Source organism: Vicia villosa, linkage group LG2, assembly GCF_029867415.1.
Source record: "Vicia villosa cultivar HV-30 ecotype Madison, WI linkage group LG2, Vvil1.0, whole genome shotgun sequence".
In the NCBI taxonomy this organism is placed as follows: domain Eukaryota; kingdom Viridiplantae; phylum Streptophyta; class Magnoliopsida; order Fabales; family Fabaceae; genus Vicia; species Vicia villosa.
In genome coordinates this window covers 200008507-200080595 of record NC_081181.1, presented here as the reverse complement: position 1 = coordinate 200080595, position 72089 = coordinate 200008507, and the positions used below count along the sequence as shown (strand labels likewise).

The following is a 72089-nucleotide window of genomic DNA, read 5'->3' as shown; positions in this document are numbered from 1 at the left end:
GTACGTTTTATTTTAATACATTATCGTATTTATTTATTTATATATGTTTCGTATTTAATTTTAATACATTATCTTGTTTCTGTTTCAGAGCTGGATCATCTCCTACTTCTCCCGCATCCACGGCTACCACCTCGATCCTGCGTACGTGGACGCCTTGCCCAGGGCCGCCAGATACGATCTCCAGAGGGGGAACGATGCGGTGGGACCATACCGTGGATACCTGGACCGCACTCTGCACGACGACGTCACCTGGAGGCCGTTCGTCGACTACGCTCAGATTGTCCCCTTTGACGGCATTGCACTTTATTCTGGCTGGTTGGCTTGCGGGACCGGCATCATGGTTCGATATCTCCCTGAGCGGTGCATGCGTCAGTTCGGATTCGTGCAGCGGATACCCAGGTCACCCTTTGAGGCTGCTCCCGACACTGTGACCCGAGTGCAGCTCACTGCCATATGGGCGGAGTGGCAGCAGCATGTGGTACCGCAGGAGTACCGTCTCACTCGGGTCACACAGGACTGGCACAGTGAGGAGGGGTACGTCACATGGTTCTACCGGGTGTCACATCCTCTTCTGAGACCCGACATTCCCGGCGCTCCTAGGCCAGCACACGAGGAGATCCTGGAGAACCAGCAGGCCGAGGATGATCACGCCATTGATCTCATGCCGATCTGCCAGCGGATATCGATGCTTGGGCGGGACGCGTTGGATCGAGGTATCGTGGAGCGGGGTGGTCCAGAGGCAGTCGCCGTGATGGAGATGATCGTCACTGATGCGGACCGTGCGGCGACATACAGGCGGCAGAGGAGGTCTCAGGGGGAGAGGTTTAGGCACACCCAGTAGTGGTCGGGTTTATATACTTTTTGTTATCGGATTGTATCTTTAGCACACTATTTTTATTTTTTTCGGTTTGTATATATTATTTTCATCGGATTAGTATTTTTTTTGTTTATTTATCATATTAGTGTTTTCAGTCTATCTATTGTTTATTTTATTTGTCGGTAACGTTTAATTAAAATGCGGTTGCGTTTAAGAAAAAACATAAAAAAAAAACACAGTTTCTGCATAATTCGGAAATGAACTTCCGAATTCACCCCCCATGAGGTGTTTTCGGATGTTCATCTCCGAACGCACCCCCCATGAGGTGTTTTCGGAGATGAACTTCCGAATCAAGGAAATTTTTTTAAAAAAAAAGCGCTTCGGAAGTTCATTTCCGAAGCAGGGGTAGTTTGGGAATTTCGCTGGGGGTGACCCCCCATAGGGAGGTGGGTAAAGAAATTTTCTAATATAAAATGTAAGAAAACAACGCGTCATTCTCAAAGTACTAAGTTTGCATACTACACACACATATAAATAATTTTTCAAACTTCATCTAATTTTAAAAACTATCTTTAAAACATCTTGGTTTGAGAAAAGCATTTGGAAATCAAAACATAATCTATTATAAAACTTATTTAATCAATTATACAACAAAAACTACCTTCTAATCGATTATGGAACTTTTGTAATCGATAATGGGAAAAACTCACCCATTTCGATTAAGGAAACATTATAATCGATTATTGTTCAGAGCCAACAAAATATTCCTATTTTTCTAGACCATAATTGATTATGAGTGCAATGAGATCAATTATGACGCAAATTGGACCTTAAAAACCTTCCTTTCTTGTGTAAATATTTAACTATAAAAGGATTTGATATCATTTGAAAACACACAATAAAATATGAAAATAACCTCTCTTCTACTCATTATCCTGTTCTTAGAATTTGCACATGCACTATAATAGGGTTAATACCTATTTCCCCTTTCCATACGAATGATTTTTGAAAAACTCCATTGTAAAGAAGTTTAGATTCCTTTATAAATATTCTTGGCAAAATAACCTTTTTAGTCTCGTATCTTTCGGGCATGATTCATTTTGGTCCCTTAACTTTAAAGTAAAAGATGCTCCCTCGAATCCCCTCAACAAATGGTATCATGAGCCTTTGGTTCGAGTGAAGGGACCGACTTACTTGTATCAAAATGTCCGTAGGAAGTGTCCCGTTAAAAATTATCAACAGCGGTACAAGTGTATGTGGATAAAAAAACTTCCACTTGAGGGGTAGCATTGTGGATAGACTCATAGTTGATGCGGAGTATTAAAAAAAATTACAAATGTGAGTATTGTGGGAAAATCCTACATTGGTTAGAATATGAAGACTTGAACATCTATAAGTGGGAGAATCCACACACTTGTCACCTTAAGGTTTTGGGTGAATATATGGTGTGTCTCTCACAAAGGCGTGTTGCTCCTAAAGGAAATGCCCCAAGTTAAAATGCTCCCTCGTGTTGACCCCCGGATTGCCCCAACAAATATGAATACCATCTACTGTGATGTTCTTGTTTATTCATAATGCTTGATCAAAATGCCATATTCGTTGTTCTTGCTTTGATTTCTTGGGGTTTGGATGAATACATTGCAACATCAGCCTCAGGTGTATGTCAAGTGGATATTTATTTTGACTTTGACTAACAGACCCAACGAAAATGACTAACGTGACACTGTTTGAAGGCATAAGGAACCAAAATGAACCCAACCCTAAAGATACAGGACAAAAAAAGTTATTTTGCCATTATTCTTCTATTTTGGCCCATCATTCAAACCAATCACCCAAAAAATTGATGTGGTAAATCAAATGTAAAATTTTAAATTAATCAAATATAAGCTTTAAAATATATTATTGTTCAAATTAATCAATTTTATTATTTAAATGTAAGCCTACATTTGATTAATTTAAAAAAAAAATACATTTAAGGTTTACATTTGATTTTGAAAATATATCTAATTGAATAGAAATAAAAAATCACAATATTTAAAACTTATTTCTATGTATTTATGTTTATGTCCTATTTTAAATAAATAAATATTTATTTGTATATTATATTAAACAAATAAATAAATATTTATTTATGTTTTATCTTAAATAAATAATATCTAATTAAATATTTATTTATTTTATATAAATCATAAATAAATATGTTTTTTTACTTAAGACATATTTAAATAAAATTAAAAATAAAAATAAAAAAGTCATAATATGTAAAGCGCATTTAGATAATTTATAATATTTAAAATGTATTTAAATATAAAAGACATAAATAATTATGACATATAACAAACAAACTCTGCAATATATACATTTCGTGGGATGATTTAATGAATGAAGCTATGTAGCCTAGTGGTAAGGTTGCATGGGGTGGGAAGTAAAATATAATCTTTTTAATGATAAAAAAATGAGAAGTAACAAAATGCACGTGTGATTACCAATACATGAATATAATGTTAAAGATTAATCTAGCCTAATTAGTTTTTTCCTTTTCAATTTTCTTTCCTCTTTTCCTCCACGGAACCATTAAACAAAAAACTGACACTGGGAATCACCATCACCATATGTTTCTAAGTTTTCAAGTTATGCATATTGTGTGTGGCACGACTACACTACCTAATTTCCAGTGTAGGTAACACCTATATGAGTGACTAACTAGCTCAAAAATTGCATACGCAAGTGAACTAGTGATTGTAGGTTGTAGTCACACTAGCTAGAAACAACAAACCTCTTAACCTGAACAACGGCCAAAAAAACATGTGATAAGAAAGAGACAAATCAACTCATTCATTGTCACCTTGTAGTACATGTTTGTGAAAAATGATAGTAATAAATTTATTTCATAAATAACTAAACATACACTTCTTTTATCTAGATATACATGCCAATCAAATTTTGACATAACGTTGGAGAGATAATTTGTAGACTAGATAAGCTTGCATTTGCTTGTCGTTTAAAATAGCCATTTGCCAATAATTTTCTACAATTTCCAAACTCTATAATTGCACATATGACTCTGTCTGCATTCTAAATTATATGTTCCACTCACGCAATGAAAAAATTGTACTACCATCTTGTCTATTATACATTGCTTTTGAGATATTTAGTAATACCTTAATGATGGTTTTACGCAATAGAGTATCACTAATGGACCAGATTCATTGTGGAATACTGTGGTTGAATTGAAGCAATTGAAAACAAGTAAAAGATTATGGTGACGTAGTAGTTAGCACTTAAGATAAGGTTTGGACGGTTAATTTAGATTATCATAAGATGAGTTGTGTGAGAGAAATACCTAACCTAAATTTTGACGTTAATTTGAAAAAAAATGGCAACTAAACATATTTTAAACCGTCAATAAATAATACACACGTTTCGAATCAATGATCATTGATCACAACTCAGTTGAAATGAAATCTAGCTGATGATGCATGATTAGAAAATGACTCACTAGTGTTTAATATCGCTAATACTATGCTTAAAATTCAAATGCTACTAAATAATAGTTGTAAAATGTAAAGATTTATAAATACATGACCATACAAAATGAATTAGGGGTGTTCAAGATTTATGAACTGTACTGAACTCAACCATATAAATGGTTCAGTTCAGTTTTTAATAACCATATAACTAATTTAAACCAGTTTGTATATATAAACTAGTTTAAAACCAGTTTGTAATCATAAACGAATCTTATATTAAAAATTATTTTAAAATTAATCTATTTTAAAATTTTATATTAAAAATTGTTTATATCATAAACCAGTTTTTAAAAATTGTCTATTGTTTTAAAACCAGTTTTTATTTATATCATAAACCAATCTTATATTAAAAATTGTTTTAAAATTAATTCTATTTTAAAATCTTATATTAAAAATTGTTTTAAAATTAATCTATTTTAAAATTTTAAAAAAATCTTATATATATATATATATATATATATATATATATATATATATATATATATATATATATATATATATATATATATATATATATATATATATATATATATATATATATATATATATATATCACATGACATCTCACAATATATTTTCATCGCAAAATAACTTCTCAATATAATACAACTTTCAAAAACGACAATAATGTCATTAATCGATTGAGACAACATATTCAAATACACAATTATAATATCATCATGTCACAACAAACATATCATCGTCTCAACAATGCAAATCACCTAATCAACTTATGAAATGACATCAATGTCAACAATCAACCATGACAATTTATGCATTCACAAGTAAGATTCCAACACATCACGAAAAACATTTCATCATCAAGTCATCACATCACAACAAACATATCTTCATCAAGTCACAACAACATAATCAAATAAGACTCAAATACAATTCACATGTGACTCGACTTATGCAAATGCATGAGGTACCATTTGGAGTAAAACTCCCACCGTCTCAAAATTTGCCATTAGGCACACCGTTGCTATTTGCCATTAAGGCCACCGTCGCTTTTGCCATTAATGTCACCGTCTCTTTATGCAATGGACGTGACTCAATAAATGTAACATCCACACAAACACAGCACACATAATTAATACGTCACAACATCGTCTAATAGAACATTATCAATATAATGTCGAACCTCAACAACAACAAAATCATCATCATTCATAAGAATACATCACTTCACAATCACGTCACTATGTTGCATCATCATACAACAATAATTCACCTCCCAATACGTCACAATACAACTTATCAACTTTGACCATAGGGTCTACGACAACAACAACAATTTCTACATACTAGCGACAACGACAACAAATTCATCATGTTAACAACAACAACAAATTTTTCACATTCCTTAATTCAAGTAATCATCATAATATATTATATTCAACTTCATATATATTGTTAATTCATCACATGGCATCATCGTCGACTCATACATATCAAATACGAACAATTAATCGCATATAGCATACAACATCTTTATCAATTATGCATATCATCACATACATCATTATCTCATCATAAGGAAGGTACATATCATAATCTCAATAACATTGTATCATCATAAGAAAACATACATCAAGTTATACTACAACATAGTTATGTCAATTCGTTGCAAAGAGTATACCTCATATGTTAACACAACATAGTTCATCACTTAATCCTAATAAACATAATAGGAAACTATATCAGATGGATCATTTTATTGAATCATGGTATAGTTCATTGTGTTAGCTTTCCAACGCTTCGAACGACGCCTAAAACGGAGTTACGTATCAAAAGTTATGGTCTTTATAAAAATCTGCCAAAAATGGAAATCAGCAGGTCGACGCAAAGGATCTTCAGGTCGACGCATAAATGTTTCTGTCCCCCTCGGGTATGCACACTTCGACCTATGATTCGAAGCAAGGGAGTCTATAGGTCGACGCACATAATTCATAGGTCGACGCATGCTGATGAAAAGTGGATTTTCTGCTGTTTTAAGCTGCTCAGGTCGACTCATGCCTCTGTGTAGGTCGACCTATGCTGCGTAAAACTCAGGAAATCACCATTTTTCTTCCCTAATCCCCTCATACAACTCCCATTAACCCACACACCATTTATACATCAATTGAAAGCAAATTACCACACAAATAAGGTTCCTAAACATATTTCTAATCATGGGTTCATATACAAACATCAACAACATTATTAATGGCACAATTTCATGGATTCAATCATAAACCCTAACAATTTCAAGCTCACACATCTATGGAGAATAATATACAATCTAACTCACCATAAACATCATCATGCCAACCCTTAGAGAGTAAGAACCCCACCCTTACCTTAGCAAAAGCTTCACCTTCTTCAACGGAGTCATTCCTCTTCAAGCCATAGCTTTCCTCTTTCTTCCCTTCTTTCTCTTCTTTCACCAAATGAGAGTTATGTCTCTAAAACTCTAACTCTCCTACTATCCTTATTTTTTTATATATGCTACAACTTGTAGTTAAAGCATAACTTTATGATCAGAGTGAAAGTTTCATCATAATTTATATTATAAATTTGCATGAAACCTTTATAATCAATCATATCTTAAATGTATTCAAAATAAAATTCATATTAGTAGAGTTGTCAAAATGGATTATTGATCCTAAACAGGTTGGCCCTGAGCTTTTTAGGGTTGGGCCAAAAAGACCCTGTGTAATATGGGCTCGAGAATTACTACCCGAGCCTGACCCTAGATAGGATTCAGTCTACCCGGCCCTAAATGGGCTTTCTTATTTAGAAAATTAAAAGTTATATTATTTTAAACCTAATATATTTTTCAGTACTATATTATTGCCTATTAAAAAACGGTACTATATTATTTATTATAAATACTATAATATGTTTTTAAATACAATATATGTCTAAATTATATAAAATAATACTTGAATATTTAATATAACAGAAAAATTAATATAATACGACGAATGAATGTTGATTATATTAATGTATATTGAAAAGAGAAAGACTGAATATAATAAAGTTACAATTTATTGAGATGACAAAAATCAATGTGCTATTTTAGAATAAGGCAATATAAATATTAATATATATATATATATATATATATATATATATATATATATATATATAATTTTATAATTATTCGGGCCTAATGGGCTACCCACGGTCCATATGGGTAGCGGGCGTAACACCCCAAATCTACCCCGCAATTATAAACGAAAATCAGAGTGCATTTAAAATTATTCATCAAACGATGGGATGTTACATTTCGAATTAACCAAACAAACATAATTATATTGCATTTAATAAAGATACATAGCATTCAGAAACATAACTTCCAACTTCAACTTAGAAACATCTTTCAATTCAACTTAAAACAAATATCAACAAATAATACAACAATTAAACAATAACGACTAATCCCCCCGAGTGCTACATATCAGAGCAATGGACACCAACTCGACTTGCCATAAAGCAACGTAAAGATTTCACATAATTAACCTCGAACATCCACGGCTAATCTTGAGTACCTGCCCATTTCCCATGGTAGGGGAAATATCAGCAAAGGGGTGAGATATCTTATAATATAAAGGAATGCATGATAACTAATATAGGAGATATTGATCATACATAATTTCACCACCTCGCATCACACAACATCTTATAGCAAACTTTCATCACCAACAACTTATCAATATAATACAACTTTAAAAAACGGTAACAATGTCATTAACCAATTAAGACAACATATTCAAATTCACAATTATAATATGATCATGTCACAACAAACATCTCATCATCACGTCACAACAAACATCTCATCATCTCAACAATCCAAACACAATTCAAATGCGACTCGAATGCGACTCAGACTTATGCACATGCATGTGGTACCATTGGAGTAAACTCCCGTCTCAAACAGCTTGCCATTGGACCGTCTCAAATATTTACCACAAGGGTCGTCTCAAACATTTGCCACAAGGGCCTTCTCAAACAATACAATGGATGTGACTCAATGATACACATCCACAAACATAACTTAGACCACTTAATCAACTTAAACGACATAATCAACTTGAACGACATAATCAACTTGAACGACATAATTAACTTAAACAACATAAGCAACAAAAACAACTTAAGCAACAAGTCATGCATCGTCTCAAACAAACCAATTCAATGCCAAGGGTTTATGGCAATAACCTTATCATTACTATCATAGTAATCTACCACATCTCGACCACGTCGTCTCGGCATACAAGCATACATCACATGCTACTTTACAAAAACATCGTTAAATCAATAACATACAATTCAAGAAAAGAATAAAAAAGGTTTCCAAAGGTTTTCAATTCACATTCATTAAAAAGATCTCAATTATAGCTTCACATAGGTTCAAACGGCACTTAAAAAGGAGTTACGGATCAAAAGATACGTCAATTCAAAGTTTGAACAAGTTTTGCACAGCAAGGTCCGCTTAGCAGCCTTCAAGCGACTAGCAACAGAAGCGAACCAAAGCTGATCTACGCTTAGCGGACTAGCTCCGCTTAGCGAGCTCTTTCTAATTTTCAAAAACAATATAGTCATTCACACTCATTATGAATATCATGTCACATATCATGCCAACAATATTGTTATCAATCAACACCAATTCACATATTACATAAATACGATTCAAGTAACATGTTATCACTCACATACAAATCATACTCATAGTATTCACCAATTCAACATACATGTAGTAAACGATTTCCAATACATTTCTACATATCCTCATCAATTCATTACGGTATACTATAGGAATAAATTACAATGTATCATATCAACACATGTTATTCACATTTCATCAAGCCATAACACATATTCACATACATACATGTTATTAAAACAAACACATCATAATTAATTCATCATGTAATCATTCTCCATAAGGACATTCAAATAACACATATTCATTCATACACATCATGAATATTACACCACATAACACGCCATCACAATGTTATTCACAAATTGTCGAGTTATAACACACATATACATAACTACATGTTAACAATATCATAGTTTATTCATCATGTGCTAACCATTCTACTTCTATCATATAGAGAATTTCATTAGCTTCCCAATGCTTTGAATGGCGCATAAAACGGAGTTATGGATCAAAAGTTATAACATTTCGAAGTTTCAAAAAAAATGTTTTTGACAGCAGGGTCCGCTTAGCGACCGCGCGATTATGCAGAAAAATACAGCAGCAAACAGACCTACGAAAATGCTATATCTCCACCCAAAATCGCTTCCAATCAACAATTCAAAACATATATGATCAGTATACATCATTTATCATCATCAAATCATACCAAAACATGTTTAGACCACCAATTTCATGAAATCTAACATAAACCATAACAATACAAAACTATAAAATTGAAAGATTGAAGATGATACACCAATCACAACCTTACTCATTCACATAAACCTTTAGCAACTCATCAAAAGCTAAGCAAATCATTCATTAATTTCAACATTCATCATCATCATCATCATCAATATTGGAAGTCTTCGCACATTCATGGATTTCAACTATGAAACCTAATCTCTACCATACTCATCATCATGCCAACCCTTAGAGAGTAAGAACCCCACCCTTACCTTAGCAAAATCTTCACCTTCTTCAATGGAGTTCTCCCCCTTCATGACCAAGCTTCCTCTCTTCTTCTCTTCTATCTCTTATTTCTCTTCTTTCACCAAATGAGAGTTATGTCTCTAAAATCCTAACTCTCTTACTATCCTTCTTTTCTTAATTGGGCTTAACCCACAATCCAATCTCATTGTGTTATATTTCTTCCGCTTAGGCCCAATTTATAATATTCCTCTAATTACTCAATTAAGCCAAATAACACAAATAAATAAATAATCATATAACATAACGAATATTATTTCCAATAATGTTCCACAATTACAATCGATCCATAATGCAAATAATACCAACTCACAATTGTATTTCCCCGACTAATCCGACCACAACTTAACTGCTCAAACCGACACATTAATTCATTACGCTTTTAGAATAATACCGATAAATATCGACTTCGACTAATTCCAACGAATAAATCCTTGATCAATTTAATTAAATATTTAATTAAATTTGGGGCATTACAGCGGACTATTCAGAACTGGGCTAAAAAAGCCTTGCAAAATATAGACTTTTATTTTAAGGTCCAGACCCTTTAATTTTTCAGGCCTAACGGGCCGACCCATCTGAACATCTGAACGAGTCCATTTTGACAACTCTACATATTAGTATTCTATAAGTTTATACATATTAATATATAAGTTTATTCTACATATTAGTTTATACAACCCATATCAATGTGTACATGGACATTGTATACAATTTTATGACATACCACTTCTTATAATCAATATCATTTATGATATTATGTAGATCTCATACTACATAAATTATTCGTCCAACAACAACTTTTTTAAGTTAAAATAAAGGGTTAATAGTCATTTGCCCCCCTACAATAGTAGCGATATTCGGTTTACCTCCCTTTTAAAAAAAAATTTGTTTTACCCCCTGTAATATTTGGGTACCCCCCTAAACGTGTAAAAACCAGGGAGTAAAATCAAAAAAATACATTTTACAGGGGGGTAATTTTCCCTCTTAGGGGGCAAAAGACTTACAATTTTAATATTATAGGGGGGTAAAACAAAATTTTTTTTTAAAAGGGGGGTAAACTGAATATCACTACTATTGCAGGGGGACAAATGACTATTAACCCTAAAATAAATTAAAAGTGTGTTTGAACTAAACACTAAGCTTGAGAGATAAAGGAGAGAAAAGACATAAATGTTTATTTTGATTTACCTCATAATACAAAGTTACGTCCAATCCCCTAACAATTGGTATATTTTCATCATAATTAAACTAATTACAAATTCACTAAGATACCTCATAGTGCAACTTACTTATACCTTAGATTTCTCAAAATAAAGAACTAGCTACAACTTAGTTTTCTGTCTTCTCTAAGAATCTGCTACACCATAACCTTTTGAGAAAAATACAATCAATGAAATAATATAGAGAATAAAAATAAATGATTTTCTCAATACAAGTGTTCACTAGGATCTACAACCTTGATGGGTTGCTTTCCTTACCTATTTTATGGGTTGCTTGTGTATCAACCTTTGTCTCTTCGTCCTTTTAGGATGAACTAATGGCAACAACACATGCATTAAAAATTGCATACTAGCATAAGTGATATAATATTTGGTTGAAATTTGATTCACTTCTTATGCTTAGGGATTCTAAATATTTTAATATGGTTCCTCGACGTTTATTAACAATTTCATATAGTAGAAACATTATGACATACAAACCAAATTGAAAACTTATTAGAAGGAACATAGATTTATTTTTAACTTAATTGTTACGATCATTCGCAACGACATAAATCTAAATAACACTGCGGCTTTCTAGGAGGAAAACATAAATCATCTTTACAGTCCATGTTAGTTCCACAGGGGAGAAAACCTGCATGTCAAATAAAAATAAATGAATGTTATTAAAAGGGTTGAAAGATTTTGTAAATGATAAAGAAAAACATTGAATTGTAAATGAAAAAGGATTTACTATGGCTAGTTACAACAAAAATTAGAGAAATCCATATAATTAAAGCATAAACAAGTTTTAGTATTTTAGCCATATTTTGTCTCTTTAATTTGCATGTAGCAAACAAACTATTATTTGATCATCTTATAAGTAAAACATGACTACCTTAATTCTCATTAAATTGTTTTATTTTTAGCACGCAATTGCCATAAATAATTCATATAACCAATATTATTACTAAATGTCACTTAGGTATATTAATATGTTAACTTTATCTCTAAATCTAATATTTAAAAATCCTGATTATGATCAAAGGTCATTTTAAAAATCCTGATTATGATCAAAGCTAACAGACAAATGGAAAATCCTTAAAAAATAAGAATATGCAATGCTTGAAAAATTGTAGAAATAATGGATTGAAGAGGTAGCAACATACTTATTTATTAATTAAGAGTATATATGATGATTTTTTTTATTTTAATATGTGAAAAAAACTATTTTTTTAATGAATTTATAAATTAGTAAAACATGGTTTGTTTATTTCAATTGTAATTTTTTTTAAACTTGGAGTTCCATAAGTCCATTCATATAATCAAAATTGTAGTGATATATTTGTAAAGACTCATAAGAGCGAGGAAATCGTGGTCCCCAATAAGAGGCGACACCCTTCTACCACCTTCAATTGAGGGTAATTGCCTCTACTCGCCCCGTCATTGGAAATGTGGAAAAAGTCACATCTCGATCGAAGAGATATTCATAGTCAATAGGCTAAATTGCGTCTTTCTAGGAAGTATGGATTCAACGGTCCACTAATATGACTAAGTGGAGTGGAGTCATCATGGGTTCCAGTATAATTAACTTGGACCACACCTTCCACCGTCACTACCATTTTCATTGCCTCCTATTGAAAAACGGTGAAGAAAGATCCAAACTTCGTGGTTAACACCATAGTCGGAGGTTCCGCTGACAGAGGAATTTCCAACACCTCTCGAACGAAATATGCTAGGCAGGTTCTGATTGCAAATGTAATATCCCTAAGACTATCCAAATCTAAGCAGAAAGGACCAGGGGCTAGGACCACTTTCTCTAGTAGTGATGCCATATGGGTCCTGCTTACTGACAATGACCCTATGGTTTTCACTATACAACACAGTGACTAGAACATCAAGTGAGTTTTGATACACCCGGTAATCTCAACTGACGTCCTATTCTAGAATATCTTCCAAAAATTCCGGGTCGATCCATAAAACATTAAGGTGTTCTAAGGTTCATTAATAGGTTTGCCAGATGAGTAAGTACAAGTAAGGGGTTACATAACTCTAAAGACAACTTGTGGCTTGAGATCAGATTCCATGGAGATTGAAGTAAACTACCTCATACTGGAAAAATTATCAATGTACAATGTCATCCTTGGAAGGCCAACCACCAACTCGTTAGATTCAATTATATCCACCTAGTACCTAGTCCCAAATATCTGCTACTCAGCGGGCGAGTTAGGATGGTTCAGCGAGACCAACAAAAGACCCAAGAATGTTACCAGAGTAGCTTGGATATGGGTAAGGAGGATCTCACCCAGGAGACTAGCCCGTTTCCTGAATCACATGATGCAAACAGTGCTAGTTAGGATCCCAGACTTGCGTTGAAAACGAACGGCTCATGCCCATAGAGGATCTAAAGGAGGTTTAGACAGTCCTTTGGGCTCAATAAGTGATAAAGATAGACATCTCTCTTTCGAAAGAAGAAGATTGCGAACTAGTCAACCAACTTATTTAAAATTTTGACTTGTTCGCCCGGGCCCAATCCGACATGCCATGCATAGATATCAAGGTTGTGTGTTATCGCTTCACCATTAACACCTCTATGAGACTAGTGTCACAAAAAAGCAGAAATTTGACAAGAATAAGAGAGTCGCCATCAACGAGGAGGTAATCTAGCTATTAAGAACATGTTTCATCACATAAACCAAATACCCAACCTGGTTAGCCAATATAGTGTTGGTAAAGAAAGCATCGAATAAGTGGCGCATGTGCGTAGATTTCATATCAATACGACATGTCCCAAGTATCATTATCCCCTTCCGGATAATGATCACCTGACTGATAGATCCTCGAGCTACTTTACATTGAGTTTAATGGATGTCTATTAGGGATACAACTAGATTAGAGATGAATCCCCTTGATGCTCCCAAGATGGAGTTTATGTCAAACCATGACAACTACTAATATAATGTCATTCCCCCAGGCCTTGAAAATTCCAGATCCATCCACCACCGACTCATGGACACCATATTCTCCCCCCAGATAGGGCGGAACTTGGAATTCTATGTTGATGACATGCAAGTGAAGACTGTAGGAGGGTATAGTCATGCAACAGACTTGGAGGATTTCTTGTCATCAGTCAGGAAGTATAACATGCACCTGGATCCCTCCAAGTGATCCTTTGGGGTTGCAGGTAGGAGATTTCTTAGGCTTCATGTTAATGCAGAAAGGCATTGAGGCAAACCCAGATAAGTGTCAAGATGTCATTGACATGAGAAGCCCCATCAATATTAAAGAGGTGCAACAACTAACATGTTTCCTTGCTACTTTATCTCGTATCATCTCGTGTGTGGGCGACAAGGCTTTTTCGTTCTTCGTTGTGCTAAAGAAGAAGGAGAAGTTTGAGTAGTGAGGGGAATGCAAGGAGGAGTTCTCAAGAATAACGACTTTCCTCACAAAGCCACAAATCCTAACTCGCCCAAAAGAGGGGTTACCTTTTCTCCTTTACCTTTCACTTACAAATTAAACGATGAGCTTAATACTCGTCCAATAGACAAATAAGGAAGAACGACCCGTATATTTCATAAGCAAATTGTTCAAAGGCGCTGTGGCATGTTATCAGAAGATCGAAAGGCTGGAAATGGTTGTCCTCATCATGATGAGGAAGCTCCTAAAAACCAATTACCTTGTCCGACAAGTCCTTAAGAAGCAAAACATGGAGGGAACTCTCAGAGTATGACATCCAATACAATAGGAAACACCAAGTCATAAGGTCTGGCAGAATTATTTGGTAGGATTGAGTTCATCGCTAGATGAAGAGGTGCCCTAAGAATGGATGATGTTAGTCAAAGGTGCCTCAAATGTCAAAGGGAACAGTGTCGGGATAAGATTACAAGGGCTTGGCAATATATTGTTCGAAAAAGAACTGAAGTTTGAATTAAAAGCTATTAATAACCAAGTCAAATATGAAACTATCATCACACATGGTTCTCGCCCTAGAAATGGGTACATCTAAGTTGAAGGCAAAGAATGGTTCCCAACTGGTCTCCAATCAATTCACTGGGGAGTACCGTGCAAAAGAAACATAGCTCATTAAATATCTCCGTAAGGTACAAAATTTATCAACACATTTAACTTTTTCCGAAATAAAGCACATGCCAAGGGAGCAAAACTTTAGTGCATACCTTTTGTCCAAACTCACCAGCTCGAAGACATCAAGCTACAGTCAGACAATAGTACAAGAGACTCTTGCCGCCCTCAGTATTGAGACGAACGAGATCTACACCCAAAAAGTTGCCCGCGAGTCAAGTTGGATGTCGGTCATACCGGGTTATCTCTAGGACGACGAACTCCCTTAAGATGAAGAGGAGGCGAAGAAAGTCTAGAAGAAATCCGCCAAATATACTCTTTTGGCAGGAAAACTTTATAAGTTGGGAAGAGCCTCCCCAATTTTGTGATGCCCAGGGGAGCATGAAATAACCTTAGTCCTCGTTGAAGTTCATCTAGGAGCATTCGGTAACCACATTGGCAGCAAGGCTCTCGCCCACAAACTACTTAGGGTAGTTTGCTATTGGCCCGTCTTATTAAAAGATAGTGTGGTGCTCGTCAAGAAACGTAACCAATATCAGAGGCACGTCGACCTGCATCACGCCCCAACCGAGCTTCTCCACTATGACAAATATTTTATGAGATTTTATTTAGCTATAATTTAACCCTGAAAAAATTTAAGGCCTTATGCAAGAGCCCACCTTACACGCCGTAAAAGACGACCCTTATTTTGAGTATTGGTCATGGATAGTAGAATCAATCATATACATAGTACTTGATTCCTTAGTTTGCTCTGTAGGAGATGATAAGAGTTTGAAAGAGCCAACGATATTGCAATAGTTAGTGATAAGTTTATAACTTCTATTTCCACGTCTGATTATTGATCTTAGTTGTTCTTTTGTTATGTTTCACATACAATGAACAATAGTTGAACAAATTATTTAGAATTAATTAATCGATATGATTTTTTTACACACTTTTTAAAAAAAAAAATTCTAATAGATTATAATATTTATTTAATCTATTTCACTCACTTGTCTTATACTAAATTTCAAAGAACTACATTATTATTCTAAAAAATCATATTTGATATTTATTTATTAAATTAAATTATTATAATTATTCGATGAAGTTGATATTCTTATTATCTACTATGAGCAAACAACTTGCGTAATAGAATACTTTCACGCTTTTGAACTTTATCAAAATATATTGAAAGGTCACATAAGCATAAATAAAAATGCGAGAAATTTCATAATATCATAAACATTGTGACAATATACAAATTAAATTGCAAACTAATTATTCAATCACCAAATAGTAAACTAATTAGAAGTAATATATAATAGTTTTTTATTTTAAAAGGTAATATATAATAGTTATTTTTAATATAATTGTTATGTCTAGGCACAGTGACAATTTTCCATATAACACAATGGAATTTGAGGATGGGTACATATATCATCAGCACAATCCTCAGTTGTTACGCAAGGAAGAAAACCTATATATATATTTACACAAATAAGAATAAATGAATATTAATATAAAAAATGAAAGATTAAATATATATGATTAAGAAAAAAACATTGAATTGTGTGTGAAATAGAACTTACTATGGCTGGTTACAACAAGAATTAAAGAAATCCAGATGATTAAAGCATAAACCATTTTTAATATTTCAGCCATATTTTGAATCGTTAATTTGCAAGTATCAAACAAACCATTATTTGGTCATTTTATAAGTTTAGCACCTTATGATTTATTTATTATGATATATATATTTTTTTAAATCTTACAGAGTTGTCAGCAACCATTCATATAATCAACATTATTATTTATTGTCGTTTAGATACATTATTGTATCACATATATAAAGTTTATCCAATTGATAATTTGGTTTAAATAAAGATCAATATACTTAAATTTGTTGATGATGATCAAAGGTCATTAAATTTACATTAAGCTTTCTATACATATATTTTAGGATTGAATATGTTTTTATCTTTTAAATATATTAATTTTTTCACTTTATACCCATCAATGATTCAAAGTTATAGATAAACCGATTATATATTAAATCATTAATTTAGTAAACTTATAATATTTTTAGGTCTTATTAATGACATGTCATAAAAAAGTCGACCAAATCATTAATTTAGTAAACTTATAATATTTTCAACTCCCAACACTCCACATCATTTTCTCTCTCTTCCACCTAATAACTCAACACTCATTCAACTTTTACCTTCTCCAATGGTTTTTCACTCAACACCCTACCCCACCACTTTTTATTTTCATATTCTTATTCTTATTTAAATTTTATTTTTATTTTTATAATTACATAAAATTACAATTATCGATTAAAATTAAATTAAAATAATAAATACTTAACAATTTATTTTTTAATTTTTTTTGTAATAAAAACAAAATTTATTTAAATAATTGGATACGATACAAATCATATTAAATTAAATTAAAATACAACACACAAGTAACGTAAACACTAATAGAAAGATAATAATAAGATTAAGATAGTGAAAAACTTGGTTTTTTTTCTGTGTCCAAATCAAATGAACCAAGTCTCTATTTATAGAGAAAAAAAATCATGAATTTTGGTAAAAAAAAAAATAAAAAAAATAATTTGCAACGAAATAATTGAGTTCAAAGTATTAAATGGATAAAAATCTGGCCAGCCAATCAGAAGCTGCCACATGCCCCCCTGCGTCAGCCTCAATTGTGTTGAGTTTTCTCAACACCTCTCTCTTCCACCTCACACTCAACCCTACTCTAAACACCCATTGGAAGAGATTTTGCATGTTGAGTTCAACTAAACACAGCCATTGCACATGGTCTAACATGAATTATTGTAAAAATGAAAGTACAAAAACTTTAGAGGACCAAAGTTTGAAGGAAGTTATTTAAAGAAAGAAAATTTCTTTAGCCACCTCCCTATGGGGTCACCCCCAGCGAAAATCCCAAAATACCTCTGCTCCGGAAATGAACTTCCGAAGCACTTTTTTTTTAAAAAAAAAATTTCCACAATTCGGAAGTGCATCTCCGAAAACACCTCATGGGGGGTGTCTTCGGAGATGAACTTCCGAAAACACCTCATGGGGGGTGTCTTCGGAAATGAACTTCCGAATTATGCAGAAACTGTGTTTTTTTTATGTTTTTTCTTAACAGTCTCGCATTTTAATTAAACGCAAACGCCAAATAAAATAAGCAACAGATAAACTGAAAATACTAATATGATAAATCAAATCCAAATAATATATACAAGCCGAAAATAATAATAATACTGTGCGAAAGATACAATCCGAAAATAAAAAATAAATAAACCCGACCACTACTGGGTGTGCCTAACCCTCTCACCCTGGGCCCTCCTCTGCCGCCTGTACGCCGCCGCACGGCCCGCATCAGTGACGATCATCTCCATCACGGCGACTGCCTCTGGACCGCCCTGATCAACGATACCTCGATCCAACGCGTCCCGCCCAAGCATCTCTATCCGCTGGCAGATCGGCATGAGATCAATGGCGTGGTCATCCTCGGCGTGCTGGTTCTCCAGGATCTCCTTGTGTGCTGGCCTAGGAGCGCCGGGAACGTCGGGTCTCAGCAGAGGATGTGACACCCGATAGAACCATGTGACGTACCCCTCCTCACTGTGCCAGTCTTGTGTGACCCGAGTGAGACGGTACTCCTGCGGTACCACATGATGCTGCCAGTCCGCCCTTATGGCACTGAGCTGCACTCGGGTCACTGTGTCAGGAGCAGCCTCAAAGGGTGACCTGGGTATCCGCTACACGAATCCGAACTGACGCATGCACCGCTCAGGGAGATACCGGACCATGATGCCGGTCCCGCATGCCAACCAGCCTGAATATAGAGCAGTGCCGTCAAAGGGGACAATCTGAGCGTAGTCGACGAACGGCCTCCAGGCGACGTCGTCGTGCATCGTGCGGTCCAAGTACAAACGGTATGGTCCCACCGCATCGTTCCCCCTCTGGAGAGCGTATCTGGCGGCCCTGGGCATGGCGTTAACGTATGCAGGATCGTAGCAGAAGTCGTGGATGCGGGAGAAGTAGGAGATGATCCAGCTCTGAAACACAAACACGATAATGTATTAAAAATAAATACGAAACATAAATAAATAAATAAATAAATACGATAATGTATTAAAATAAAATGTACCGTAAGTAGTGTGCAGGATCCGACCAACTGTCTCGTCCTCCAGTTGGAGGCCTCATTCAGCTTCTGGTAGAGGTATGCCAGAGTAGCTGCCCCCCAGTTCCACTGATGAACGGTATCCAGGTCCATGAAGTAGCGGAGGTAGGTCACGTCGACGTACCTTGCACTCTTGTCCACAAAGCATGCAGCGCCTACCACATGCATGTACCAGCACCGGAGAGCGCAGCCGCGGTGATACTGTGTGAATAGCTCGTCACCCTCAGCCTCAGCCTCGGCCGCCGCGTCCAGGTGGTGCTCAAAATAGCAGTCAGTATGGTGAACCGGACATGAGGCCCAGATGTCGTGACGCACTCAAAGTGAGCAACCTCGTGCTACATGCCCAAATAGAGTGTCATCCACTCAATGGCCTCGACCCTTTGGATCCGGGAGTGGTGCAACAGCGGCCCCCTAATCGGCAGGTGGAGAAGACACTGCACGTCATTCAAGGTGATCGTCATCTCCCCAACCGACAAGTGGAAAGAGGACGTCTCCTTGTGCCAGCGCTCCACAAATGCCCCCTGCGTGCCGGTGCTGATGGTGGTGTACCCCGTCATGCAGAGCCCGCTAAGCCCTGAATCTCGCACATGGTTGTTAAACCACTCAGCTGTTGGTTTAAACAGACTGAAAATCTTCCGGGCGTGGTTCACCATTTTCAACGGCTCTCTCTCTCCTATTACAAAAAAAAAACAAATAAGCGACATATATTAAATAAGCGACAAATAAACGGTTAAATTATAAAAAATGGTGACAAATAAACGGTTAAATTATAAAAAATACCTCTCCCTCCCAGATACGCCGAGCGACGTGATCGTGGTAGTTAATCAGCACGGAAGTGTCAAAGGGCCCTCCAGGATAGTCGTCCTCCTGCTCATCATCCTCCCCGTCTGGAGGGTCAACATCCGGTACCCCCTCCGGCTCGTGGTAAGGCACTGTCGCCACCTCCTCCTCCTCTCGCTGGCGGGAAGAAGATACCCGAGCCAGCCGACTCCTAGATCCAGAAAAAGAGGTACCCTCTCCCACGTCCACGGGAACTCGCACACGGCGTCCCCGGCCCTGCCCCCGTCCCTGGGTCGACGCCAGCTGCGCCGCCGCCCGCTCGCGTCTAGCCGACGCAGTCTGGGACTCTCTACCCTGTCTGATGCGTGCTGGTTGGTTGCCTGACATGTTCCTGTAAACAATTGAAATCGATTAATATGCGAGACAAATGAAAAAACAAAAAATGCACTTCTGATACAATTCGGAAGTTCATTTCCGAAAATTGGATGGAGGTGTTTTCGGAAATGAACTTCCGAAACACCCTTGCGCAGAACTTCTCTGCAACCTACAATGGCAGACCCCAAAACCAAACTACAAAACTACTTTGGCAATTTCTAAACACCCTAAATATCAGTAACAACCTACCCCAATGTGGTTTTTGCAATTTCTAAACACCCTAATAGAGATTTATTTAATAGATCTAAAAATTGAAAAAATTCAAAAACTTACCAATTGAAGAGATCAGGATGACTTAGGTTGAGTTTGGGAAGCTTTTGGAATGCACACTTGCTTTTACACACTCGCTTTTGCAGAAACTTTTGAAGAGAGGAAGTTTGAAGAAGATTTAGGGTAAAATGAATGGGGGAGGGGGGCTGTTTTGCTTAGTCTGCAAAACGCGCAATATTTCGGAAATGAACTTCGGAATTGTTGTTTCCGGAAGTGCATTTTCGAAATAAGACAATTTTTCAAAAAAAAAGGCGCTTTCAGAGATGCATCTCCGAAAACACCTTTTTCTTGCATTTCCGAAGTCAGGGGTAGTTTAGGTTTTTCATCAGAGGTGGACTAGAAGGTTGGGAGGTCTATAAAGAAATTTTCTAAAGAAAATTAAACTAAAATATTTTGGTTGTAAGTTTTGATTTGGTTCTTGCAAATATATGTTATGTTATATTTTATTCTTGTTCTTTTCTTTTAGTACATGTAAAATAAGTTTTGTACATATGTCTAAAGTCTTAAAGTATGCAAACTAAAACACTTCACTATTTACAAATCTTTGTATTTGAGAGAATTTGTATTGAGAGAATTTAATTTTGCCTAAATGGAGATGGTCCATGAGGGGGTAAGACAAGTAAAACTTACCGACGTTGGTCGAGTACCGCAATATCACACACACGCACGCACAAGAGTATATATAACGACAGTGATGGTAAATCATAGCTTCTGATGCAATAAAGTGGTTGGAACTGCAAGACTAGCACTCTAATGTCCAAATTAATATATAGAAATTTTTTCACTTTAGTATAGATCAAATAGGTAAAAGTAAGATCACTTTAATTTAGTATAGAACAAAGGATAAACTAGCAGATATTTTAACCAAACCATTAAAGATTAAAAAATTCTAAGAGATGATAAGAATGCATAATATAATAGGTGTAAATATTTTGAGTTAAGAAGGAATGTTGAGGTGTTAGTTAAGTTACTTGTTACATAAGTAACAAATTAACTAAGTTGCTTAGATTGTTGAGTTTAGATAATTTCTGTAAGTCCAAGTAGTGTCGTATAAATAATTTGTTAGAATTTTTTGGGTCATACATGTAATAAATTAATGTGTTAGGACCATTATTTAATTAGTCAAATTAAAGTGATCTATTTAATGTAAGATTTATGGCTACGGATGTAATTGTCATGAAAAATATTGTGTAGATACCAAAAGTCTTATTTCTATTTTTGTGATGGGTAAAATTGGAATAAGAAACCTTGACTACTCATGACCCTTCATGTAAGGGCATGAGATTCTAAACTTGAATAAACATGACTTTTCATGAAAGGGCATGTGATTCTTATAAATAAGGGATTATGGTCCCCAATTGTAGACACTAGAAAAATATCATAGAATATTTGTTTTCTTTATTCCATTGAAAGAGAAACTAAGGAATTAAAAAATCTACAATTGGAACGTCATTATCCTATCAAGATCATTGTCTTCTCACTAATATTTCATAGAACCTAAAGGTACGCTTTCTCTTTCTATTTCATCATAAATTGAGTATGGGTTCATAAAGTCTTTATTAATTAAAATTTTTTCAACAAGTGGTATTAGAGCCACCCGAACTTGATTCATGTTTGAATTTTAGAAATTTATTGAAATTATGGTTTTAAAATTGAGAATTTTCTTTTATTCTTCCAAATTTATTTTTATTTTTATTTTTGTTAAATAATAAATAAATTAGTTAATTAATTCTCAAGTAATTCCATTAAATTGGAGTTAATCATAAACATTTACAATGTTTACATGATGAACATAAAAGATATATTATTGCATCAAAAGGTTTTAAAATAAGGAAATTTTTTTACCCACCTCCTAATCTTCTTGGTCACCTCTGGTGAATTTATCAAAATACCCCTTGTTTCGGAAGTTCATTTCCGAAAACGTACTTTTATTGAAAAAAAAAAGGTGTTTTCGAAAATGTATCTCCGAAAAGGTGTTTTTTTAATGAAAAATATTGACTTCGGAGATTCATCTCCGAAATAAAGTTGTTTTTCAGAAAATTGGTGTATTCGGAAGTTCATCTCCGAATTCACCCCCCTTGGAGGAATTTGGAAATGTACTTCTGAAATAAGGTTTGGACAGAAGAAAAATAACAAACAAGAATGATTCGCTTTATTTAATTGGATGAAGATTACATCGATCACATTACATAAGATTAAAGTTACATATTGTTAAACACGGGTAGGTGAGGATGAGTCAACATTTTGATAACGTCGGCCCCCGATCTTTGAAGTTTCACGTCCAACTCGATCGGACCCTTCGAAGAAAATCGGTCGAACGTTGTCCACAGAACCGCTAAATCTTCGTCGTTCTTGATGGGGAGCGGTACTCGATCTTGACAACCTTTCGATTTTCGGGATATTGCAATAGCGTGTTGAGCGACGTTATCAACTCCACAAACGGCGTGTCGCGCGAGAAGCGAAATTGGAACGGCATCGGATAGCCAGGTGGGGGTAGGTTTGTGTCATTTGTGTTTTCTGGTGTGAAGAGGATGAAGAAGAGTGTGTTGTATTTATAGTCTTATTGTAGCAATGATGGCCCAACAAACCTTATCCTGCTCAGTGGTCTTTTCGGAAATGAACTTTCGAAAATTGGAGGCAGACAAGTATATTTCGAAAGTTCATTTCCGAATTATGCAGAAACAGATGTAAATTTTGCATTTTGTTGATTGCTTAGTGTTTTGTGTAAAAAATAAAAAGGAATTCAAAATAGATATAAATTAGACAATGATGACATAAAACATACTTATATTATATTTGTATTGAACCGGTCCGATTTTACATGATAAACAACAATACATACAAAAATGGTCATTCCAAACAAAAAACGATTCGGAACAAACTAAAATTCACCGAACCAATCGGTGGATCCTAAGTCCAAAATATGTATGTTCTTCGACCGATCTCAATTTTGCTCGCGCTCTTGGCTCATCATTTCTTCAAACTCCGCCATTATTGAAGCGAAAGGATCCGGCCAAGTCTCCGCCTCATTTGAACGATGTGTCGTCCATTGACAAGAAGTAGCCGGTATAGGACACCCCGGTTTCAAAAACACTTGGACGAAGTGCCGCGATCGTAGATACCCGATGCATATGATGCGGCTAGACGCATCCAATGGCGGTCGACTATGAAGTGGAAAGAAAGTCTCACTTAGTCCAAACCTCGTCAAATCGACACACACCCGATCATATGCACTTCCTATTAGATGACCCATATCGGGGAATGACATCCACTTCGAAACCGGAGCGATACCGTTAAGTGATGGAACAAGTGAATCATGAATTTTCGCAAACTTTTTTTGATTTTCATATAGTCGGCCGTAGATGTCCCGATACGAAGTCAACTCCGCAATAAGTTCCCGTCGAACTAAAGTGTGATTATTTTCCCCTTTACCGATCAAACCCGCTACGGTCCGATATCCACAATTGTCGTCTCCTCCAACATCAACGATGTTATCGATATATTTGTGCATAAAAAGTGGCATCTCATCAATGTAGACAATGGGTGATTTTTTGATCGGCGGTGTGCGAGGTGGCTTCGAAATACGGGCTCCTTTGTTACCACTACACTTGGACTTCGGTGTTGGTGAATCCGGGAATGATGCATCAACATGTTCAAAGTAGGAAGGAGATCATTTTGTTGATGTGTCTTCTTGTATATTTTTGGACTTTTTCGGTGCACCTTTCGTTTTAATCGGTTGAGATGGCGGTTTCAAATCGGTGGTCTCCGGAAATGCAATTTTTCGCAATTGTTCTTTTATGTGCATTTTCATTGTGTCATCTGCTTTAGCAAACTTCTCCATTATCACTTCCAACTCGTCGGAGATGGTGATTTTGGAGTCATTTTCTTTCGGTGGGTCAAAATCATCAAAACGAAGCTTCTTCCAATGGTCGGCCACCTCATCCATGCGTATTGGTGAATTCAACTTCTTCTTTTTTGAAAGTATACAAACACATAGAAGGCCGTATGTCTTTCTAATGGTGCACCCACATAAAGAACTATCCGGCCCCGTTGTCTCCGACCGCTTCGCTTCATGAAACAAAAAATTCAAACCCGATCGGGATATGTTGTAAATCAATTGGGAGAATAGAATTTGGCCCTTATACCGGTGTTCCATAACCGTCTTGCTCCGACCGAACAATGTTTGAATTTCATTGGGTTGATTTTCAAGCATTTGGTTCACGGTGTCCCATCCCCGACACAAATCTCCCTTGCTATCACCCAACCACCTCTTGAAGACCACATGTGCGGATTCAACTCGGTTAGTCGTGGTGCAACCAACATGTCTAACTCGATTTGTCCAAGCGCACACGATTTTTTCTCTGACTTTGTCAAGAATGGTGGATTCGACGTAATGACAAAAAGTCTTAATGGAACCACACAAAGACCTAAAATGTACCAATTTCTCGGTATACACCTCTTCGGAGTATACATCTAAAATTTCCCTTCATGCCGCCATTATCCTATCAACCACAACACCGGCTTTGATAACTTTACCGTTTTCATCCGGCCTATCTTTTGTCCCAACCGCGGGTTTCAACTTACTTCTCACGTTGCAAGTTATGTGATACCGACTAAGTAACACGGTCGATGTCGGGAAGACAGTATCAATCACATTCATCAAAGCATTGTCCCGGTCGGTGGCAATGACGTTTGGCATAACCTTTTGATCAACTAACAAAGACTTGCATATTCCCAAAGCCCATGTAAAGTTTTCTTCTTTTTCACACTCCAAAAAAGCAAACCCAATTGAATAAGTCTTGTCCGTCGAGGTCACACCAACTATCTCTAGAAGAGGAAGCCTATATTTGTTTGTCTTGTATGTCGAATCCATGACAAGAACGGTTAGAAATGTGTTGAACAATTTGATACTTTCGGGATGAGTCCAAAAAATATCACGCACCGTAACTTTGTCCTCGGACGTTCGGAAGCTTGACACATATTTGTTATCGCCTAATAGTTTCAAAAGTTGTTGCATTTCCGACCGAGGGCCCATTTTCAAAACTTTGATATTGTGTCGTTCATTGTAAACTTGCTTGATATTTGAAACGATATCCGGTTTTTTACGCTTCAAAAAGGCAAGTATGTTGCGAGGCGCCACTTTGACTATCGTTAAATCCGAAATCACATTCTTCTCTTCGTGGGACAAACGACACGCCATTGGATGTCCGTGTAACTTGGCATCCAAGGCATGATTATGACTTCCACAAATTACGGTTAAACGCCACAAATCATCAACCCTCCGAGTCGCGCGCAACTTAAACGGACACCCGCACTTTCTCGATCCCGTGTCTTCGTGTTTTAGTACCCGGTTTGATTGTGCATAACTCCCACCCCGTTCGCAATTCAAAATAACGAAAGCTTTCCGCCTACTATTTCCATTGTCGGACCTTAAAATAACAATTCCAAATCCAAGTTTACTAGCTTCGTTCCAAACCCAATCAATCAATTGTTCGCGACTACCGAAGCTCCGATCATTTGTAAATTGTTGCCGAACATCAACCGCATTGATCATAGATTTAACGTCGATAACCGGATCGTTATTAATGTTGACATCTTCCGGAACTACTACGTCATCGTCTTGCACAATGTTGTCCGGATGCACCATACCTAACATATGCAAAAATTAGCAAAAATGGCCAAAACTATTTTTTTAACTACCAGGGCATATTTCAGAAGTTCATTTCCGAAATGTGTTAGGTAATATATTTCGGAAATGAACTTCCGAACCATCATAGGTTTCAGCATAAATTTGTTGAATCAATGTAGTGAAATAGGGGATGAAATGAGAGATGTTTACCTCAAATTGTAGCTTTCTATGCTCCCTTTAACATGATCAACGGTTTGAAACTTGATTTTGAGACGAAAAATGGATGGAGATTGATTGAGTTTTGGAGAGGGTTTGGAGAAGTTTTGGAGAAAAAATGATGAAATAGTGAAGGAGGGAAAATTGTATATGCTGAAATGTTTTCGGAAATGAACTTCCGAAATATTCACGGGTTTGAATTTTTTTTGACTTCGGAAATGCATCTCCGAAAACACCACTTTTTTGGTGTTTTCGGAGATGCATTTCCGAAGTAAAAAAAAATTCAAAAAAAAAAATAACTTTGGAGATGCATCTTCGAAGCAGGAGCAATTGGGGGATTTCGCTGGGGGTGACCCCTATAGGGAGGTGGGTAAAGAAATTTTCTTAAGATAATTGTGTCACGTAACGTTACTGCAAACAGAAAGTAATACATATTTGTATTGTTTCTTGTAATTATTACAACGTATGATAATTGTAATCTTGAGGGAAAAAAATTAACGAATGATAATCACTAGGGGTGGACAGAAACCGATAAACCGGCCCAACCAACCCGAAACCGAAAAAATAAATTGGTATTGGGCGGTTTAAAACGGAAAGACGGGCCCACGGGTTCAAAAATCGGTTTAGAGTGGGTTACATTGGGCGGTCCGGGTAAGAATAAGTGAACCACGGGTACCCGGACCCGCCCACACTGCTTAGCTAATATGATGCCGTTTTGGCAATTAGGAAAGGGAATACCCCTCAGTTTCTCCTCATTCTCATCTCTCTCGTCTCTCATTCTCGTCTATGAAACCCTAACACCGTCAACCGTCTCTCTCACCAACCACCCTGACTCAACCTTACCTCCACCATCAGTCACCATCTCTCACAAACCACCGTTTATCCTATTTTATCAACACTAAATCAAAGGTTGACACAGTTGCAAGGTAATAATATTTTATTCGTTTATGCTACTAATGGCACCAACCACTGAATCAATACGATTTTGTTGCAAGGTAACATTTTTAATTCAGTTTTTAATTTTTTTTGCTTAGGGTTTCGAGTCCTGACTTTGTGGTTTCGAATCCTAACTTAGTTGTTTTGATTCTGAGTTTTATTTTCATGACAGGTTAATCTTTTATTGACTTCATGGGTGATTTAGTTTCTTCAAGGTGATTAAGTTTAATATTTTCACCACAGGTTCATGATTTAAATCGCAATTTTTTTTCTGATTCACATTCCTTGTCCAATGATTTATTTTTTTTCTGATTCATTGCCTCTTATCATAGTTGAAAATGAAAATATGATGTTGAAAATGTCTTCTATAGTTTGCTTATGTACCCACCCTGTCATTGTTATGCAGGTTTTTGCTTGTTGAAAAGTACTTACTGGGTGTTGTTGGTTTGTGTGCTTGTGTCTCAATCAATGCATTCCAAATAGGTTTGTACTCTGAATAAATGTGTGTTTAGTTTCAAATATGTGTCTGTGTTCGACGCCAACACGACACTGACACATATAATTATCAGTGTGGAGGTGTCAATTGTGTCATACTTCAAGAGAAATGAATTTTCTCAAACTTAATTTTGTGCTCATTCAATACAAATATCCAACCACAATCTAAAACAAGGACATAAGAGAAATAATTTTTCTAAAACATAAGTTTGTGCTAATTGTAAGTGTGTTAACTGATGTAAGTGTAAGTGTAGAAATAGAGATGCAAATGTTGTCTCCTTGTTTTTTTATCCTATGTTTTAGAATATATTAAAGAAGATATGGGTCAGGACCAAACCTTAGTACATTTTAAGAAAATATGATAGTGGGAAAAGGTGAATGGTGCATGTGAAGTAGTTTTTTTTCATTTGTCATAAGCCAACAATATTAATTGTGATGAAATGCATGTTTTTGTAGTCTTTTAACTCAATAAGCCAAGTATGAGTTAGTTTACTACATCTGAAATAGTTTTTTTTCATCTGTCATAAGTCAAGTATGAGTTTGTTTACTACTTGTGCAATTTGACCTTGCCAAAGGACTTAACAGAGAAGTTAAATGAGTTAATACAAAAACCAAGTATTTCTAGTTTAGTTTAGTTTTACTTGGTTAATTTTCTTTGATACTATATTTATAATTTTTATCCTAATGTGAATTTGATGTTATGTTGAATGTAGTTGGTAACTGATTTGGTGGGACATACTTGATATTATGGTTAGTGTTAATAAAAATTCTCTCATAATATTGTGGTTAGTGTTAATAAAATTGTTAACAATTTTCTTTTAATTTAATGATCTTATTATAGGTACCAGCTTATATAATAGCACAAGTTCTTGGATCCACTCTTGCAAGTGAAACACCAGCACACCAACTTATATATCAGCTTATTTTCATCAGTGAAAATGCTTACCTACAGGAGCTGTATATTGGGACTATTATTATTTAAGTTGTAATTTAAATTTATGTTGATGCTGAAGCTATGTTGTAGTCATTTGGATTTATGTTGAATTTTAATTTCTGCTAAGGACGTAATCCGGGGAATACCGGGTTCGATTCCTAGGTGGGAACAATGTTTGGCCAGTGCCCGTACCTCTCGGCACGAGCTCTGGATTACTAGGGCCCCTTTCCCCTAGGAACCAGAGTGCGAAAGCAAAAAAAAAAAAAAAAGTTGTAGAAATTTGTAGCTCAAAATAGGTTATTGGGTTCAATAAAAATCATCCCAATAACCCGATTAAACCGCTCTTATTAACCTGTGGCCCGTTATAACCCAACCCGGCCAAATCGATTTAGAAAATGGGCGGAAATGGGTTTATATTGTTCAACCGCGGGTTCGGTTGGGTGAGGTTTTTGGGCCCGAAACCGCCCAACCCGGCCCGTTGTCCAGCCCTAATAATCACAACATATTTTTTTTCTTTTCCTTATTTATTTGTTTGATTTTTTTTGGCAATTATTATAATTACAATTATTATTTCTTCTGCAATTTTTTTCTAAAGAAAATGACACGGGCAAGTTGTGCTAGTTTACACGGCTGTGTGGCACACAATTATACTATCCATTAAATTTGATAATTTGTTTCTTATTTAAATTTTGGTTGTGGTTTATATTTTATATATTTACTTGACATTTAAATGATTCTATTGAGAGTAGAAATCAACAAAGTGATCCTTCATTTATGGATTTGATCATTAGAAATATTGAATGTTAGTGTGCATATGTTTCTATGTGAGTATTAGTTGGCCCAAAGGAAAATTGATATTTGATATGATTATATACACACACACTTATAATGATAAAAATGTGATAATTTTAAGGCTTCACATGTGAATGATAAATTAATCCAAAGAGGGGTTTATTATTTGACATGTTTTATTATCAATGTTGGATCGTTATGACAAGAGTATCACTAGCAATTAATATTATTGTCCAAAGACTTGATATGGATGGGGTGCACTAGATATCTTGAGATAGGTTATGACATTATTTGAACATTGTTATAAAACTAACTAAAATCATAAAGATCAAAGAGAGGTAGAGAAGAGAAAAACAATATTATATCATCTTTTTTCAAGTGTGTTTTACATTATAATATGGGTCTCTATTTATAGGACTCAAGGGAGATAGAAAATCACACATATTAAACACATATTAAGTATGAAATAGGAAGATGAAATACTATGAGATGGATGGACATCCACTATCATAAATATTCATAACACTCCCCCTTGGATGTCCATTGAGGATATGCCTCGTTAAAACCTTACTAGAAAAAACCTAGTGGGAAAAATTATAGTGAAGGAAAAAGAGTACAATATCCTTTGAATGTGAATTGCCTCGTTAAAAATCTTACCAGGAAAACCCAATGGGAAAAAACCATGGTGAAGGAAAAAAGAGTGCAAAACATATGTTTTTCTCCCCCTCATGCAGACATTTACATGTGAGACGATATTATGTGTAGTAGTCTTAAAATTTCTTCTTGGAAGTGACTTCATGTAGTGCTAATAGTTATGCAGGATTTGATGAAGTTGTTGCCATGAGTTGTTTCATAGATCTCCATGAAATGGTTGTACCATCACATGTAAACAAATAACCTGTTTCTGATCTACCATTGTGAGAACCTGACAAGTAACCAGCATCTCTAAGATAATGAAGTATATGTTTGACTCCGTTCAAATGTCTTCATGTAGGCGAATAATTGTATCTTGGTAATAGATTGACCACAAACGATATATCGAGACGTGTATAATTAGAAAGGTACATTAGTGCTCCAATTGCACTAAGATATGGTACTTCAGGACCAAATAATTTTTGTAATCATTTTCTTGAGGCCTGAAAGGATCTTTCTCTACATCTAATGATATAACAATCATTAAAGTGGACAACAAATGAGATTTGTCCATATAGAAGTGTTTCAACACTTTTCTATATAATCTTCCTGATGTACAAATATTCCATTGTCCAAATTCTCAATTTGTAAGGCTAGACATAATTTTTTTTTCCTAGGTCCTTCATCTCAAACTCTTTCTTTAAGGAATTTATAGCTTTTGGAAGCTCTTCAGGAGTTCCAATAATATGTATGTCATTCACATAGATAACTAGTATTGCAAATTCTTTTCCACATCATTTTATGAAAATACAAGTACAAATTGAATTATTTGTATATTCATCATTTAGTAAAGATTCACTGAGGCGATTATACCACATATCCAAATTCTTTTAGTCCATAGAGAGACTTGTTCAATTTGATGTAGTAGTTTTATCGAGATCCACAATTACGTGCCTCTAGTATATTGAACCCTTCAGGGAGTTTCATGTAAATGTCACTATTAAGTGAACCATATAAATAAGATGTCATTACATCCATCATGTTCAAATTAAGCCTTTCGTGTGTTACAAGGATGATTAATTATCAAAAATTGATTGAATCTACTACAGGTGAATATGTTTTATCAAAATAAATATTAGGTCTTTGTGAAAATCATTGAGAAATAAATCAAACTTTATATCATTCTTATTTTTCTTTTTCACAAAAACTCATTTATATCCAATTAGTTTCACACCTTGAGGTGGTCGGACTACAGGTCCAAAAGTGAGTCACTTGTAAAGTGAGTTTAATTCTTCTTCAATTGAATATATTTATTTTGGCCAATTCTCACTTAGTATACAATTTTGAATAGACTTTGAATCATGATACTCATTATCATTGATCACTTTTAGAGCTATATTGTATACAAAGACATTGTCAATATTGACTTTATTTGTTTATCTCAATTTCGGTTCCATTCCATTTCATCCATGACATAATTTATCGAGATCTCTTTATTTCATATTTCAAGTACTTGATTTGTTCTTCTGGAACTGAGAATTAAATTAGCTCAAAGTGCTCTTAACATTTTCATATCCTCACTTGGGTCATCATTAGTTTCTTTTCTTAGTAGATGACTTTTAACATTGGAACCGACTTTCATACCACGCTTCAGGCGCAACAACAACAACTCATTTTCAATATTATATTATCCAATAGGAGAATCCACTTTGAGTGGAGTATTATCAACTGATAATTTATTTCTTAAACTTTGCAAATGAATAATATTTTGAACTTTTGGTTCATATTGATTTGTACGAGGATCAAGATAACAATTTATTTTAACTTGTTCATTTGAACTTCTTGTTCATGATTTTAGCTGTTCATTTGAACTTCTTGTTCATGATTTCAGCTGCTTATTCCCTCCCCCTAATATTGGGAAAATTAATTTATCAAGTGACAATCAGCCTACTTGGCTGCAATCAAATATTTGATTATTTTCTCAAATTATATCCTCAAAATTGAGAGTCATATTAATTATATTTTTCCAATATTCTTTTATGACTCATCTTAATGTATTATATTGGAGCAATTGGAATATACACAACACATCCAAATGTTCACTAAGATGAGAAGTATTAGAATAAATTAGGGAGGACTAAAATATAGTATCTTGTTGGCTTAATGCGAATAAATATCTTAATATCATACTTTTGGTGTTTCAAATATATAATTTAGAATTGATGATCTCATAAGTATCAACAATAGAATTAACTTTAGACGTCTAAAGAATGGATCTTCGGGTCCATTTTCTTTTTATGAACATATATTACATGATATTCAATATCAATTTTAATAATATATGTGATACTTATACATAAATTTCTAAAAAATCCAGAAAACAAGATATTAGTCTAATTAGTTGAGAAAATAAATTCACAAACTTCTGGTTGTGAGTAGAGACATATGCATGATATTTTAGTCGATGCAACAATTAATGTCATAAAAACGTAATTTCTCAAATTTTTATTTTCCTTTAGAAACACACAAAAATTGACTGGATTGAAGAAATTTCTGGTTCTTCAATACAAATTATTCGCATCATATTATATCCGAGATGACCCAACCGATTTTACCAACGACACATTTAAGTGTAATTTGTAAACTACTGGTTTTCAATGACATGTGCTTAAATTGTACTGATATAAGTGTAGTACAAGCCCGAGGAAAAAACCGATAGCTTTTCTATTATATTTTTTATGTCCAAGTTCATTTGTGTAATACAAAGATATTCCATACCTCCAATAGAATTCATGTGAATTATATATGAAGAAATTATTTGATAAGACATAAAGAGAACACGCATAAAGAAAACGTAAAGGATTAAAGTTCATTCGAATCTCGACTCTATCAAAATATGAGCTTACTTTCGTATGCCTTTAAGATGGACTAACAAATGTCATCCATCCACTATACTTGTAAAAAGAAAAGAATAGTATAATTAAGATTTATATGAGAAATCTAAGCACTATTGTAACAACTTTAAAATATGTAGCAACTTTAGACTATAGATATATTCTTTAATTGATAACGTGTTATAAAACTAACTAAAATCATAAAGATCAAAGAGAGGTAGAGAAGAGAAAAACAATATTATATCATCTTCTTTCAAGTGTGTTTTACATTGTAATATGGGTCTCTATTTATATGACTCAAGGGAGATATAAAATCACACATATTAAACACATATTAAGTATGGAATAGGAAGATGAAATACTAGGAGATGGATGGACATCCACTAACATAAATATTCATAACAAACATATATTATTTGAGTTTATTTATGATTTATTTCAAATTGCCAGTCCTAGTTTTTAATGGTGCCAATTTTAAGGACCGGAAGAAAAACCTCTAATGAAAGGAAAATTATGAGAAGTGGGATCGTTCTAATCGCATGAGTCTTATGATCATAAAGTGCGGTGTTCTAGAGACATTCAGGGATACTATATCTAAAGAAATAACAAGTGCTAATGACTTCCTTGTTGAAATTGAAAAGCGCTTTGCTAAAAGCGATAAAGTGGAAACAAGCACACTTCTTCAAAGCTTGATTTCTGTAAAGTATAAAGGCAAAGGAAACATAATAAAGTATATTATGGAAATGTCTAATATTGCTTCCAACAAACTTAAGACAGAAAAGCTTGAGTTGGCGGATGACTTACTCGTGTATTTGGTGTTAATATCTCTTCCTACACAGTTTGGTCGGAGAGAGTACAAAGTGGACAAATTTTTATATAATATTTAAGGACAAATTCTATGATAGCGGACCCTATGACAAAGGGGCTTCCATCCAAGGTCTTTCATGAGCATGCTGCTCACATGGGTGTTATATATAAAATTAAAGGATTTTTTTGGTTTAGTGGGAGTTAGTCATTTTTGTAATTTATGTTCTATGTTTTGATAGTATATATACATACTCATATATTTTGTTAATCAGAAATAAATTTTGGTTATTAAGTTCATTGCACTTTGTATGATAATATTAAATTCATTTAAGTAAGGAGGACCAGTTGAAAATTGATATGTATTGATCTATGTCATTTAGTTGTGTTTATATTTGTGATCATTGATGGGTTTAATTATGACTGATATAATGAAAACCGCTTTGGTCCTATATATTGATGAAACTAATGGATGAGATAAGGATATGTCCAAAGTTTATAATGGAAATTTTTGAGCTCGTAAAGTCTAACACATTTATAAGGATACATATATGACTAATAGGAGATTGTTATAATTTTTTGGGTCATACATGTAATAAATTAATGTGTTAGGACCATTATTTAATTAGCTAAATTAAAATGATCTATTTAATGTAAGATTTATGGCTAGGGATGTAATTGTTATGAAAAATATTGTGTAGATACCAAAAGTCTTATTTCTATTTTTGTGATGGGTAAAATTGGAATAAGAAATCTTGACTAATCATGACCTTTCATGGAAGGGCGTGAGATTCTAAACTTGAATAAACATGACTCTTCATGAAAGGGCATGTGATTCTTATAAATAAAGGGTTATGGTCCCCAATTGTTGACACTAGAAAAATATCATAGAATATTTATTCTCTTTATCCTATTGGAAGAGAAACCAAGGAATTAATGAATCTACAATTGAAAGGTCATTATCCTATCAAGATAATTGTCTTCTCATTAATATTTCATGGATCCTAAAGGTACGCTTCCGTTTTCTATTTCATCATGAATTGAGTATGGGTTCATAAAGTCTTTATTAATTAAGAAAATTTTCAACATAATCATCATTAATTCATTATTGAACGTACTTAATAACAACAAATAAAATTGATGTGAAATAAACACAAATAAATTTTGTTTTTCTATCTTTTACCTTTATGTGTGTGTATAGTTCTAACAGAAGTAACACATAACAATATGTATTAGGATAATTTTGATTGGGCGTTAGAAAAGGATGGCCCATAACTCAATCATCCCGAAAGCAACATAATGGGCCACAATGCAAAACTAGGAGGGTGTGATTTGGCATGTCACAGGTCGCCATATCCCATCCCTCCCGCCTAGGGGATGGTCTCTTAACTCAACATGGGGTTCATTAAATAATAACTTCTTTTGTGTATGTTCCAGACAACTTGTTCGTTAAAAGGTCAGTATTTACCACTTCTCGATGAAAGAAATTGTTTCTTTCTATTAATTGGGAGAATTGATCTTCTTATTCCTACACTCCACACAAATAGTTGGGACGAAACTGCTTCTACACCCATCAACTTAGTCCATAAGGTAGGCCTATAAATATCTCAACCCTTAAGATTGAGAAAAGAATTTATTATTCAGATATCCAACAAATTCAAACTCTCCTGCATTGTTTTACGTATGAAGGCTCGTCAACTTATTCTATTGTTTGTAAATACATAATTATATTTAACTTAACTCATATATATATATATATATATATATATAAAATGTGTATGACGGTGCTTTAGGCTTGGTATAGAAGATGGAAGTATTTTTTAAAATCAAGTCATATGGGTGTAGGCTCTTCTTTAATAGGCTTCCTACAAAGGACCTATTGGTATATAGAGGTATTTCTTTTCCTTTGGATTTTTTATATTGTTGTTTTTGTGGCTTTCATGTGGAAAGTATGGGCCGTTCTTTCTTCTTATGTGATTTGATCAAATCCATTTGGTTGGAGATAGCTACTTGGGTAGGTAAAAGGGAGGAGGAGTTGGTGGAGTGTCGTTCACATTTTATGTATTGGTACTCTTTTTGTAGAGGAAAAAAAGGTGAAGTCAAGCAAAGTAGGAGTTATATGGTTAGCAACAGTGTGGAGTATATGGTTGGTTAGAAACGGTATATGCTTCCGGAATGAAGATTAGAATGTAAATAATACGGTTTGGAGTATTAAATCTTTGGTTTGGAAGTGGTCTTTCGCGGTGAAATTACGCAATTCAATTGTACTTTCTACGACTTTAGCAAGGAGTATTTGCTATTCTTGTAGTGGTTTGTAATTAGTTTGTAATTTTCCGTTTTATTGCGGTGTTTTTGTCTGCTTCATTGTGTAAAAGGTTGGAGAACCCTTAGTTCTCCGTTTAATTAATTATTTGCTTTAAAAAAGTGTATGGGTATGTGTATGAACATGCAACCCTCCCAGGGCCGGCCCATAGGCTAGGCAAGTGAGGCCTTTGCCTAGGGCCTAAAAAAGATTTTTTTTTACTAGTGTACATTATACCGTTGCCATGAATGATTAATCCTTAAAACAGTACCGTTGCATAGAGAAGGTAAAAAGCCTCTTCAATGTATACACTGCACTTTAGCAACACACTAGTAGGCAGTAGTATCTTTTTAATGTAATGATTTCATTCATTTAATACTAGTTTCTCTCTCAAATCAATTTATATTAAATACTAATGGATGCAGTTTTTACGTGACTATTCTATTGCTTCTTCCTCATTCTATACTTTCAAGTTTCATCCCTCCCACATCATTTTCATATTAGTTTTGGTTGTCTCTCATCTCTCATTCTAGTTTTGCCAAGATTAGAGAAGCTTTATAAAAACAGATTTTTTTTATTTCATATTTTATCTTTTAATTTTTATTTGTTTTAATTTTATTATTGTGAATTTTATTTGTTTTATATTAGTGTGTATGATAAAATATTATTATTTTAATTTAGAATAGGAGAATGTCAACTCGAAAATTTGAATCAGGAAGTTCAAAATTGAAGAAAAAAAAGAATTGAATCGTTAGTTGAATCACAAAAGGGAGCTTTAGATAAATTTATCAAAACAAACAAGAAAAGGTAAATTTGAAGAAGAACTTAACAATGTAGATGAAGTTAACAACTTAAACAATGATGAAAATACAAATAGTGATTTATTAATAGAAGAACTTGATAGAGTAGACACCGCTACAAATATACGTGATCCAATTCCAAGTCAATGGACAAATATTAGTACGAATTTGAGAGATTTATTAGTAGAAAAAGGCCCCCTTAAAATTATCGATATAGATTTTCCTAAGGATGAATCCTCAAGACATTTTTCTTCCTCGTTTTATATTAAAAAATTATCAAACGGAGAAAAACGTGAAAGAATATGGCTAATATATTCTCAAGATTCGGATAAAGTATTTTGTTTTTGTTGTAAATTATTTAATACTCTTTCTAGTACAAGCAAATTAGCAAGTTGTGGTATTAAGGATTGGAAAAATATGAGCTCTAAGTTGAGGACTCATGAGATGAGTAATGAACACATCATGTTCAAGAACAAATAAATAAAGATAGAGAACATTGGAGAAATGTTTTATTTAGAATAATTGCAGTTGTTAAAACTCTTGGAAAAAACAATTTAGCCTTTCGTGGAACAAATGAAAAGATTTATCAAGAACATAATGGAAATTTATTAAGTTTTATTGAAATGATTGCTGAATTTGATCCTATAATACAAGAGCACATTCGTCGAATTAAAGATAAAGAAATTCATAACCATTACCTTGGGCATAAGATACAAAATGAATTAATAAGTTTAATAGCAAATGAAATTAAAACAAAAATTATTCAAAAAATTAAAAATGCAAAGTATTTTTCAATTATACTTGATTGCACTCCTGATATAAGTCATCAAGAACAAATTACTTTTGTCTTACGATGTGTTGATATTTCTTCTACTCCGGTACAAATTTGTGAACATTTTTTAGAATTTTTAATAGTAAATGATACAACTGGAAAAGGTCTTTTTGATGCAATTATAAATGAGATAAATATTATTGGCCTTGATATTAGTAACCTAAGAGGACAAGGTTATGATAATGCGTCTAATATGAAAGGAAAACATCAAGGAGTGCAAAAAAGATTTTTAGACATTAATCCTAGATCATTTTATACTCCATGTGGTTGTCATAGTTTAAATTTATTACTTTGTGACATGGCTAATTGTTGTCCAAAAGCTACATCTTTTTTTGGAGTGTTGCAACGTATATATACACTATTTTCTTCGTCTACTAAAAGATGGAAAATTTTACAAGATCATATCCCTAGCCTAACACTTAAGTCATTGTCACAAACACGTTGGGAAAGTCGTATTGAAAGTGTGAAAGCTTTGAGATTTCAAACTTTACAAATAAGAGATGCTTTGTTGAAATTATGTGAAATTATCGATGAACCTAAAATAAAAAGTGAAGCAGAATGTTTAGCAACTTATGAGCTTAAAAATTTTGAATTTTTATTAGGCGTGATTATTTGGTATGATATATTATCTGCAGTAAACTCTATTAGTAAAAATATGCAATCAAAAGATATGCGTATTGATGTTGCTATAGAACAATTAAAAGGGCTTATTTTATTTTTTGAAAAATATAGGGAAAATGGGTTTGAAAATATTATGATTTCTGCAAGAGAAATTGCTTTTGAAATGGATATAGAACTAAAATTCCGTGAAAAACGTATTATTCGTAGAAAGAAACAATTTGATTAAATTATTAACAATGAAGTTGTAAAATCTCCTGAAGAATCATTTAAAACTGACTACTTCTTATATATAATAGATCAAGCAATCACTTCATTTCAAAATAGATTCGAACAATTTAAAATATATAGTGATATTTTTGGTTTTCTATTTAGCATTAAGATGTTAAAATCCATTGAAGTTGAAAATTTAAAAGAGAATTGTTTCAACCTTGAACGATCATTAAAGCATAATGACAAAATTGATATTGATGGATTAGATTTATTTATTGAACTACAAATTTTAAAAGATATAATAAAAGTAGAAAATGATACACCAATTGATATACTTAATTATATAAAGAGACTTGATTCTTTTCCAAATGCGTATATTGCTTACAGAATAATGTTAACAATTCCTATAACTGTTGCATCTACCGAGAGAAGTTTTTCAAAATTAAAGTTAATAAAATTTTATTTAAGATCAACAATGTCTCAACAAAGATTAAATGGATTGACTTTATTATCGATTGAAAAAAAAATACTAAATAAAATTGATTACAATAATTTAATAAATGATTTTGCATCTCAAAAAGCTCGTAAAATAAAATTTTAATTAAAAATTAATTTTAATTTAAAAAGTCTCATTTTAAGATTCACCTCAGACCACAATATATGTTGGGTCGGCCCTGAACCCTCCAATACTTGTTCTTTACAAATAATTAGTACAATTTTGTATATAAAGTTATAATATAGAATTATATTCCATAAATAAGCAAGGTTCAATATTTAGTTGGGCAACAACCCTTATCACATTGATTATAGATCATTCCCAACGTGCAATGACATGCTAGCAAGTAATACAACAACCCTTATCACATGGATCGTAGCCTGATGGCGGTGCGCAATGACATGCATTCAAGTAACACATTGGTATTTGAGGAAAAGGACAAATATCATCTTTACAATCTTCAATAGTTTCACATGGAAGAAAACCTATACGTAAATAAGAATAAATAAATATTATTACAAGAAATGAAAATTTTAAATATGATAAAGAAAAAGTATTAAATTGTATGTGAAAAATACTTACTATGACTGGCTACAAAAAGAATTAGGGAACTCCAGATAATTAAAGCATAAATAATTTTTAATATTTCATTCATATTTTTGTATCATTAATTTGCAAGTAACCAATAAATCATTATTTGACCATTTTATAAGTAAAACACTTCATGTTTTTTTAGTTTTGATTAAATTATTTTTAGCACTTTTGGAGTTGTCGGAAAACCATTCATGTAATTAATGATATTATAAAATTAAAATGTCTGTTTAAGTAAGTTAATAGGTCACATATTTTTTAGTAAATATTTCATTTAAGTTTTTTGATGATGATTAAAGGTCATTAAAATTTTACTAAACTTTCAATACATATTTTTTATTTCTTGTTTAATCATATGAGTAACGGTCATTGTATTCTCTTTTTGTTTATATGCTACATGTGTTTGATAGTGGCTATGGAATCAACTTAGTTGCAATGTCAATTAATATTGTTATGTCTTTTGCATGTTTTACATTTATGAAAGATTATAATGAAACTAAAATAGAACTAGATTGTAAGAAGAAAATATAAAATGAATTTTGAACTGTCTCAAATTTTGTTCTTGGAGATAGATGTTGGACATAATGTCTGAGACAATGTATACAACCAAATTATAACAGTTTAATTTGTAGAAGATGATGAAGAAAAAAACAATAAAGAACATAATAATTAGTAACTTAGTTCAATGCAAACCGCATCTACATCGGAGAACATCCAACCCAAGAAAGAAAATTTACTATCAATAGTATTAGTACAATTAGTCTAACATGAACACCCCTTGTTCACAGCCTTTTTCAAATACTACCCAATGACTGTTTATTTAGGACTCCCTCTAAATATGAGAACCTCTTTTACTTTCTCTCAATCACTAATCCTAATGATCAACTTCAATAAACTTAATCTTTCTCATAGTTATAGTTTGTTCTTGATGGCGCTTGTGGAGAAAAAGATATCGTCAATAAATTATGAGATTGAGGAATTCCCCGGAGTGAATGATTTCAGTCTATGACGCTTAAAGATGCAAGTCTTTCTTGGTCAACAGTATTTGTTAGAAATGTTGAAAAAATTTGATAAGATTGATGCTGCCCTAACAGAGAAGGAGAAGACGACGATGATAGAGAAATTCCATAACACCATCGTATTGAGACTTGGTGATAAGGTTCTCCAGCAAATTTTGAAGGAGAAGACGGAGGCGGGTGTGTGGACGAAACTCAAAAGTTTGTACATGACCAAATTGTTGGTCAATCGCCTCTACCTGAAGCAAGCTTTGCATTCGTTCAAGATGAGTGAAGACAAAGTCTTGACTGCAACAGGGGCCAGATGTGCCACACTTGCTAGAACATCATGTCCCACATGTGTCTTTTGTTCACCAAACCATCTTGTACACTGCATGTTGTTTTACATAATATAGCTAATCCAAAAGGAACAAGACTTTCATTAAAAATAACTTTAGTAACATTATACTTTGAAGAGTTAGATTCATGGAACTAATGGATCAAAACCTCATTTAAAAAGATAAAAGATAGTATTCGCTAAAGTTCAATAAGGGTGATATAACCTACTAATAAAGGACTTTGGTTTGTGTGTATAGTAATCATAATTTGTAGGGAGCCTGCTCACGTGGAGATTGTGAGAGGCTCTTTTAGAATGTTTTTTGGGAAAATTCGCCGACTGCCTGCTGCGAAAGGAGACATATAAGTTGAAAATCCTCCTAATGTCAGGCAAGATGAACTGACATACACATGAACCAAGCAAAATAGGCGATTTTTCTAAGGAAATAAGTCGTGAGGATACTAACACCCAAAGCGGACAATATCTCGTACTCGCGGTGGCGCGAATTTGAAGTCGATTGCTACAGAACCTGTTGCCAGAAAGCAACTCACATCGACACCAAGAGAGATGGTAATCCACCGAAATGTTAGCCCATGATCACAAGCGAAACGCCAAATTCAAAAACCTGTATAAGTCGAGCCCCACGACTCATTGTGGAGAGAAGGAGCGAGTAGGGAAATAAAGTCACTTGGCTCATATACTATCGAAGGTAAATATGGATCGGTTGACGATCATGCACAGACCTGCTAATATCGATTTTTCGAGTGACGCATGTCAATATCATCCACACGCAATATAAGTATAAGATTCCTCAAAATTCATAAAAATTAATAACCTCAAGGTTCATAAAAATTAATGACCTCTTATCTGCAATTGGCTCATACATGAAAAATTAATGACCTCTTCTACTCAATTGGCTCATATATGAATTAATGACCTCTTATCTTCATAAAAATTTAAGGTGAATTTTTTACTAAAGTTTAGTGATCAAGTGAGTTTTAGAGGTAAATTTGGTTTCTCTATGAGTTTGTTCCTTTCTTAAAAAAAGAAGATATAGTTTTACCTAAGAGACATTTAGTAGTAATGTTATAATTATAAGAATGCTTTCTCGAAACTTCCAAAGTGTCAAAAATATTTCATTGAAATTACAAACCATGAAGTGTTTTTACTTATCAAATAATTGTTTGTTTGTTACATGCAACTCAAGGAGATATAGTATGGCTGAAATTCTAAAAACTGTTTATGCTTTCTTCATACTGTCATTCCTAATTCTTGTGGCAACCATCCATAGTAAGTCCCTTTTCTCACATATTTAACACTTTAAATCTTTTATCATTTTCTAGTAACATTCTTTGGTTCTTTTTATATATGTATAGGTTTTTGCCCATGTGAAACTAACGAGGATTGTGCATGTGAAGTATGTCCTGATCATAACAAAAACGCGTCGTGCATTTGGAAAGGATGTTACTGCCGTCAAGAGTACCTATTACATTAAAGACATGTTATAGTGTTTCTTTTTTAGGTTAAGACATGTTATAGTGTTTCTACTGCTATGAAATTTCTCTCATCTTGACTCATGTTTATTAATTAGTCGATATTTTAGGCTTAAGTTGAAGATCAATCCAAGCTTCTTGTACTGAATTTTCCGCTGCACAACCCAAAACCAAATACATTAGATTTTTAACATTCATGTATATACTATATTTCTTATGAAGATATCAAAACTTGATTTTAAACATGGATAAAAACATAAAAAAGGGGATTTAAATTGAATTTTTAAAATTTTTTTTTTGTTGATAAAATATATGACGAAAGTTGATTTATATAGTTGACCCTATCTAAGAGGATAAAGCTTAATTGTAGTAGCAGTTTTTAAAACTTTTATCATAATTATATATAATAAAGTCATGTTCACTAATGATAGTGATGTGGTTACAATATAAAAAAATTACATTGACATGACATAATAAATAAACTCTTTAAAAAAAATTCAAATGTTTATATGATATAAAATTTAAAGGTATTTTTAAAACGCAATCAAATAAATAAGTTCAAGTAAAAGAATTTAGCTAAGGGTTAATACCTATTTTGCCCCCTGCCATATAGGCGTTATTTGAAAAACCCCCTACAAAAAAAAAAGCTGACGTGGCAATTTATTTTTTTTTTTTTTTTAATTTTTTATTATTATTTTTCATGACATGGTCGACGTATGTGGCATTTTTATTTTTATTTATTTATTTTAATTCCACGTGGCAATTTTTATTATTATTTTATTGTTAGGTTGTTAAAATGCTAAATATTAAAGCTTGAAAAGAGTGGTCTCAAGGGGACTTGAACCCAAGACCCAAAACTTGCAGAATACTAGTGTTACCACTAGGCTGCAGGTTTCTTCTTGTTGTATCGTTGCCTTTGATGATACTTATTATATACTGAATCATTATAAACTAAATTAATTTGTTATAATTTAAATAGGTTTTACTATTTTTAATTTAACTATATTAATTAAAATAGTTTTAAATTATTTTAGTTTATTTTTAATTTATTTAAATAGCTACAGTATTTTTTTTAAATTACATTAAAGTTTTACAGTATATTGATGTTAAATTATTAATTATTATATAAAACATAAAAATATTTTTATTTGGTTCAGTTAGTATAAACTAAAATAATTATGTTAAATATCGTTTATATTTTAAAATATTAATATTTAAATTACTATTTAAAAATAATGTACATATAAAGTAATATATTAGTTAATATTTAATATTTAAATTAATAATTATTAGTTAATAGTTAACGTTATTAATTAATATTAGTTAAATTATAAAATAGTAATTAATATTTATTTTACTGTTAAGAATATTAAAATTAATTTAGAATTAAATAGATGATTTATATAGATACTATTTATATAAAATAATGTAATTTAAAAAATACTATAGCTATTTAAATAAATTAAAAATAAACTAAATTAATTATATTAATACATATTAATTAATTAAAAACTAGTTAAATTAATATAGTTAAATTAAAAATAGTAAAACCTATTTAAATTAAAACAAATTAATTTAGTTTATAATGATTTAGTTTATAATGATTTAGTTTATAATGATAATAGTAAAATAATATTAAAATAATAATATTTTAAACAATTTATATTAATATTTATATTTAATATAACTTACTATTAACTTTATTAATTAATATTGTTTAACGTTATTAATTTACTAATTTAATTTAATTTACTATTAACTTTACTAATTTATTAAATTTATAAAATAGTAAAATAATATTTTAATATTTTACTATTTTATAACGTTAAACAATTTATATTAAATTATATAAAATATTTAAATTAAATTTATTAAGTTAAAATATAACAATGCTTTTAATGTAAATATATATATATATATATATATATATATATATATATATATATATATTTACATTACTATTGAAATTGTAAATAAAAATGCAGTATGCTATTAATACAATTCAATGTATTTGTTAAACAAAACAAATCACCTAGCCTATTGGTCAGACGCTTAGTGTTTGTATGGAGGGGGTGGGTTCAACTCCCACTTCCAACAAATTTTGGTTATTTAGAACATTTTAACATATCATCCAAAAATTAATATAATATAAATTGCTAACGTGGCATTATAAATAATAATAAATAAAAATAAAAAGCCACATGGGCCATCCACATCATTAAAAAAAATAAAAAATTAAAAAAATACATGCCACGTCAGCTTTTTTGGTGACTGGATGTGATGAAGGTAAAAAATGAGAGAATCTTGAAATGTTAGGGAACTTCTTGCAACTTTTTTTTTTGCAGGGGGTTTTTCAAATGACGCCTATATGGTAGGGGGCAAAATAGGTATTAACCCTTTAGCTAATTGAATGAAGATAAACACTAAAAGTTAATATTGTTCTCTTCCGTGAACAGTTTTTAAATCAAAGGCACGCATTTAAAATATATTAGGCAAGTGACTCTAAACAAGAGAGAGAGAGAGAGAGAGAGAGAGAGAGAGAGAGAGGTCTGAATTCTATCATGTGCTATAATTTGTTGTTTTTTTCATGATATGGCCGAAAACCAAGCAAATCAAGGAATGATGAGGCTCGGATGACCCACTCTCACTGCCTCAACACGTCGCTAGATGGCTCATCAACACGAGCAGGCTATAGTTGTCCCCCTACCTCACGAGAGGGAGGCTTCGACCTCTAAGAGTAGACTTTCACGAGGGCCGGAATCCGAGAGTCATGCGACCCATGACGAGGATGAGCATATTGCACCTCAGATTCCAGTTGTGCGGATTCCCCCCTTGCAGACCCGTTTCCAACTAGCATGTAGCTCCCCTTGTTTGGAAATAAGAGGTCTTTTCTGAACTTCCTATATTATTTAATTTGTATCCAAATTAAGTTCTATTGATCATGTTATATTTTATTTTCAACAAGAGTGTGCAAAATTGTAAAGTGTGAATCATGCAATAAAGATTCACAATCTTTATCAACCTGAGGATGAGTGATTCCAAACTGTACTTCAAAACTCTAGCTTTGCAAGTCTTTACGCTTCGGGGTACACCAACATCATAAGTAGCATGCATGCTACTTTTGTTGAGAGATGGCATAGCAAAACGTCATCTTTCCACCTGCCCATCAGCGAGATGACTATTACGATGGATGATGTAGCTTGCCTCTTCCACCTTCCCATTAGAGGAAGCTTGGTTGATCATTCTAAGATCAGCAGGGCCGATGCAATTGATATGATGGTGGCTTATTTAGGAGCTGACCCCGAAGAAGCATTTGATCAGTGTAGAATAACCAAGGGTGCTCATGCCAAAGAAGCAATTGAAATAATGTTGTATCATAATAACCTAGAGTTAACTAAAAACTGGGACGTCGGTGATTTGTGGGTTTTGTACCACGGGGAGTGTGCCCCGAGGTGCTACTTCATGTTCTTGGTTGGCACGTCCATGTTTGTAGACAAAAGGCAGCCTACGTGGATGAGACCTACCTCAAATATTTCATCGACTTTGAGTCCATTTGTGAGTGGAATTGGGAGGCAGCATGCTTGATTTACTTGTACCACAACCTAGACGAAGCTTGTAAGTAGATGACAAAGCAGATGACAGGCTCGTGCACTCTAGTTACGGTAATTTTCAAATCCATGTATTATATTACAAACTAATTTTTATTGTTTACACTTGTTACTGATACTTTTTTTCTTATTGGTTTTCAAGGATAGATCATGGCTCACTATCACCGGATCCTTGGCTTTGCACGTTCTCAGTCCTACACTCATGATTGGCCATATGCTTGTCATTTTATTCCTAACAGAGGGGATAATCATATCTTGTCGTACCGTGTGTACATTGACTGCACTCAACACGACGACATAAAATGGAGACCATATGGTACTCACATGGAGAGAGTTCCATTTGACCTCATTTCATTTTACTCTAGATAGTTGGCATGTGGGACCAATATCATGTGCAGGTATCTGCTCGAGCGGTGCATGAGGCAGTTTGGGTACGTGCAAATTATTCCCAGATCACCCTTCCAGGCTACTTCTATTTGTATTGTCCTCAGAGACCTAGATAATATACTAGCGGACTGAGAGAATCATTTGATACCGGTAGAGTATCGGACTCATGAGACCACCTCTCAATGGAACTATGTTGAGGGGTACATGACATGGTTCTATAAAGTGTCACACCCTTACATGAGACAAGACGTTCTTGGGGAAGCCAAGCCTGCTCATGAGGAGCTCCTGGAGGATCAACAGGCATTGGACGACCATGTCGTTGATGTGTTTCCGCGCTGTCAGAAAATTATGCGACTTACACGTTCGGGCATCGAGTCTGAAGTGTTTGTGAGAGATGGGGATTAAGCAGTCGACCTAGCAGAGTCCATTCTTTTCGAGCCATGGAGTGCGGTGACTTACCGTAGGTAGAGGAAGAACCTGGATGTTAGGGTTAGGCATACACAGTAGAGTATGCATTTAATTTGTATTTTGTTTATTTTTAATCAACTTTGAGAACGATGATTGTACAAATATATTTAGCTTTTATAATATTCACGTTTTTATATTATATTGTTTTATTGAAGCTTTATGCGCTTCCATAATATTCGTTTTTATTAATCGTTGAAACAAATAACGGCAATTTTAATCGAGTTGAAATTACTTTCGAATGAAAACACCACAATCTTATAAAATTGGTTATGTCAAAATTTCACACAGGAAAAAATTTGAAGATACATCTCCGATCCAATTTTCTTATGGCAAAAGGTGACTTCAATTATGCATCCCCAAATTTATACTAAGGGTGAACTCGTAGATGCATCTCCAAACTAAATTTTATCAAAAAATAATATTTTATGCGTTATGTGATGCATATCCGAATTAACCCAAGGACATTTTTAGAATTTCAAGAGTGCGTCATGTGGAAAGAGAAATTGCCTAAATATTTATTGAAATTTTAGAGCATTGGAAAAAAGTGGAAGGAGGGGGGATTTTGGAGAAAGAGGTGTTGAGAGAAAAATAAATAGATCTTTATTTTTTTAAAAAAGAAGTATTTTTTACCTAAAATAATAGATAAATGTTTATTATTAATATATTTTAATATTAAGAGTATTAGATTAAGTTTGAAGGATTTATTTATATAGTACTAACTAAATCTTTTTTAAATACAATATTTTTGTTCTAAATTCAAAAGATTTAGTATTACCAAAAAAGAGTAAATTCTACCAAATCTTTGTGTTAAAAGAATGAAACATGATGCAAAATGATAATGGAGGCAAGTATTCAGCATATACTTTTCAGTTTTTTGAAAGACAAACATTACAACACAGCTCTAATTTTTTTTTGTCTCTACGCCGGGGCAGACCAATGTTCACTCATATTTTGGTACATACAGGCCTAAATAACAATCAAAATGGCCTTCAATAATTAAATTTGAAATGAAGTTTGGGTATTTGGATAAAAATTATTCACTGAAGAAATTGAATTCAAAGATAGTACGCTGTCTAAATCCCTCTCTGGCGCCGAATGCAACCACGCATCACCATTCCTTCTCTGCTCCTTTGAGTTGCTCTTTGAACTTGCAGAAGCCATATAACATGATCGAGTCTGAGACATAGAGGATACCTCAAGAAATTTCCCACCTAAATAACTTCTTGCCTCGACTTTTTCCTGTGTTTTACCCGTGGCTTTCAGCCTACCCTTTTGGCCTGTCAACGGAGGAAAACTGACTGAAGCAACTGTTTTCACGTCGCTGGTGTGATCACTATGCTGCGCAGGAACCAACCCTGGTTTTGATCCAACCTTGTTCCAGAAGGTAAATGATTGTTGCAGCTTGGATGGAACCTGACAAACCAAATATACAATAAAATGTTCAAGAAATGATGTGCTATTAGGATGACCAACAGCCAACAGGACATACGTTTTGCTCCTTGGCAAAGCAAATGCAAACATACTGTAATATGAATATTATAGCAACAATATGAATCAATATCCCTCATCATACCTCGTGAGAAAAGGTGACACACGCACAATGGTTCACAAAAAAATTCAAATGACCTGTAAGCTAACTTGATAAATTGTTGAATCAAGGAATAATACAAAAATTGGTAGCATAATAGTTGTCCTAAAGCTTTATTAAACTGTCCAATGGTGTTGAAGAGAAAACTCCAGTTTGATGTTGTCAGATGAAAAGTGCAATACTCATATTACTTAAGGGCGCCTGATATTCATGAGAAGAGAGCAAATACTTTGACATGAATTTTGAAAACAATTTATATGATTAATGTAGTTTAAATATGTGCTTAATTTTGTTTAGCAAATAAGTTTAAAGGTCATTGACCACAATTTTTAAGATGTTTGAATATACATTATATCTATTAACGATCCAAATTATGTAGAAATATTCATGATTTTATACATGGTTTTCAAGTGATCAAATATACATGATGATATTTCATTAGTCATGATTTATGCTCAAGCCTACACCTGAAAACTGTGGTTAATGACGTTCAAAATCATAATTAGTTGTATTCACTTGGTAATTAATAAGTTGAGAGACCTTGTTATATTAATTAATCATCCACTGAATGTAATGTACCATAACTGTGTTAACCATATAAATTATTGTCAAATTTGTGTAAAAATCTCTGTTCTTAAACTCGGTAGTTCCGGCCGTTATCTCGGCACGGAACAGCAAAATCAAGAAAACCGTGTCATGTCGTGCCGTTCCATCACATATGAGTGACTCGGCTGGAGCGACCGCAATAATGGGATTGGATTCAGAATGACGCCGCGTCAAAGCGGCCGCTCTGGTCGCGTTAGTCGTAAATGATATTACCTTTAACTTTTTAAGGATAGCAAGGTTATTTTATTGAATTTTATTGGAATTTGCAAATATGTTTTACTCAAGACTTCTGACTTTTATTTCTAATTATGAATACTTCATGAGTTTTGATTAATTTATTTTATTTTTTGACAATTATGTGTTTATTAATATTAACTATATTAGTATTCGCGTCACTTAAATATCGGCCATATTGTCCGTTCTGCTTCCTGCTCCCGTTCTCCATTTTAAGAGATGGCTGCACCGTGCCGCTTTCCGAGATTGATAGCATAGGTTAAAATAACACAACTCTTATTCTTTGGATACTGGAATCAGGGTATTGCATGTTTGATCAAAGGCAGACAGATAATGAAAGAGTCCAAAAATAAAACATGCATAAAAGAAAAGTAGAAAATCATAACTCACCGCAGAGATAAGGCTGCTAGAAGCAAATGCTAGCGAAGATGTAGAAAAGGGTGATTTGCCAGGTTTTTCCTTCTGCTGATCTGTCTTTTGTTCCGGCTCAATGGACCCAAAACTCGATGGATCAATAACATCCTCATCTTCTTCATCATCTTCCTCTTCCTCGTCTACCCGGGCTTTTCCATCTTGTTTGGCTACAGATACTGTATCATCTTCATCTGGCAAACCCAATTCAGACTTCCTTTTCTCTTCTTTCTCTCTTCTGCGCAATAACCCTTCCAAATCCTCAATAGCCTCTTCCAGACATATTTCAGCTTCTATAAGTTCAAGTTGTTTCTCATCTGCCTCCTTTTTCATTTTAGCAATTATCCGCCGTGCGTTGCGCCTTTTTATCAAATTTTCCCTCCACGGCTTGGATGCTTTTCCAATTGCAAGCCAAAACCGAGCCCAGATGCCCTTTTTCTCCTTATCAATCCCAAAAAATTCATCATAACCAAGGGGAAGGAACGTAGCCTTTTCCGGGTCTACCGTCTCGCCACTTTTCAAAGGGGGTTGCCAGAACATTTGTATTCCATGTTTCTCATCCTCGACATAATTGATAAAATTTCTGGTTGGAGTATGAAAGATGAGAGGATTCTCAGTATATATTTGGTTTGACGGGTCTTCAGGATCAGGCTTCGGTTCATTGTTAATGAGGATAAATTCAGGAACCTCGTGATTCTCCTCTGGTCAAGGATTTGGAGGAAGAATAATTATTTTTTTTTAAAACAAACTCTTTCTAATTATGTGCTTGTTCATGCAGAATAATAGAAAAACTAAGGCGTGATTCTTACAGAATATAAAACAATGATTTTGATATTCAATAATTTTAAGAAGTGTAACAAACAGACCAAAACTTCAAAAAGTGATTTTTTTTTTTAATATAACTTTTTCACAAAAAAAAAACTGTATCACAGGCGCTAAATACCTTTGGACCACCAGTGTTCCAACTCAGCTGGCATAGGTATCCTTAGAGGAGACCTATAGAAAGAGTTCAACCACCCTTCTCTTTCCTGATCGACTTCATGCGCATATGTTTTCCAGTAATCAGGGACCTGTAATGTAACAGAATCATATGCATGCTTCATTTCATTTGCTTAAAATGAAAATAAGCAATGTAATATGGTAAAGGTTTTACAATAAGCCTTACTTCATAAAATTGGTTAATGAAGCCAGGCGCCATCCATACATCCTCTCCTTCGTACAAGTAAGCATGTTGTGGATCATTATATGGACCTCTCTTTTCTCTAACCACTGCACAAACAAAATGTCAAATGATAAATGGAAAGTAACAAGATTAAAAACGGAATGGTGCCAATCAGGAAAAGGAAATAGGGAGAGATTTGTCTCAAAATATACAGCATATAAATTTTCAACCATACAACAAAAGCTGCAAGACTATCAGTACGCCAATAATCAACATGCAATGCATGCCAAACCATCTCTAATAATTGAGATGATAGTAAATGGTAAAAAGGTAAATCTGATCCATTACATATTTGCGATGTGATGCATAGTTCTCCATCCAGGTAGAAACGGATCCAAAAATCTATCTATCAGGGGCTAGAACAAATTTAACTTTAAAATATTCTAAAATGAAGAGCATTGTGGAGATTGATCTCTCAATATAACTAAGATCTATAATTCAAGGGTTAATCAATGATCAAAATTGAATCTCTGATAAAATAATTAAGGGGCTTAAATATCTACTGCACCTACCACGTGATGTTGGTATAATATATAGGGAAAAGCAAACGTGTGCCCCAAAGGCACAAGTTAATATATTATTTATAGAAATATTTTCTTGAAATGCGTGCATTTAATGTTTTGAAATTTTAAATTTGACTTTATTACACTTACTTTTTCTAATTATAGTATCCTTAACATGTGTCATTAGAGCACATGTTAGCATGACCCTAATATATAATAGTATTATATACTATTTAGGACAAACAATTTAGATTGAAAGTGTGTTTGTTGTCTTACACATGTCATGTCAGACACTCACGAAGCACGAGCATATATAATTATATTCAATCACTTTTTCTACTCAAATGGTTACTAGTATTTACATGTTAATGTCGTTTGTGTACGTTTATACATAAATTAATTTCTAATAAATAATGTATAACAATATATTTTTGATAGAACAAATTGTATTGGGAAGAGGGACCCTAACCCCGGGCTGTCCCTGTATTAGGAAAATCCTAAAGTCCCACATTGGCTAGAGATAGAGCTTTCAAAGAATATATATAGAGGGACACTCCTCACCTTACCAACCGGTTTGGTAAGGATGAGTTAGGTCAAATTCTAATATGGTATCAGAGCCTATCGATCGGCGTGAGGGGGTGTATTAGGAAGATCCTAAAGTCCCACATTGGCTAGAAATAGAGCTTTCAAAGAATAAACCATTATCGTGAGATAAGGATAGTAGCATGGCTTCATGTTCTGGACTGGCCAAATGGCTAACAATACTAAAATATAAAGGCGTATAAATAATTGCCAATTGGTATGAAAAAATATATGCCTAACAGAAAACAGAAAACCGAAAAGGGTGAACAATACTGCTACAGGACAGAGGTAGACCAAAGGTAATAGAGCTAAAGTAGAATACGATGAATAATATCTGTAACTTGTATTCAACCTGAAGAATAATTACAGAAATGGAAATGAAATTTCTGACAGAAGGATATTCCATCAGTCCTCAAAGCTAATAAAAGGCTTCCCTGGCGAAGAATATCTCGGTGATCACTCTCTTTAAATAACAGAAGTGATTTTCTACTTCACCCTCTCTCCCTTTCCCACACTATATAACTAACTCATCATGTCATACCATAACTCTTTGCCAGCTCAGCAACTTTTCTTTCCTTGTAACGTTTCTTATCGTAAGCCGTCCACTCGTTCGACCTAGTCCCCTCATTAACCAACTATTGGCCCAAATCTTCCCTCACATTCCTATCAAAAGGCAAGAATCATGAATAACAAAAAGGACTAGCTTGAAAACTGAGTTGAGCTGTAGGAAACATGCAGAACAAAGCAATTGGCAATATCATCTATATCCCTCGAAATCGAGGGTGAATAGCTTTTTCTATCTCCTATTTCCAGTTGCAGCCATGATACCTGTGGTATTTATAAATATGATGTGAAGTTCTAATTGGTCTTTATAGCATGACTTGGCCACAAATTGGAAAAGAATCCTGGATGATGAGTATTCTTAAATCTTAACTGGTATTGAAAAGTTTAAATGGTGAGGAGATGGGGGAGGAAGAAGATAGACTGCGGAATATGAACCTTTATACATTAATTTATAGTACATGCTAATGAATGGATCTATAAACAGACAAAGGGAAAGTCAGGACCCAAAAAAAAAACATGAATGTAAGGTTTTCAATATAAAATTTTGTATTGGAAAAAACATCATACTTCCATCAGGCTTGTTCACAAACATACGAGCCTTTGCAGCAGCGACTTCAGCTATACCAGCATGCAGCTGAAATTGACAGTGTCAGAGAATGAGATATTGCCACACCTCTTAGATTTTCAAATATTATTTTATTATTTTCACAGGTGAAGAGTATTTAATACCGCTGAAGTTTCGTCATCACACCCATCATCATCATCCAATAATTCTCCAAAATAAAATCTACCCTGTACATGCACAGATAATGTAAGTATGCAATAACCCTTTTGTTGAAGATGACTAGCATTTCCCAACATTTGTATTTGGTAACAAGGTTCAACCAAATAAATAATACAGATGGTACATCTTAAACTTAAAATTGTAACATATTGAGCTAAAAAAATAAAGTTTTATATTGTCAGAAAGTTAAAGGAAATCATATTATTCTCTGCAATTATATTTAGTTTATTTTAACACCGTTAGTGCACAAAGTTTTACACTGTCAACAGATTATAAGCAATCATGTATATGACTATAGTTAAACGCTTTTAATGATCTGACAATTATAATTAATTGACATGTAAAATGAATGAGTATATAAATTAAATCTTTATTTTTCATCTTAAAAGTCCAGCTTCATCTCCCCCCCTTTTTTTGTAAAATATGAAAAATAAAGCTGTTGATTGGGGTTAACAGTTAACAAAAACTATAGATGATCCATGGACCTACATATAAGATTCGCTCATTAAATTCAAATACACCACATCCATGCATCCTCCCATGCTTCAACTGACCAGCATAACGATAGCGACCTTTTTCCCTGGGCACAAAAATATAAACTATTTTTCAGACCCGTAACAATGTATCAGAGAGAAGCGAAAAAGAGACAATGCAGCATGTGTGATGTCTAGAGCAAGAATCTATAATTGAACTTACGGCTTTTCTCCAAATTCTTCAATCCATGCTTTCCTCTCATAATAGGGGATTTCGTATCGTCCATTTGCAAGACGATAACTATCTTCAATATCCTTATCAAGCCATTCTCTCTCTTCTGGGGACATAAAATCCCTTTTTATAACCTTCCCTTCAGCTCGCATATTTTCTTCAAGTCTAAGGACATAAAAGCAATCAAGGTTTTGTTTACAAGCAGTTGAATGTAATTTCAAAATATGGCACAATCTAAGACTTCAGAGATGCATACTTGGATCCAGGAACAGGTTCTATAACTGGTATTTCAACTTCAACAACACCATGACCCGCTGGGTCATTTCGAACCCATTCACCTTCATACCTATGAGAAAAAAAAATATTGTGAAATATTCGAGCCAAGAAAGAGTTGCATGATGTACTGACATACAAAGATATGATGAAAACCACAGAAAACATGACCATCTTATGCATTATATCCTCAAAAGGAAAAAGTAATGACTCTTATTCTGCACCAATAGTTTGTATAATCTGCGGTTTTCCAATTCAAAACAGTTATTCAACTGAGAATTTGTCTCACTTTAATCAATTTCTGTTACTTATTTTCAGATGTCGGTCATTTAAATAATAACTCTTTGTTATGCATTGGTTGATTACAAAACCTCTCCAAGTTATATGTAGAATACACTAAACACCACAGTTAAATTAATATTCTCGATTTTATTTTTCGTCCTTCCCTCTAAGTTTGTCAAATTGATATAACCAATTCACTTATACAAAGTTCGTCCTCCCCTATCAGCCCTGGAATGCTGCAGTTGCAGTCCCCCAGTCAGTCAGGAAAATCACCACCATCCAAGCAAGATCAGACGGCTTGTATTGCATATTTAGCAAATCAAATTTGACAATCATATTCTTATCAATCATATAAGTCACTTTTTGACTACATCGATTCCATTCAAGACTGGTAATGCCAACGCCATGACATCGGCATCCTACAAAGTCCCCTCCAACCCAACTTGTTACACGTGGACCCATTTAAATTGGCTAATTTAAACTTAAATATCAGCATAAGCACTTGTGAGAGCTTATGGAAACAACTTATGATATGTTCACAAGTTGTTTTCACCTTATTTCCATAACCCCTCCAAGATAGTTTATATGAAATCAGTTTGAAGGCATTTTACCTTTCGTCATAGAAACAACCTAAACATAAACACTTATATAATGAGCAATTATACTATAAACACTTAATTAAGCCGTTTATCCAAACAAACCCAAACAATTACACCTTGTTATATCTTGTTATAGCTCTCAGCCTCTCACTACCACTATCACTTAAACCATCTAACCAAAACTAACAGCAATAAACTTACATCACCATTCACCACAATGGAGCAAAGACAAACCTGACAAGTCCATCTTGAGTAACATAAACACCTTTTCCTTGAGCAACATCATCCCAAACAGTCCCTTCATATCTAAAAAATTAACATCACAGAGAACATTAATAAACAACAAACAAAACCAGCATTGTCTAACAAACTAGCTATTTCTCTAATTTCACATACGTGGTACCATCTTCGAAAACATAGCTAACCCATTTGAGAAACTCCTCAATCCTATCCAACTCTTCAATAACACCCTCAGGACCTTTAACACCAAAATTATTATTCGGTATCGGCGGAATAGGTTTCCTATAAGGAAGATAAAACGGAGCAACAGGAACATCTTTTCCCTTAGCAAGTTGTCCCTTCACATAATCCCATTCCTCTACAGTAGCCATCTTCGGGTCCCAACCAGTACCACCAATCGAGTTATTCCCATAATCCCAAAGCTCTTGCAAATCTTCCTCTGTCCAATCCTCGTCATCCGGAGGAAAATCAAACGGATTGAAAGGGTCAACAGCGCGACGGGCGTTTCTTTCCAAGACTTTCTTGGCGCCGGGGGATTGTAGCGCTTCTATTGTGTCTTTGTAGTTTGTTTCCGGGTCGATTTCGGAGTCGGAGACTTGTTGTTCGGCGTTTTCGTTTTCGATGCGGAAGGCGTTGAGGTAGGCTTCAATGTCGGATTCATCGTAGGGCTCGGAGTCGGAATCGGAGGAGGAGGAGGAGTCGGTGTCGGAAGTGGTGGTGGTTGGGTCTTCGGTGGTGGTTGGGGGAGGAGGAGGAGGTTTTTGGAAACGGCGAAGGATGAACATTGTGGTGATGATAATAAGATAAGGTTTGTTGGTGTTTGCGGGAAATGCAGAGTGAGAGTGAGACTGTGTTGCATTCAAGTTTTTTTATCTGTTCATTCAAATTAATTGAATTTATTTATTTATTTATTGATGTAAAATAAAAAATTATATAGATTTAATATTATTTTTTAATTTTATATAATCTTAGAGAATAGGTGTACTTTTTTAGAAATTTTCTAAATGATTACTAACATTTATTTATTTATTTTAAAATATATTTTTTTCGTAGTTTGAATTTTAGATTCTTTTTACCAATTCACATTTATTTGTTTACATGAGTTTTTCATTTCTTTTATGTGAAACTTGCAAAGTTAAACCATAAAATGATGAGAATGAATGTACATATTAAATTATTGACAATGATTGAAGTAAAAAAGAAAATTTAGGAATCAAAAGATTAAGGTTTACGAAAATTTTAAGAGAAGAAAGAAGATGATGATTTTCTGCAGAGTTTTTTTCTACCTACAAACTGTGGAAAAACTCTTATTCACTTGCAACTGCAAATTTTTTAAATACTCAACTTGTTATAAAATAGAGATTATTCCCTCTTTTTATAATTTTATGTTAACTTGCTTCCTAAGTCAAAAGCCTAAAATACATATTTTAGACCAAAATCAAAATCTATGTGTAGCAATCTGCTTACAACAATTTGACAACTACATACAACTCAACAGACTAAGTTTTTGACACACCTTGTGTCAAGCAACATCTTGCTTCGACACAAGGAATTACGCATTTAACACACCACTTAATTCATTGTGTTATCTACATTCATCATAGTTCTTAGTCTTCTGAATACTTCGACCTGCACTCCTTTCGTCATGATGTCTGCAATCTGATTCTCAGTTCTGCAGTGTTACAAATTTATCTTCCATTTAGTTATATGCTCTCGAAGATAATGGAACCTCATTTCGATGTGTTTGCTTCTGCCATATGATATCAGATTCTTTGTTAGATTGATAGCTGACATGTTATTGATCTTCATGGTAATTGTTCCATGATCTTCTGTTGTAATCTCTTTGATCAGATTCACCATCCACGTTGCTTGACATGCATAGCGGGAAACATCTATGTACTCTGCTTCACATGATGATAGTGCCACTACTGGTTCTTTTCTCGCACTCCAATCAATTGGTGCACCGCCTAGCATAAACACATAGCCAACTGTGGATTTTCGTTTTTCAGCATTACTACACCAACTTGAGTCGTGTAACCCACTAGTTTGCATTATTTTCCCTCATCAGCTGCAGAAAACGAAATGTCATAGTCGAGCATCCCTCTCAGATACCTTAGTATCCTCTTCGTCGTTGATAGATGTGATATCTTTGGCTTCTGCATGAATCTACTCACCATACCCACAATGTATGCTAAGTCAGACCTTATGTGATAAAGGTATCTCAATAACTCAATAATTCTTCTGTATTGGGTTGGGTCGACATCATTTTCATCTGATTCTTTCGAGAGTTGCAGTCTTGGTTCTGCAAGTGTCAAAGTCGAGTTACATTCTTCCATCTTAAACCTCTTGAGAATTCCACTAGCATATCTTCTTTGATGCATCATTAACCCTCTACTGCTCTTGTAGAATTCGATGCCAAAGAAATATGAAATGTCGCCTAGATCAGACATTTCGAACTCCTTGCTAAGATCACTTTTGAAATCTTCGATCTCTTTCTTGCAGCTAGTTGTTATCAACATGTCATCGACATCAAAACATAGTATAATCAATTCACTCTTGCTTCTTCTTACATATACTCCATGCTCAATTGTGCACTTCACAAATTCCTTCTTCTTTAGGAAACTGTCGATTTTCTTATTCCAAGCTCTTAGAGCTTGCTTAAGTCCATACAGGGCTTTATGCAACCTGTACACCTTTCTCTCTTCGCCATGTTTCACAAACTCAACTGGTTGTGCAACATAGACTTCTTCGTCTAAGGGTCCATTCAGGAATACACATTTAACATCCATCTGACAATGTGTCAATTATTTATGTTTGCAAGACCAATAACCAACTTGATTTTTTCGATCCTGGCAACAAGTGCAAAAACTTCATCGAAGTCAATTCCTTCCATCAGAAGAAATTCTTTCGCTACAAGCCTTGCCTTGTGTCGAGTCACTTCCCCTTTGGGATTACAATTCACCTTGTATACCCATTTCACATCATTTTCCTTCTTGCCTTGAGTAAATTCAAAAAGTGACCAAGTTTTATTGTCTTCGATGGACTTCAATTCTTCATTCATAGCTTTCATCCACTTTGAATCCTTCAATATCTCAGCTGCATTGACAGGTTTGACATTTACATATAAGGCATAGTGTACCAGCTCACCATCATCATTTACCACATCATTTGATGTAATCACACATTCTTACAACCTTGCAGGCATGTGTCTTGTTCTATGAGGTCTTCTTGGGCATGCATCACCTCTAACTTCTTCTTGTCAAACTTCTTCTCTTTCGACTTTAGTGGATGGTTCTTCACTTAAAATTCTCACTGAATCCGTCTTGACATTCTCAGTCCAATCCCATTCTTTAAGCTCATCTATGATCACGTCCATGTGTATCACTACTTTTTTGTTCACGGGGACGAACAACTTGTATCCTCCAATCGAATGATATCCTATTAGGATCATTTGACTCGACTTGTCATTAAGTTTTCATCTTAACTGATCTGGTATATGTCCATGTGATATACATCCAAATACCTTCAGATGACTCAGTATAGGCTTCACACCAGACCAACATTCTTGTAGCATGATTCCTTCTAGCTTATTTCTTGGACACATGTTCTAAATGTATGTGCTCCATCACATTTAATTCAATATTAAAGATTATATTTTGAGACATAAGAGCCTTCAAGATTAACCTCCCACTTATGTCGACAACTCTCATCATCTTGTCTTTGATCGACACCTAATTGTTCTTTTCGACCAACTGCCAAATGCTGAGCGAATTGCTCTTTGTGCCTATATATATTACACATTAGAAATTACTGACTTTTTGCCATCTTTCCTCATAATCATAACATCATTAATACCTTCAACCTATAGAGTATTATCATTTGCAAATTTTACCATGATCTTCATTGAGGGCTTTATGTTGACAAATTGGTCTTTCCTTCCAGACATATGTGATGAGCATTTTGAGTCCAAGTACCATTGGTCCTTGAATCTCTCTTCATCTCTAGTTGTGACCATTAACATCATCTCTTCTTCTTCATGTTTTGCAAACTTTGCATCTCTTTCTTGATTCTTATGCTTTTATGGATAATTGTAACGCCCCAGACTGCTTTCGGGATGATTGACTGACCCCACAAACCAACACAAGTCTTTCCCAGAAGGTCACCCATCCCATAATTGCTCCAAATCAAGCACGCCTAACTGTGGAGTTCTTATGAAACGGGCTACCAAAAAGAAGATGCACCGCCTGTATCACCTGAGGCCGAAGAGGGCTAGGGTGGTCGCCACATCGGATGAGAGGAATCCTAAGATCGTGCAGGTATGGGACTACACGGTTGAAGAAAAGCTTATAAAGGATTGATGGGTACTACCTATACCAACAAGATACATCTTCTTTTCGGTAGTCTGTTCCATAAGAACTCCACAGTTAATCGTGCTTAACTTGGAGCAATTTAGGGATGAGCGACCTTCTGGGAAGTTTCTAGGAAAACATGCGAGTAAGGTCAAAGTATGCTGAAAAGACCCGTGTTGGTTTGTGGGGTCAGTCGATCATCCTAAAAGCAATCTGGGGCGTTACAATAATCACAAGAGTAATGACCATACTTCTGACAATTGAAACACTGAATGTGACTTTTGTCAGGTTTTTGACCACCACCTCTTCCTTTACATGCAACATCACATCTTTGGTTTCTTTGGTATGAGGGCTTTCTCTAATCTGACCAGCTTCCTTCTTGTTGATTTCGACCAGTTGAATTGCCGAAGCCTCTTTTACCTGTGTTTCCATTACAGCTTCCCTTGCCTTTCTTTTCTTTTGCTGACAAAGCCTGCAAATCCACATCACTCTTTGATTTACATGCAGCTCTTTCATCCATTCTTTGTTCATGAGACTCAAGCGTCCCTTGAAGCTCTTCCTTTGTCAATTTCAAAAAATCTTTCGACTTTTCTATGGCAACCACCATGTGGACATGTGGAATAACTTTGGATCCAATGACCTTAAGATCTTTGTAACAACTGATCTAAATGTCTACACTTCTCCATATTCCTTAATTTGATTCACCGGCTTCGTAACTCTAGTGAAGAAATCAGTTATGATTTCACTTTCTTTCATTTGAAATAATTCATATGCTCTTTTTTGAGCTTGTAACCTCACCTCTTTTACCTTTTCTGCACCTTCAAAAGACTTTTCAAGAATCTCCCAAGTTTCTTTTGCAGATTCTACATCACTACCTTTTCAAAATTATCTGGACTCAGACATTGATGAATTATTAAGAGAGCTTTATAATTCTTCTTCTTTAATTCTTTGTGTGCAGCCTCTTCTTCTGTTGTGTTTTCTTTAAGATGTTATAACCCTTCTTTCACAAGATCCCAAAGATCTTGACAACATAACATAACCCAACTTTTCAGTATTTCCTAATTGCTACACAATGATGATGAATGAAACAAGAAAGAAAATCTGGGAAGCAAAGAATTAAGGTTTACGAAAATTTAAAGGGAAGAAGATGATGATTTTCTAGAGCGTTTTTCTCTGCCCACAAATTATGGAAAACCTCTTATTCACTTGCAATTGCAAATTATGTGAATACGCAACTTGTTACAAAATAAGGGTTACTCCTTCCATTTATAGTTTTAGGTTAGTTTGCTCCCTAAGTCAAAAGTCCAAAATATAAGAGTCCAAAATACATATTTTAGACCCAAATTGATATATGTGTATATCAACCTACTTACAACACTTCGACAACTACATACAACTCGACAGATTAAATTTCTCGACACACCTTGTGTTAAGCAACATCCTACTTCGACACAAGGAATTACAATTTAACAAATATAAATTAAAATTTATATTATTATTAATATTATTAAAGTATACTTTAAAACTTTAAACACTCGTTTAGTGTGCAAGATATGATAAAGACATGTATAAAACAAAATAAGGATATAATACTGTGAGATATTGGATCGAACTCTAGTATGGCCGAAGGGTAGCTTCTTGGTTCGACAGGATTAAGCATGAAGTCGAAGGTTGTTCACATGCTTGTGTCGAAGATGCTAGGGTTGTTAGCATGTTAAATTAGGTTTTAGTGTTTAAATCCTAATTTGTTAAGTTAGCTTGTTTAATAAGTTGGCTTGTGTAATATGTCTTGTGGAAAAATCCCATTAGTTAGTATGTTAGGTTTTATTATAAATAGCATACTAGTCTCTCATCATTGCTAAGCTGCAAATCCTAATTTAGGATGAGAGAGGTTATTTGTTATTCTTGTAAACTTGTAATCTTGTTTTAAGAGAAAGTAAAAGAATAGCAGTTATAGCCAATTCCTTGTGCTCTTCTTATCTTCCCTAATTCCCTATTATATTTTGTTCTTGACATCGTTTTTCACAACAAATTGGTGCGATGAGCATGAAGAAGATGCCTTCAACAAAGTATGAGATTGAAAAGTTCACCGGAGTGAATGATTTTGGTCGGTGGCGCTTGAAGATGAAAGCCCTACTGGTTCAGTAGGGTTGCTTGGAAGCGTTGAAGGGAGAGGCAGCCATGAATGCAGAATTGACGGCAGCGGAAAAGACGAATATGATCGAGAAAGCACACAGCGCAATTTTGTTGAGCCTTGGTGATAAGGTTCTCCGGAAGGTATCAAAGGAGACGATGGCATCAGGGTTATGGGTGAAACTTGAAAATTTATACATGACCAAATCGCTGGTAAATCGACTCTACCTGAAGCAAGCTTTGTATTCATTCAAGATGATTGAAGACAAAGTGTTGGCTAAGCTGTTGGATATGTTCAACAAGCTGATTCTTGATCTTGAAAATATTGATGTGAAGATCGATGATGAAGATCAAGCGCTGTTACTATTGTGTTCTTTGCCTCGATCACATGCTCACTTCAAATAAACTCTCTTGTATGGAAGGGGGTCCCTGGCGTTTGAAGAAGTTCAATCAGCCTTGTATTCTAAAGACTTGAATGAACGAAAGGAGCATAAACCTTTGATAGTTGATGAAGGTTTGGCCGTTAAAGGAAAATTCTTGCGAAAGGATGGTAAGTTCGACAAGAAGAAGGGCAAAAGTCAGTCGAAGTCTTATAGTGGCGAAGTATCTTGTATTCGATGCTATCATTGTAAGAAGGGGGGTCACACGAGAAAGGTGTGCCTTGAACGCCTTAAAGGTCATGGAGGTAAGGATAATGGCAATGCAGCCATTGTTCAAGATGATTTTGAATCATCTGATGTTCTTGTGGTTTCAAGCAGTGACTCGAGAAGAGAGTGGATAATGGATTCAGGTTGCACTTGGCACATGACTCCAAACAAAGACTTGTTCGAGGAATTATGTGATCAAGACGGTGGATCAGTATTTCTGGGAAACAACAAGGCTTGCAAAATTGCAGGTGTTGGATCTGTGAGATTCAAGCTCCATGATGAGTCAATAATGTTGTTGACTAAAGTCAGGTATGTTCCTGACTTGAAGAGAAATCTGTTTTCTCTTGGTGAATTCGACAAGAAAGGATATGTTTTCCAAGGAGAGAAAAGTATCCTAAGAGTCATGAAGGGGTCGAAGGAAGTCTTGAGAGGCGTGAAGAAACAAGGCTTGTATACCCTTGAGGCTGAAGTTGTAAGTGGTTCGACAAATGTTACATCCACGAAACCTTTGTCGAAGACAAGAATCTGACACATGAGATTGGGCCATGTCAGTGAAAGGGGTCTGATCGAATTAGGGAAACAAAATCTGCTTGGTGGAGACAAAGTCGAAAAGCTGAAGTTTTGTGAACCCTGTGTACTTGGAAAATCTTGCAGAGTGAAGTTCAACAAAGGCAAACAAAGAACACATGGATCCCTTGATTACATCCATGCTGGTCTTTGGGGGCCTACAAGGTGTGCATCACATTCTGGAGCGAGGTATTTCCTATCCATAGTAGATGACTATTCCAGGAAGTTATGGGTATTCATCCAGAAGACTAAGGATGAAACTTTTGAGAATTTCAAAAGTTGGAAGACTCTGGTCGAAAATCAGATTGAGAGGAAGGTCAAGAGGTTGAGAACCAATAATGGCCTTGAATTTTGCAATGAGGCATTCGACAATTTTTGTGCTGCCTCTGATATTTCAAGGCATAGAACTACTGCAGGTACTCCACAACAAAATGGTTTGGTTGAAAGGTTTAATCGAACTATTTTGAAGAGAGTCAGATGCATGTTGACTAGTGCCGGATTAAAGAAGGTGTTTTGGGCTGAGGCTGTTTCGACAGCAACATATTTGATAAACAAATGTCCTTCGACAGTGTTAGATATGAAGACACATGAAGAAGTTTGGTCGGGACATCCACCAGATCTCGACAAACTGAGAGTATTTGGCTGCGTAGCCTATGCTCACATTAGTCAAGACAAGGTCGAACCTAGAGCTCTGAAATGCATTTTCATGGGATACCCTGAAGGAGTCAAAGCTTATAGGCTATGGTGCCTAGAGCCAGGTCACAGGAGGTGTATCACCAGTCGAGATGTAGTTTTCAATGAAGCTGAAATGGCTTTCAAGAAAACTGATGATGACGATGATGGTCGAAGTGCATAAGAGCTGGAACAGGTAGAGATTCCTGTTGAGGTGGAGCATGTTGATGCTGAATTGCATATCCCTGATGAAGTCGAAGAAGAAGCAGAAGATGCTGAGGATGAGGAAATTGTCGATGACTACCCATTGTCGAGATATAGGTCGAGAAGATTCATCAAAGCATCTCAGAGACTTGGGTATGCAGATCTTATAGCTTATGCCTTAATCTCTGCAATGAAGGATAGAAAAACACTTAGAAAGGGGGGGGATTGAATAAGTGTGACTTTAAATCTTGGACGATAAAAATAAATTGCACAATTATTTTTATCCTGGTTCGCTGTTAACGAAGCTACTCCAGTCCACCCCCGCAGAGATGATTTACCTCAACTGAGGATTTAATCCACTAATCGCACGGATTACAATGGTTTTCCACTTAGCCGCAACTAAGTCTTCCAGAGTCTTCTGATCACAACCTGATCACTCCAGGAACAACTGCTTAGTTCACTCCTAAGACTTTTCTAGAGTCTACTGATCAACACGATCACTCTAGGCTTAGTTCACTCCTAAGACTTTCTGCTCAGCCAACTGCCAAGACTTCCTGCTCAGCCAACTGCCAAGACTTCCTGCTCAGCCAACTGCCAAGACTTCCTGCTCAGCCAACTGCCAAGACTTCCTGCTCAGCCAACTGCCAAGACTTCCTAGAGTATACTGATCAACTGATCACTCTAGTTCCTTACAACTTAATGTAATCTATTCAAGAGTTTACAAATGCTTCTTAAAAGCGATAATCACAACTGTGATATTTCTCTTACAATTTAAGCTTAATCTCACTAAGATATTACAACAGCAATGTAGTGAGCTTTGATGAAGATGAAGATTCTGAGTTTAGATTTGAACAGCGTTTCAGCAAGTTTGATATAAGTTGATTTTGTGCAGAATCGTTAACCTTGCCTCTCATCAGAACTTCATATTTATAGGCGTTGAGAAGATGACCGTTGAATGCATTTAATGCTTTGCGTGTTCCGTACAGCTTTGTATTTAATGTTATACGCTTTTGTCAACTACCTCGAGCCTTGTTCACGCTGTGTCTACTGACGTAGCCTTTAGTAGCTTTAACGTTCCTTTTGTCAGTCAGCGTAGTCTGCCACGTGTACTTCCTTCTGATCTGATGTTTGTGAATATGACGTTTGAATATCATCAGAGTCAAACAGCTTGGTGCATAGCATCTTCTGATCTTCTGACCTTGAAGTGCTTCTGAGCGTGATACCATCTTCTGATCTTCAGTGCTTCTGATCTCATGTTCTTCTGATGCTTCCATAGACCCATGTTCTGATTCTGCTTCGACCATCTTCTGATGTCTTGCCAGACCATGTTCTGATGTTGCATGCTGAACTATTTGAGACACAACTTCTGAGCGCTGAATTATGCGTACTCTTTATATATATTTCCTGAAAGGGAAATTGCATTGGATTAGAGTACCATATTATCTTAAGCAAAATTCATATTATTGTTATCATCAAAACTAAGATAATTGATAAGAACAAATCTTGTTCTAACATGCAAGTGAGGTTCTAGACGAAGAACATAGAGATTATAAAGAAGTTATGAGGAGTCGAGATAAGACTGAATGGCTAAAGGCCATGGATGATGAAATGAAATCTCTTCATGATAATCACACTTGGGAACTGATCAAGAAACCTGCTAGGGCAAGGTTAGTCAGTTGTAAATGGATTTTCAAAGCTAAGGAAGGAATCAAAGAAGTGACGTCGAAAAGATACAAGGCAAGGTTAGTTGCAAGGGGTTTCACTCAGAAAGAAGGTGTCTACTTCAATGATGTGTTTTCTCCTGTTGTGAAGCATAGGTCCATTTGAATGTTGCTTGCCATGGTGGCACAGTTCGATCTTGAACTGGAACAGATGGATGTGAAGACTGCGTTTTTATATGGTGATCTAGATGAAACGATCCTGATGAGGCAACCTAAAGGGTATGTCGAAAAGGGGAAGGAATATTATGTGTGCAAGCTAAAGAGATCTTTGTATGGGCTGAAACAATCTCCTCGACAGTGGAATAGGAGATTTGACAAGTTCCTGGCACGCATAAGTTTCATTAGAAGTCAGTTCGACCACTGCGTTTACTTCAGATTTCGACCTGGTAATTCATTTGTTATTTTGTTTCTTTATGTGGATGATATTCTCATAGCAAGCAACAATGTCGAAGATGTGATAAGGGTGATGGCTGAACTCAATAAGGAGTTTGATATGAAGGATCTGGGAGCTGCTTCCAGGATTCTTGGAATTGACATTCGAAGAGATAGAAAGAAGTCGAAGTTATCCTTATCTCAAGAAGCATATCTACGAAAGATTCTCGAAACGTTTGGTATGTCGAATTCGAAGCCATTTGTGACTCCAACAAACCCTCAATTCAGGCTGAGTATAAATCAGTGTCCCAGTACTGATGTTGAAAGAGCCTATATGAATAGCATCCCATATGCTAATATAGTTGGTTCTTTGATATATGCTATGGTATGTACTAGACCCGACATAGCATATGCAGTAAGTCTTGTAAGTAGGTACATGGCAAATCCTGGAAAGGCTCACTGGCAAGCATTAAAGTGGATTTTAAGGTACATAAATGGGTCTCTGAACAGAGTCCTAATTTATGGTGGAGCCTTGGGTGAAGATAGTAAAGCAGTAATCGAAGGATATGTCAACTCTGAGTATGCAGGTTGTATGGACTCCAGAAAATTTATTTCTGGGTATGTTTTCACTATGTTTGGCACTACAATTAGTTGGAAAGCAACACTTCAGAAGGTTGTTGCTCTATCAACCACTGAAGCGAATTATATTGCTCTAACTGAAGTTGTGAAAGAAGCATTATGGCTTGAAGGTTTTGCAAAGGAGCTGAAACTTCAAGGTCGAGGTATCGCTGTTAAATGTGATAGTTAAAGTGCAATACACCTGTCAAAGAATTCAGCATATCATGAGCGAACTAAGCACATTGATGTGAGGCTGCATTTCGTCAGAGGAGTAATCGAGCCTGGAGAAGTCCAAGTGCTGAAGGTTTCGACTGAAGACAATGCTGCTGATATGATCACCAAATCATTGTCGAGTTGCAAGTTTTTCCACTGTATGCAGTTGATAAAGCTGCATGAAGAAAGCTAGTTGTTCCCTTGATGTTATAGAGTTAGATCCAAGGTGGAGATTTGTGAGATATTGGATCGAACTCTAGTATGGCCGAAGGGTAGCTTCTTGGTTCGCCAGGATTAAGCATGAAGTCGAAGGTTGTTCACATGCTTGTGTCGAAGATGCTAGAGTCGTTAGCATGTTAAATTAGGTTTTAGTGTTTAAACCCTAATTTATTAAGTTAGCTTGTTTATTAAGTTGGCTTGTGTAATGGGCCTTGTGGAAAAAGCTCATTAGTTAGTATGTTAGGTTTTATTATAAATAGCATACTAGTCTCTCATCATTGCTAAGCTGCAAATCCTAATTTAGGGTGAGAGAGGTTATTTGTTATTCTTGTAAATGTTAGCGCAACATTGGGGGAGGGTCGAGTTTGGGAGTATTGTTAATTTCCGGGACATTCCTTTGAGCAACACACCTTTGTGGGAGAGACAACACTTCTCCACCTAAAACCTTAAGGTGATAGGTGAGTGGGTTCTCCCACTTATATATGCTCAAGTCACCACACACATTTCCAATGTGGGACTATTATCCACACTCACACTTGATTCTCAACACTCCCCCTCAAGTGTGAGTCTTACACAATGCTCCCCCTCATGTGGAAGCTTCTCTTCCACATACACTTGTATCCGTTGACTTCAACTACATGTATCCGTTGACTTTCAACTACAAGTTTTTAGCTAGTCGGTCCCTTTTTTCTCGAACCAAAGGCTCATGATACCATTGTTAGCGCAACATCGGGGGATGGTCGAGTTTGGGAGCATTGTTAATTTCCGGGACATTCCTTTGAGCAACACACCTTTGTGGGAGAGATACCACTTATCCACCTAAAACCTTAAGGTGATAGGTGAGTGGGTTCTCCCACTAATATATGCTCAAGTCACCACACACATTTCTAATGTGGGACTATTATCCACACTCACACTTGATTCTCAATAGTAAACTTGTGATCTTGTTTTAAGAGAAAGTAAAAGAATATCAGTTATAACCAATTCCTTGTGTTCTTCTTATCTTCCCTAATTCCCTGTTATATTTTGTTCTTGACATCGTTTTTCACAACAAATACGATATAAACAGGATACGACTTATCATATCATGTATTTGATTCACATACAATATCAAATATATATATATATATATATATATATATATATATATATATATATATTAAATAATAAATTTATCTTTGTAAAACAACTATTTTTTCAAAATTATTTTGTAAAATATTTTAAAATTTATAAATTGATAAAAAAAATTAATAATTTTATATAATTAAAAAACTCATTAACACTACAAAATAAACAATTTCAATTTTTCTTAAAAAAATTGTGAATTCCTATATATTCATATATATATATATATATATATATATATATATATATATATATATATATATATATATATATATATATATATATATATATATATATATATATATATATATATATATATATATAGAGAGAGAGAGAGAGAGAGAGAGAGAGGGGATAGATAAGCAAAATAAAAGTATGTATATATAATATGTAAGTGACAAAATTACCCATATAAAAAAATATATTTAAATTTGACTAAAAAAAACTAATATTCATACTTTTATTATTTTATTTTTATATTATATAAAATTACAAAATTACCTCTCGACAAAATCATACATATTTTTTAAAAATTATTTATTATTATTTTTTAATTTGATCTTTATTAACATTTTATCATATTTGATTTTTTATTTTAAATTATATTTTATAGAGTTAAATTAATAAATTATTTTCTTATCATATTTTGCTGGATTCTAATCCAACTCATTCTCAAGATAAAAATCTGAACCAGTGAGGTAGGATAGGATAAGTTTCAAGATTAACTTATCATATCTTGTTGTGTCATCAAACACTGGATTTAGATATAATAAGATACATATATCCTATCATGTCTCTTATGTTGTGCACTAAACGAGCCCTAAATGGATGTTTGTTTCAGGTTTGAAAGAACTAGTGTTAAGATGTTTAGGTTCCGGAGTACCAATGTTAAGGTGTTTAGGTTCCGAAGAACTAGTTATGTGTCCTTTCACCGACAATAATTGATGATGATGTGTTTAGGTTCGAAAGGACCAGTGATGTGGCCTTGCACCGCTAATAATTGATGATGATATGTTTAAGTTCGAAAGAACTAGTGACATGTAGGACCTATGTCCAGTGACAAGGATTGAAGTTGGAGGATTGTGGATGACGATTTGTATTGTTTGTTGTATTCATGCATCGTGTATATCAGAGAAAGGTAGGATTTTGGTTCAGTGACAAGTAGGATTTCGGTCCAGTGACAAGTAGGACTTCGTTCGAGTGACGAGTTGGATGCTTCGGTAACACACCTCTGAATATCTAAATTATTGGTACCACGTGCATGAGAGTAAAAGAGATGAATACATTGCATGCATAATTGTATCTCTTGATTAATTATTATGTCGTCGGATTTATATGAATGATTTAGCTGCGATAATATACTATCCTTGCTGTTTTATACACCGCTAATATATAAAATGTATTTCTCACCCCTTTTTTGTTTGTTTATGTGTTGTTCTTTATGCTTGTTATGCAGTTTCTCATGTAGAGACTAGTGAGCAATAATTGTTTTGGAGGATGGCATAGTTGGCCTCTTCACTATGTTTATTTTCTATTTTGTTCTCGTACCATATCAGTAGTTTAGTTTTTCGTATATCGCTAAGATAATATAACATTGGGTTGGGAAATACTTTATTTGTTTTGTAAGTTGTTTAATTGAATATTTTATATTATGAAACTACGTTAATTTCTGCGTAAATGGTGATCTATTGATATGTAACACCTTTTGATATTATCATTTTTGGCATGTTTTCTTTAAATTATACGTTCGGGGTTTAAGATGTTATATAGTTGGTATCACAGCTAAATTGGTCCATTCGACCTAAGTTTTGTGAACTTGGACATCGTGCCGCGGAGTGCAGGAGTGTAACTCTAGCTTTTCTCAATTGTGGTGAGTAAGGTCAAATTAGTACCCAGTGCCAAAGTCAAAGAAGGTGCCAAAGATCGCGCAAACTAGTTGGAAATTCTTTGCTCTTAGCAGTGTCGAGGTCTCTGAATCTCATAATTTATTTAAGGTACATGTCTCATAATTGGCATCTCTTTAGTTGCAATCATCAATAAGGGTAGCGTGACATGGAAGTTAGAGAGTCAGATGAAGGAGTCTTGTCCTCAATAGTTTTATCAGGAAAATTTTTTGGGAAAAAATTCTTTAAGTGGGGGAGAGTTGTAACAATTCGGTTTTTATTATAATATTTATATTAATTATTATAATAATTTATATTTAACTTTAGAGCGTCTTTGAGTGATTAATTAATATAATATGAGTTAATGAGTTGTTTGGTAAAATTTATTTATATTTTAATAATTACATTATGTAGAAGTGAAGAATATTGGTTTTAGTTTTAAATTAGAATTTAAATAAAATTAAGGAGAATTGGTAGATTTTATTTAATTAATTGGTAGAAATTGAGATTAAAAGAATTGGTGAAATGAAATTTTGAATAAAAATAAGGAAGTGGGTGGAATTATGAGGAATTAAAGAAATTAGTGTGATTAATAAAATAAAATAAATAGGATTTTCGATTTAAATAGAGGAAAGAATAGAAAAACAGTAATACGTAAAAGTTTTGGGAAATAAGGAGTAAGAAGAGAGTGGAGGCAACCTTAAGAGAACAAGTGAAGAAGAGAACTTCCATAGCCAAAGTTCAAAGATTTTTTTTGTAAATTCGAGGTAAGGGGAAAAAGTTATTCAATATATGAGTGTTTAAACATGAGGGGCAGCAAAGAGTCTTTATCATCTTTCATTTTCTCTTTTATTTTCCTCTATTGATGAATGAATTGAACTTTGAAGGGGTTTGTGCAAAACCTCTTTAGGTTATTATTGTTAATCCTATTTTTCGTGCTCTGTTGAATGGATGTTATTAATTAATATTGTATGTATTGAAATTTTAGGGTTGATGAGTTTTGAGTTGTTGATGAGCAAATGTTGTTGTTAGACGCTGGCCTTAGGATCTAGATGGGGGGTGAATAGATCTTACACTGTTTTGCAGAATTAATTGAACTTTAAGCGGAAGTGATTCTGAATCGACCCGCGTCTATTCCGAACCACTATTGAAACGATTGTATATGTGTTAAAACCACTAACCAGCTTGAGATAAACGATAAGAGACTACACTATAGAATCAATACGTCGCTCTATTGAAAATCAATTAACTTCTTATATGATGAACGACGTTTGCAATGCAGTGATAGTGAAAGAAGCAAAAACACAAACACTTGGTG

General features: G+C 34.4%; 1 protein-coding gene and 3 long non-coding RNA genes across 5 annotated transcripts; 2 read left to right on the top strand and 2 right to left on the bottom strand.

Moving 5' to 3' along the window:
- The first annotated feature begins 27573 nt into the window (after positions 1-27573).
- LOC131647928 (uncharacterized) lies at positions 27574-28652 on the top strand. Its single transcript, XR_009298000.1, has 3 exons — positions 27574-27822; positions 27936-27978; positions 28170-28652. It is a non-coding gene; the product is annotated as an uncharacterized LOC131647928 (long non-coding RNA).
- Positions 28653-39644: 10992 nt separating this feature from the next.
- On the bottom strand, positions 39645-40268 carry LOC131647927 (uncharacterized). Its single transcript, XR_009297999.1, has 2 exons — positions 40159-40268; positions 39645-40061 (listed from the first exon to the last, which is right to left on the bottom strand). It is a non-coding gene; the product is annotated as an uncharacterized LOC131647927 (long non-coding RNA).
- Positions 40269-42333: 2065 nt separating this feature from the next.
- Positions 42334-43270, top strand: LOC131647926 (uncharacterized). Of its 2 annotated transcripts, none has more exons than XR_009297997.1 (3): positions 42334-42460; positions 42707-42789; positions 42876-43270. It is a non-coding gene; the product is annotated as an uncharacterized LOC131647926 (long non-coding RNA). The 2 variants fall into 2 exon arrangements; XR_009297998.1 differs by having other exon boundaries at positions 42436-42503.
- Positions 43271-48278: 5008 nt separating this feature from the next.
- On the bottom strand, positions 48279-56913 carry LOC131653566 (protein TIC 100). The gene is made up of 11 exons (XM_058923749.1): positions 56205-56913; positions 56043-56114; positions 54911-55000; positions 54646-54819; positions 54439-54529; positions 53895-53957; positions 53733-53799; positions 51460-51563; positions 51238-51364; positions 50274-50995; positions 48279-48868 (listed from the first exon to the last, which is right to left on the bottom strand). The coding sequence occupies exons 1-11, from the start codon at positions 56831-56833 to the stop codon at positions 48452-48454; spliced, it is 2556 nt and encodes an 851-aa protein (XP_058779732.1). The 5' UTR covers positions 56834-56913; the 3' UTR covers positions 48279-48451.
- Between the last annotated feature and the right edge of the window lie 15176 nt (positions 56914-72089).

Coding starts and splice junctions, on each gene's coding strand:
- LOC131653566 (XM_058923749.1), bottom strand. CDS start 56,833: ATGTTCATCCTTCGCCGTTTCCAAAAACCTCCTCCTCCTCCCCCAACC. Junction 53,800..53,894: donor GTGATGACGAAACTTCAGCG/GTATTAAATACT, acceptor TGTCAATTTCAG/CTGCATGCTGGTATAGCTGA. Junction 48,869..50,273: donor CTAGCAGCCTTATCTCTGCG/GTGAGTTATGAT, acceptor TTGGTTTGTCAG/GTTCCATCCAAGCTGCAACA.